The following is a 72089-nucleotide window of genomic DNA, read 5'->3' as shown; positions in this document are numbered from 1 at the left end:
GTGATGTCAACCCCTCCCTAATACCGATACCTACACTTGGGGCCAAAAAGTTTGAGGATTACCACAAACTGGTTAACCTCAAACTCCCAAAACTATCTTTGGCCAGTAGTCGGGATCCTGGCTGGCCCTTTGCCCTATCGGGTAGTGGTAACATCTTCTTACTTGTTTGTTACAAATAAAAACACAACTACTTTTCTTTTGATTTATTGCTTCGGCCCCATAATATTTCTTCTGTGTTTTTGTTGTCGCGTTGTCTACCCGCCAGGAAGTCTTGGAGAGAAAAAGGCGGAAGGCTAAGAGAAATTGGCTCAGCATATGGCTATTGGAGGGGTTCCCCGAATTGATAGCGCTGATGTGCAGGCCCCAGTGTCTTCTCCTGCTCACTCGCCTACCCCCTCTTTTGAGCTTACTGGCGAGACCAGGCCTGATCCTTCGGCTCTGGAGGTTGATCCCCGTAAAAGGCTTCGCGCTTAAGATGGGGATACTATCGAGATGTATGCCCCAAAATGGGGAGTGCTCTCCTCGAATTCCATTATTGAGGAACTCTTGTTGTCGCTAGAGAGGTCGGTCCAGACCTTTATCGAGGTCTGATGCTCTCAAAGACCAGGCGGTCTATACAACCGTAGATCCATCGGATGCTTACACCGAACTCATGGCTCGTCTTTCACAGGTATATTTATTCCTTGGTCTAGTGTCATCGTGTTACAGCTTCATGTTATAGTTACTTGTATTAATTTTAGCCTCAAAATATTTTTATATTGTTCCTTGGGCGGCTGTTGTGGCCGATAAAGTCCAGGATATGCATGCTAAAATGAAAGTTATGACGCATGTGGAGGTCAGGGCAACCCAGGCGGAGGAAGAGCTGGGCCGGGTTTAGAAGACGTTGGAGGTATCCAAGGGGCAAGCTTATAATCTTTCCAAGGACAAGAATTGTTTGGGCAAAAAAATCTATCACGACTGCAAGGGAAGCCGGACTGAAGGACAACCCAATTGAAGTCATCCCGGAAACAGTTAAAAATGCATTTGTATGAAATTATACGCAATTTGGACACGTATCAAAGTGCGTTTATTACGTAGTACCTGTTTTGTATCGATCTGCATGCATTTGCATATTTTATATGTGTTTTCGAAGTTTCTATTAATTTAAAAAATATTTCGGTTTCTTAAAAATTATCAGGTCGGGACCGACCATGACGTCAAAGCCCATAAAAGAATCGTAGTTTTGTTTAAAATTAAAATATCCTTCGAATATTCTGTGTTTTCGCATTTTTGGAATATTCGTAATTTTCGGGGAATTTTGATATAAATATTGTATTTATTTAAAAATAATTGTTTGGTAATATTTTCCCGTAAATTATTATTTTTGGGCTTCTTATTTAGAGTACAAAATAAATGTATCATTATTGTAATTTATTGGGGATTATTCTTCGAGTATAAATAATTTCAGTGATTATCTGTAAGTTAGAAAAAAAACAAAAATTAGACAGATAAATCAAAAACTTTCCTTATCCGATAAAATCATTCAAATCCTCCATTTCAAAGATTTGCTGATTCCAAACAATCCAACCATCAAATGATTTGATTCTTGATATTGTATTAAATCCCGTAGAGAGCCAGTCATTTTGACACCAGAATCACGACTTAAGATGTCAATCATTTGAGACGATCAGGACCAGAAGGAATTGATGAAGAGCAGCAGATCAGAGATTTATCAAAGTAAAAGACGGAGATTTCTTGAGTCAGAATGACTAAATAGTCGTGTTATTGCGAGTGTGCTTAACTCCTAAAAACCAAATGCAAGTTTTCATACACTATTCTAATTCCAGAATAGTAAATATTTTACATATCTAAATGATTGATGCCGATTATGAAAGTATTGTTTTTCTATTCTCAATTCTGGATAGATGAATGTTTTATGTATCGGTGACTTAATTGCTTATAATGCAAGTACTCTTTTGCTATTCTGTGTTTAGAATAGTAAAATGTTTTTTTACATATCCAAATGCTGGATATATAAATGTTTTAGACTTTGAGAAAAATGATTTCATTTTGAGATTATTCCTGACCGTTCGAAATGGGGGAATAAAATTATTAAGGATGTCGACTGATTCGGCTCCTTTCATATATTTATTTTAATATTGGATGGTTACTGGTTACAACGTAAGTGGCCGAGACACCGGTCCAACGCGAGTTATTATATGAAAGTGTAATATCTTGCAAGGCGAATATATACCTTTTAGGATATCCTATATTTAAGGTATGGCTGGAGGATACCGATGTTACGGTATGGATGAGGGATACTGGTGCTGTTTAGGGACTGGTCATCAAGAACATCATAGTGTATAATTGGTTTCAATCTAAATTGCTATTAATTTCTAAATTGATATATTGGTTTTGATAATCAAATAATAATTGATTATCAAGTGTTTCTGTTTTAGATAAAATGTGAGAGGCAGTTTTAATTCAATTTCTGATTGATGTTGATATTTAATGCGGTTAATATCGAAAATTGGTATTGATATATATATGATTGATGTTGATTTTAATACTTCAGTACTGATATGTTGTGAACATCTAACATTATTATTGATATCTAATTTGATGTTGACATCAAACTGAATATTAATATCAAGAGTGGGGTTTTGAGTAAAGTTTATGGTTTAGTTCATAATCACTGTTTTATATCGTGGTTTACACTAATTCTGTAACAATTTCTGGTCCTTAATAGGATTCAAAGTATTGCTGAAGCACTATCGCTTGAAAATATCAAGAAGGATTTTATTATGTTCCTTAACTAAATTTTTTAGTTCAACAACAATGATTTTAAATGTTCTACTCTATTGCAGATGTCGTTTTTTATATCAAAAGACCATATATATGTCATACTGAACTTGCTGAGCATTTATTTCGCTCATACTTTCATGTTTTAATTGTAACCTTCCAGTGAGGAATAACTGATGCTATTTAGCCGCGTAATTCGGGAAAGTAAAGAAGGTGGCTATTACAATGATGACTAGTCCAAGGTTTGTGGAACTAGAGTAAGTTCTATTATGTAAAGTTGTTTGTATATATATATATATTATAGTTGTGTTATCGTATATTTGGGTCTAGTATACTTCTTTTCGAAGTTATACCGGCAGGTGTAGTATTGAGTTTGAAATTTGTTAAAAAAGATATTTTAAAAGAAAAGAAAAATGTATTTGTGGAATTTGGATATCTTATTTCTAGAAATGTAACCAAAAAGATCTTACTATGATTTAGGGTCGAGATAACAGATTTTAATTGTTGAGTAGTTGTTGGCATTTGTTTATTGATTAAACAGGTTATTTTATATTGAGATTTTATTGTGACGACCAAATCCTCTGACCCGGATTTAGGGGCGTTACAAATGTTGCCATATATTCTTTTATTCGAATTTTTGTCACATAAGGCAATATTTTTTCCGGCAACACTATTTTTGGATGTTGATAAAGACCATTTGTGTGGTAGTGGAAGTTGCTAACTTGCTGGTATCAGTGCACTCATACTCATTAGTTTCAAAGGTTAAGTTAAAGTTGCAAACTCCCTACAAAATGAAAAACATATACAAAATTCAGAGAAAAAAATAAAATTGAAACGCCGGCTTGAACCGTTGAACCATATAAAGGAAAACTTCTATAATTATAAGGAAGGATAGTATATGATCCTAACTTTGATTCCATCGTGAAGATGCCATCTAAGATTTCTTTATAGTTAATAACAATCCTCAAATAATAACACATATATATTCACACTTGGTCATTTATAACACTCGTAGGATTTTTATTTAACGTGGGTATCTGTTATTGTTTAGATAACTAGTACAGTTGATAGAGTTCCAAACATAGTCTCATCAAGAAAAACTTTTAGGTTTACATATAAGGAGTTTCTCAAATCCAAGTTGTGGACAAGAAATTAGATGTAGATTTAGATTTAGACATATGTCCAGAGTCAAATATCATGAAATCATTCTTTAGTCCTTATATTAATAAAATTATATGACGAGTCCTGCATTATTTAGTCCCTAAATTGATATAAACCCAATTATACTACATATTTTATGCAATCATGAAAAAATTCATTGTATGTACTAATTTAAAAATTGAAGCATCTAGCAACACAATATTAGAATAATATCAAAGCTGAGCCGAACTGCCAGATTCACCTAATTTACTGAAGCTACCGAAGAATCAATTACAAAGTTGCATCACACGACTAAACCCAGTTATCTTAAAATGTCATATTCTATCAGTACCTAAGTATATATTCCCGATGGTATACGACCAACCCATGTCGTAGTCATAGTTTCCAACATAGCTTTACTATCATGAAAATGTCAAAAATCTCGAAACCGATAATTTGATAAAACAATTATTCTTAACATGCTCTCAAAAAACTTGCAACGGATACTTATGAAACTACTCATTTTAGTTTACATCCTAAGAATACAAAGGTCAGCATGAACAAAATAATGATGCAATTTAAATAGTAACTAAAAATATTCTTAAATTTTATTACAGCCACTCTTAAATAATTAATTAGTTTTTGTGAGCTTGATCAACTAGATTTGTTCAAATAACACCTTCATTTGAGCTATAATTTTCTGTCTGGTATAATACCAAAGCAGTTGGGCAATCTTAAAATCATGTAGTTCTTGATTTGAGCTACAACTTGCTCACGAAATTGATCCCCGAAACCTGTGGTCAAATGGGTATGCTTCAAAAGCTATACTTGAGCTCAAATTTACTCACAGGGAGCCTACCAAACAACATTGAAAAGCTCAATTTACTAGATTTTATGGCTTTGAGCAACAACGGACTAAAGGGAAAATTTCCAAAAGGCTTAGTAAAGTTACAAAGCTTACAGTACTTCATAATGGATAACAATTCAATGTTCATACACCACTAGAAATAGTGCATATGACATCACCCCTTTAACACTGGTTAGAAAAGTCACTGATGCTAAAAGTAGTTTTAACATCGGTCGCTTCAAAACCGATGTTAAAGTTGTTGTAAGACATCAGTATCTTAACCAATCGATGTTTATAATCATTTTTTTAAAAAAATAAAAAAGGCCCGCTTCTTTCTTTCCCCCGTTAATAAACCAAAAACTCCCCCCCCCTTAACCAAACAATTTATTCTCATTTTTCCCCTTAACCAAAACCGTTCCCCCTATCTCTCATTCTTCTCTCTCTCTCTCTCATTCTCTCTTCTCTTTTCTCTCTCGTCTCTCGCCTCTCTTATCTATTATCTCTTCTCTCTCATCTCTCACTGTCTCACTTCTCACTCACTCACTCTCCCTATCCTAAAACCCTTATTTTGTACAAAACTATTTATATGAATTAAACTCAATTAATTAATAAATCGAGCTCGATTGGTGCTGAAGAGCCTTGTAAGAAGTCTGGACTACTCGATTAGTGTGAGAAAAGTATGTTTCTTTCAAAATTTATTTTCAAATTTTATGTTTTAATTTTAATCGAGTTTGTTTACAGGTCGGTCTCTGGAGCTTTGTTAATCTTGAAGTTGGTTTTGCTTGATTAGATAAGATTTCACTAAAATTGTACATGCATGTGTATGTTTTGTTACTTTAATAGATGCATGTATATATATAAGTTGGGGTTGCTCTATTTAATTATGAAACAAAGTGTATATATTGCTTCTGCCTCTCTCTTTATTCCTCCCTGTTCTTGTTTAATTTTTAGGAACTTTTTTTTTGAAGTATAATTGTAACAAATGTTTAATCGTGTAAATATGTGTATATATTGAACGAAACGTTTAATATATATATGTGCAAACTCATCTATTAAAATTTTAATCGTTTAATGTATATGTGTAAACATGTGTATATATACGAATAATTCTGCTTCTTCATGGAATGTATGTGATTGTGTATATTGGGATGCTCATCAGTGTTTAAATTTAGTTGTGTTGTATGCTTGTTTAATTATGCATGTTACAAGCATTCGTATTACAAGCATTTTGTACCATATGGATTATTAAAAACCTGATACATATATTAATAAAATCTATACACTTTCACTTTTTGAAGATATACTTTGAAGGTTCATGGTAAAAAACTTAGACATGTCAATTTTACCTGGCTTATGCAATTCTACAAATTAATGTGATTTGGGAAGTGGTGGTGGATCATAATAATGATTTTTCTGAAGTTTTTTTAGGGGAAAGTCAGCCTATGAAATGGTCTATGAGATTAAGAGTGGATTTGTATCTAGCTCAAGCTTTAGAATGTTGCAGCAGAATGGGGCGGGCTCTATACCATGACTTGAATGCTTACAGAATATTGTTTGATCAGGTACTGGTTTTACATTTGTTGAAATTTATTCCTCCAATTTGGCGTCAGCACTATGATAACCTGAATTTCAACATATATGATGGAAATCCAAAGCTCTCCTGCTTTGGTCTAATGAAGAACAGCGGAGATGGCAAGAGTTACAGCACAAACTTGGCTTTCACTCCCCGGAATACTTGAGAACTGGTAAGTAGCTGATCAGATATTTCCAGAACTGCGCAACATAGTAACGAGTTTGTTTATTCGTATTTCAAGTTTTATACATGTAAAAAAAGGTACCTATTCTTCAGGACAAAACCTAACATTCAATGTGATAATCTTTCAGATTACATATTGTTGTAAAAGACATGCCTGTACTTTAACAAGACTAAGACAATTTGTCAACCCTAAGTAAGTTGTATTGTTGTCTAAATTTGTATTTTATACTTGTAACACTTAAAGTCTGTAAAACTGCAAAGGAGCAGACTGGAGTCTTTTTCCTAAAAAAGTATCAAGCCTAAAGATTCTATCTGGTAGAAGATCAAGAAGATCATGCCTCAGATAGAATTTTGAAGAAGCTTGGAGTTGAATAAATATGTTTGGAGAAAAATACCCTAAGTCAAGATCTCTACAAGTCACAGATTTAATGTTATAGAGACATCACTAGAGAACTCCAGAATGGCTTATCGAGAAGTCATTCAAGTTTCAGAGAGTACCGACGGATGAGGAACATCCATCGGAATAGTAGTTTGGCTAGTAGACGAATGACTGTTGTTACGCACATCCGTCGGGTTACAATCACTACTCGACGGATGAGCAATATCCACCGGGATAGAAGAAATGAATGAATTCAGAGTGGAGAAGTCAGGAAAGCTACTAGAGAACTCAGGAAGATATTAACAAGAAAAATTAAAGTAATGAAGATTGGAGATATCGACAAGTCATTCCTTCACTAGAAAACTCAGAGTTATCGACAAGTCTACATTCAGTAGAGGACTCTGAGTTATCGATAAGTCAAAGTGAAGATGTGAAGACTAGAGATCTTGACAAGCTGAAGACCTCTACAAGCTAAACTTAATATGGAGTGCTAGAGATCTCGATAAGCCTATGTACTTATCAAGATGTCAAGTGTTTTATTAATTCAAATTGGAGATCTCGAGGTACAGTCTCAAAGTACAGAATTGCAGATCACTTCAATATCCAAGATAAACAATCAACAAACAATCCAACAGCTGGACTGACAAGTCTACAAAAAGTAGCTTGAAGAGTGTGCAAGATCAATGGCAAAGATTAACTAACAGGGGAAGATTAAAGTGAACACGGGATGCTAAAGATATGCTAATCCAGAAATGGAAGATTTGCTTTTCTATAAATAGAAATGACAAGTGACAGTTTAGAAAAGCTAATAGCATGTTTATTATCCATTGTGTAAACCAGCAGTTAACTGAGTTATAAAGTTAACACTGGTCCTCTAGTTAGAAGTAACAATTTAGATCAAATCTATTGTATCACTCTCAAAAAGAAGCTGAGCTCTTTAACATCAAAGAGCTTAGAAATTTTATAGCAAAATAGTCTTAATTTTTAATATAAAAATTAAGTGAGTTTTGAAGATATGTGTTCTTTATTTTCTGCAAGTTTAGATTCTGCATAAACATTTTCTATACAAGATTTAATTTACTTTGTTCAACCATTAACTTTCAAGAAAAGCCTAAAATCAGAAAAAGACATTCACCCCCCCCCCCTGTGTGTGATTCATTACCTGACACATATCTATAGAATTTTCTAATAAAATTAACAGTACAATTAATGATGGCTTATAATTAACAAAATATAAATTTATGTTGACATTTTTTCCGTCTATGCGCTAGAAAGGGTGACACAGGAAAGTGTGATATACAGCTTTAGCACATTGATGTTAGATCTTCTAAGTGGCAAACATATTCCTCCTAGCCATGTAAGCACTCAAATCTTAAATATTTTTATCATCGATTAGATATATGGGTTGCAAAGAACTGAGCTTTTGTGCGATATCAGAAGCTCATGCTGGTGGCAAATACCTCCAGAATTTGATGCATGTAGTACTTTTCACTTAATTATTAATACCCCAAATATTTCTTTCATCCTTGTGATTAAGAACTTACAGTAACATTATGTATAGATTTACATTTTATCTTTGTAAATGTAATATCTACAATGCCAGTTATTGTTTGCAAACAGTTGCACAACTTATTTGGAACACATATGTGTAATCTGAATCATTTTAAACTAACACTCACATTTTTAAAGGCATTAGATCTCATTTGTGGGAAGAACTTCTTGATGCTCATGGATTTTTGTCTGGAGGGTCATTTCATAAATAATAATGGAACTGAGATAATGCGATTAGCTACGCGCTGTCTGCGGTATGAAGCTCGTGAGAGGTCAAATACAAAGTCTATTGTTACAGCTCTTATGTCCCTTCAAAAGGAAACAGAGGTATTACTCTCCCTCTCTAATAGCTCTAGCAAAGACCAGAGTAGTTCATAGGACTACTTATATTTGAAGCTGCGAGTTTAACTTTATTGATGATGCGTAATCTTTCTTCTTGTTGAGAAGACAAAAATAAAGGATGTCAATGACTGGAAGTATTCTACGAGTCACTCTTTCCCGTTTACAGGAACTATAGTATGAATTCTGGAAGAAAATTATAACATTTATTTTGTTGTCTTCAAGTTGTTTAACCAAAGTTATTGTGTCTAGTGTCAGAAATTGTTTTGTATTCTTTCATGTATCTTATTGTTGTTATATATAAAATTATTCTCAACAAATTAATTAGGTATCGTCGCATAAATTAATGCGTATTTCAAATATTGATGCACGGTCATCATAACCATTGTTATTGACACCAATGGGTGAAGCTTGCTTGAGAATAGATTTGACAGCTATACACGAGCTATTGGATAAGATTGGTTACAAGGACGATGCAGGAATTGCCAATAAGGTATGTTTCCGGATAAACTGAAAATATTTGTTCAATGCTATTTTGAAGTACTGGTTACTAAAGAAAGTGTAACATTAAAAGAACTTATTATGAAGGGCAATCAATGAACTTCATGCATATAACATTTTATTGGTGATATTAAGCTAATCTAAGTAACAATAATCTGGCTTGCAGCTATCTTTTCAAGTGTGCACAGATTTAATGCAGGAGATATTGAATTCAAAGAAGCAAAGAGATTCTGCTTTCCGCGCAAAGGATTTCACAAATGGAATTGAATGCTACACGCAGGTGCCTCCATTTTTTACTGTTCACATAATCTAATTTATAGGATTATACTTCTATTATGTTGTACAGTCAACATAAGGAATTTGATAGACATGATAATCATGGAAAACACATATTTTTCTTCTGAGTATTAATGTCGAAGCAAAGACTCTACCAGTTGTCTTTGCTAAAATCCTGGGGTATCCATCACTCCAACACTTTAAAAGTGAAATCTTTGTTGTAAGCTACTGCATGGTTTAATCAGTAAGCTAAGTTAAATTTGCCAATGCAGTTCATTGATGGAGGGACAATGGTATCGCCTACAGTTTTTGCTAGGCGTTGTTTATCTTATCTAATGATTGACAAGCTACAACAATCTCTTGGAGATGCTATGCAATCCCAGGTAGTGTCTCTAGAGTGGTCAACTGCATTATATCTGCAGGCAGTTACTCTCTTCAAGCTCGGCATGGACACTAATGCTCAAGAAGCACTTAAAGATGCCACAAATTTGGAATCCAAAAGAAATAAGAAGTGAAAGTGCATAGATTTTCTTAATATCTGTATCAGATTTTTAATAATCGAATATGGAGATGTGTTAGGAATATGTTGTGAACTTGATGATAAGTTAAACAAAATACCTTAGTAGATTTAACTTAGTGAAATTTGTAGCACTCGACGGATGATCAAATATAGTCCCGACGGATGAACTTTATAGTGCCGACGAATGACAAATTGACATCCATCGAGTGAGTAGCTTATGTAACAAATAAGAACTGTAGCACATTTCTGCAAACAACATTTATTAGTCAAGTAGATTGCTTAGGGTTCTGTAAGTCATGTTGACTACTAGTTTAATATGCAAAATAGGTTGATTAATTGTAAATATGAGATGTCTTATAATTCTGTATAAGTGAAATAGAGTCAAGTGGAAAATAGACTCCCGATGGATGATCTACAAGACTCCCGACGGATGATCAACAAAGCTCCCGACGGATGATAAGCATAGTCTCGACGGATGACAATCTCATTGAGAAATTCACAGGATTACAAGGAGTTCACCTTGGAGAGACTGTATGGCATCCTAAGAACCTATGAGCTTGAAATAGAGCAAGATGAGAGGATGGAGAAAGGAAGAAAGAAAGGAGGGTCCATAGCTCTGGTTGCTGAGTAAGAGAAGGAGAAAGAGATGAAGTTAGAAGTTGTTGAGTCTACATCAAAGGTCTGTGAAAGCAAGGGTAAAGGCCTGGTTGCTGATAATGAAGATCAATTGATCCAAGATGACATGGATGATATTGATGAAAATATAGCATTCTTATCTAGAAGATTTGCCAAGCTCAAATTCAAGAAGAATTTTGGAGCAGCTAAGCCAAACAGAAACATGGTTGATAAGTCAAAATTCAAATGTTTCAAATGTGGCTTGGTGGGTCATTTTTCCAGTGAATGTAGAAAGTCTGATTCCAGTAAAAAAAAAGTTTGAGCCTGTTGATTATAAATAGAAATACTTTGAGTTGCTCAAACAAAAGGAAAGGGATTTCATCACACGGGAGAATGATTGGGCTGCAGTTGGATCGGATGAAGATGAAGAAACAAACCATGTCAATATAGCCCTAATGGCCAAATCTGATGAAACAGAAACAAGTTTTTCAAGCAATCAGGTAATCACCACTAACCTAGCACATTTATCTAAAGCTGAGTGTAATGATGCAATAAATGACATGTCTACAGAACTATATCACATGCGTGTTACACTTAAGTCTCTCACTAAGGAAAATGCTAAAATTAAAGAAAATAATTTATTTTTAAGTGAGAGGAATAATGAGCTAGAGTCTCAGATTATTGAATTTAAGAAATTGAGAATTGAGTGTAAGATTGCTAAGGATGAATTAACTGAGTCCTTGAAGAAAGATGAGATTTTAAAGAAGCAGCTTGAACGAGAACATGAAGTGATTAAGGCATGGAAATCATCCATAGATGTTCATGCTCAAATCACTAAGGTTCAAGGTATTGAGTCCTTTTGTGATGCAGCCTGGAAGAAGAGTAAAGAGAAGCTTGAATCCAATTTGGTTGAAGGATTGTTGACAGATATGGACTTGACGGATGATGAAAATCATCCGTCGGATAATCAAAAGGATTATTGACAAGGAGCCACATCCGTCGGTTTTGAGTAAACCAGTTAGCAAATCTAAGCTGGCTAAATTAAATGAGAAATATGAATCAGTTTCTAAAAACTTTATTCCAGGAGAATCGAGTCTAGTCAGGAAATAAAAGAAAGTGAATGTTGGTCATCTGTTTATTAAGCAATTGAATGACAAATTAGAAAAGATTGAGGTTAAAACAGAGGCTAAAAAGAAAAACAATAGAAATGGGAAAGTAGGAATTAACAAAGATAACAACTTCACACCTGATAAATATGCACCTAGAAAAATCTATGTTAAGTGTGGTAGTGTTAATCACTTTCTATCAATTGTAAACTTGCTATGCCTACTTCCATGTCTGCACCCTCTTCTTTTCCTAACATGACTGCCATGCCTACCATGCCTATGAATGCTATGTCTACTCAAAATCTGAATGCACAATTTGCTAATATGCCATTTGTACCTAAGCCTTATTATGCTGCATTCAGTATGCCTCAAATGTCATTTAGCATGCCTTATTGGAATAACATGTTTGCAAATAGCATGCCTTTTCCTGTTAGTCAAAATGTGCATGATAATTCTGTTTTAATGACTGGTTTCAAAGGTCTAACTCAGATGACTAAGGATGAATCAGAAATTCCCAAGTCAAATAAGATCAAACCTAAGAAACCAAAGAAGAAAGCTAACAAGGAAGGACCCAAGGAAACTTGGGTACCAAAATTAACTTGATTTGATTTTGATGTGTGCAGGGAAATAGAAAGAATCTTTGGTATTTGGATAGTGGTTGCTCAAGGCACATGACTGGAGATTCTACCCTGCTCACTGAGTTCAAGGAAAGAGATGGCCCAAGTATCACTTTTAGAGATGATAACAAGGGTTATACTGTGGGATATGGCTTGATTTCAAAGGATAATGTCATCATTGAAGAAGTTGCCTTAGTGGATGGACTCAAGCACATGTTGAGTATCAGTCAGCTTTATGATAAGGGCAACTCAGTTACTTTCAATTCAGAAGCCTGTGTTGTGACAAACAAAAAGAGCAACAAAGTGGTTCTCACTGGAGTAAGAAAAGGAAATGTGTACTTAGCTGATTTTAACTCATCTAATGCAGAATCAGTCACTTGTCTTCTCAGTATAGCAAGTCAAGATGAAAGTTGGCTATGGCACAAGAAGCTATCCCATCTAAACTTCAAGACCATGAATGAGCTTGTCAAGAAAGAGCTGGTTAGAGGTATTCCTCAAGTGGAGTTTACTAAGGATGGATTGTGTGATGCCTGCCAGAAAGGAAAGCAGATCAAAGCATCATTCAGAAAGAACCTTGATTCAACAATTGAAGAACCTTTGCAATTATTGCACATGAATTTTTTTGGACCAGTCAATGTGTTGTCAATCTCAAGAAAAAGATTTTGCCTAATAATTGTGGATGATTTCTCAGAGTTCTCGTGGACATATTTCCTAAAGTCCAAAGATGAAGCTAGTGAAATCATCATCAATCACATAAGGCAAGTCAACAATCATCCTGACTTTAAACTAAGAAGAATCAGGAGTGATAATGGAACTGAGTTCAAGAATTCTGTGATGAGATCATTTTATGAAGAGAATGGGATTATGCATGAGTTTTCAGTAGCAAGAACTCCACAACAAAATGGAGTAGTGGAAAGGAAGAACAGATCTCTTATGAAGCTGCAAGGGCAATGCTTGAAGAATTAAAGTTACCAACATATTTTTGGACTGAAGCTGTGAATACTTCCTGCTACACTCAGAATATTTCTTTAGTTAATCAAGCAAAGTACATGACACCCTACCAATTGTTTAAGAATAGGAAGCCAACTCTAAATTTTCTTCATGTCTTTGGCTGCAAATGTTACACCTTAAGGAATCAAACTGATCAATATGGAAAGTTTGATGCTAAAGCAGATAAAGGAATTTTTGTTGGATATGCTGTGGGAAAAGCATATAGAGTCTACAAATTAAGAACTACATTGTTATGGAATCAGTACATGTTGTGTTTGATGATAAAAAGATTGAAGGACTGCAAGATGGAGATTTCCATGAAAGCCTCAAGTTTGATAATGTGGAGATGGTTAGTGATGACAGTGATGAAAGTGATCAAGAAACAGTGACTAAGGATAATGCAAAAAAACTACAACTAATGAAGCACATAATTCAATATCTGTCGAGTTGCAAAATGCTTCATCCGTCGAGAGACAATCTGTCTTATCCGTCGGGAGACAATCATCTTCATCCATCGAGATACAAAGTGCATCATCTTTCAGAACAATGAGAGAAGTTGAGAGTCAGAACAGATCACCTACAGAAAGTACCCCTTTCTCAAATCAAAGATTCACAAACTCAGGAGGAGTTTCTCATAATGAAAACTCAGTCACACATCAAGACAACAATGAGGCCTCTTCATCTAGAGCTAATCTACCTCAACAAAGAAAATGGACTAAAGTTCACCCTTTTGAGCTCATCATTGGCGATGCATCTTCTAGAGTTCAAACAAGGAGAGCAACTCAAGAAGAATGTCTATATAGCAGCTTTCTTTCTAAGGAAGAACCAAAGAAGGTAGAAGAAGCTTTGTTGGATCATGATTGGATTTTAGTTATGCAGGAGGAGATAAACCAATTTGAAAGAAACAAGGTATAGAAGCTGGTACCCAAACCTAAAGGAAAGAATCCAATTGACACCAAGTGGGTATTCAGAAACAAGATGGATGAAAATGGCATAGTGGTCAGGAACAAAGCTAGATTGGTTGCTAAGGGCTACTGTCAATAAGAAGGAATAGATTTTGATGAAACTTTTGCTCATGTTGCAAGACTTGAAGCCATCAGAATCTTCTTAGCCTATGCAACTCATGCCAATTTCAAGGTCTATCAAATGGATGTCAAAAGTGCCTTTCTGAATGGAGATTTGGAGGAGGAAGTCTATGTTAGTCAGCCTCCTGGTTTTGAAGATATAAATTTTCCAGAATACTATCTTTTGAAAGCACTTTATGGATTGAAGCAAGCACCTAGAGCCTTGTATGACACTTTATCAAAGTTTCTTTTGGAAAATCACTTCACAAGAGGTACTGTTGATAAAACTTTATTCTTTAGAAATGTTAATGGCTCTAGTATACTTGTTCAAATCTATGTAGATGATATTATATTTGGCTCTACAGATGAAAAACTTTACAAAAAGTTTTCCAAATTGATGCAAAGTAAGTATGAAATGAGCATGATGGGAGAACTAACTTACTTTCTTGGTTTACAAGTTAAGCAAATTAGTGATGGAATATTTATTAGTCAAACTAAATATATTTATGATCTTTTAAAGAAGTTTGATCAAATGGATTGCACATCTGCAAAAACTCCCATGGCCAGTGCAACTAAACTTGAATTAAACACTACTGAAAAATCTGTGGATATTTCAAGCTATAGGGGAATGGTTGGCTCACTTCTATACTTAACAGCTAGTAGACCGGATATAATGTTTGTTACTTGTCTTTGTGCTAGATTTCAGGATGATCCTAGAGAATCTCACTTAGTAGCTATAAAGAGAATATTTAGATATCTCAAGGGAACACCAAAACTTGATATTTGGTACCCTAGAGATTATGGTTTTGATCTAACTGGTTATTCAGATGCAGATTATGCAGGTTGTAAAATAGACAGGAAAAGTACAACAGGAACCTGTCAATTTCTAGGGAACAAGCTTGTGTCCTGGTTCAGTAAAAAGCAAAATTCAGTTTCTACTTCTACAGCTGAAGCTGAATATATTGCTGCTGGTAGTTGTTGTGCACATATTTTGTGAATGAAAAACCAATCATTGGACTATGGTCTACAAGTGGACAGAATTCCCATTTTCTGTTGTAATACAAATGCAATTGCCATCACTGAAAATCCAGTACAGCATTCAAGAACAAAGCACATAGACATCAAGTATCACTTCATTAGGGAACATGTGATGAATGGTACTGTGGAACTTCATTTTGTTCTATGTGAAAAGCAGCTTGCAAATATCTTTACCAAGCCACTTGATGAATCCACCTTTTTAAGGTTGGTAAATGAGTTAGGTATGCTTAATTATTCTTGAATTATTTCAGATATTTTTGCAAGTTATAATGCATCCCGAAACTTAATTGATTTTTCTGTTTTGGATGGAATTTTGGCTAAGTCAAAATTTACATCCCTACGGATGCTCATTATCCATCGAGTTTGATCATCCGTCGGAATATTATTTATTAATAAAAATCAATTACTTTTCTTGATTATTTTACAACCCGACGGATAATTGTTCTATTCTCATCCGTCGAATTGTCTCAATCTTAGCCGTTAAAACTCTGAACATTATCCATCGGGTATACTTACAGTTTGTAAGTATAACACGACGGATAATTGACAGAATTTTGACAGTTTATTTATTTTTAAATGGCTATTTTGGGCTAGTTTGATTGGTTACTTTATTTTACTTTATTATTGTTGACAGTTTATTTCTGAGATAGTATAAAAGCATAATTCATTTTTATTCTATTCTTTTATCATTCTCAAATCAATTGTTCTAACTCCTTTCTTCTCCAAAGCAAATACTCTCTCTACAAATTTCCATACTTTAACAATGGCACCAGTAGTCAAATCATGTCTCAGTCTGGGTTCATCTATGAAAAGAACAACTTCGTAGCTCTTGTGAACAAGGAGATTCGACAATCTGGAGATTTTCACATAATGATGGATTTTGTGAAGGAATGTAAACTCAGTTATGCTATGTTGGAATCAACCACAATCTACTATGAGGTTGTGGAGGAGATATGGACAACAATTGTGTATCATTCTACTAACAAGACCATAACTTTCACTCTTAATGGTAATCAGTTCTGCATTAATAGTGACATTATCAAAGCATGCTTTGAAATTCCAGAGAACACTACTTCTGTTCCACACACTGATGCTAATTTAGTTACCATGCTAAATTCTATGGGCTATGCACTTTCTACTTCTAAGTTAAGTGAGATTAGGAGGCTAGGTCTTAGAAATGAATGGAGCTATTTGTGTGATGTGGTAACTAAGGTATTTTCTGGTAAAGTGAGTAATTTTGATTCTGTTAAAATTTCCATGCTTAACATGATTTATATGCTAGTTACTGATAAGTACTTTAACTTCAGTGACATGATCATGTTTGAGTTAGGTTATAAGTTAGGGGAACTCAATAAGAGAGGTAAAAGTGTCTATTATGCTAGATTCTTTATGATGCTTGCTAACCATCTTATTGAGAATATTGTTGTTGAGAACCCAACCAACAAACTGAATTATTGGGTTCAAGAAAGGAGAATCATTACAGATCTCAACAATGCAAGTCACCACAAAGAGGTGCCCCTCTTCTACTTTTCAATCATGGAGGGCCCTCAGGTAAGTGTGGTAAGCACCACTGTCTCTACTATTCCAACCTCACAAATTTCTTTGCCTTCAAGTGTAGCTATGGAATCTGTGTCAATGACCCAACAGATGCCTACCCAAGCTACCAAATCAACAACTTTAAAATCCAAAGCAAAGAAAGCCCCCTCTGGTTTCTTTTAAAAGAAACCAGTTGCAAAAACTACCAAACACAAAGAGGGGAGTGTGAAGGAGAGTGATCTAGGTGAGGGACAAGGTAAAAATCAAAGAAACCCTAAGGATAAGGCTGGTGAGATTAGTGTACCCAAGACTAGCCACACCACAGTTTCCCAACAAACTGTGGTTGTTAATAAGGAAATCAGCTCAATTCTAGTCTCATCCTCCCAAAAGGATGCTACTATTGAAACAAGCTCCCAACCAGGAGCACAGGCCAAGAGGGTTAGGGACACAAGTTCACCACAGACTTATGTCAGAAAGAAAAGATCTAAAACCCTTGGGGATGCATAAAGAACACACACAGTGCAAACTGGAGCTAAAGACTCAGTCACTGCACCATCTCAATGTCAGCTTTATGTGGCTTCAATAAATGTGGAGTCACGGCCAAAATTATTGATAACCTGAAACACCAAATTCACCCACACACTCACTGGATGTAGACATGATTCATACATCACTTCCAAATTCTCCATCTTTAACTCTCTTGGAGAAGCCAAAAATCCAAGCAAGTGGGTATCATCTTTTAGATGATTTGTTGGCTCACTTGCCAATTCTTTCTGAGTCTATTGAGACATTTGTGCCCAAATTTTCATCAATCTGCACAGAGTCTACGATAGTCTCCACTCCAAACTCATTCATTTCTTCTATCCCGGTGGATATTATTCATCCGTCGAGTAGTGTTTGTATCCCGACGGATGTGCCTTACAGCAGTCATCCGTCGGTTAGCCAAACTACTATCCCGATCGATGCTCCTCATCCGTCGATACTCTCTGCACAACTTCAAATCCCAATAATTGTCACAAGTGCAGATGATCTAGTAGTAGTACAATCACTCTTAGGACTGAGGGCATGGATTAAATTGAGTGAGAGGTTGAGTTGCTCTCAGGCAAAAGGAGAGGAAAAGAGTGAACCAATGCAGACCATTTCTGCAGGTCTGGCAAAAGTGAGTGAGGGGAGTACCACCTTATTAGATGGTGAAGGTGAGGGTGGGAAGCCAAGGGGAGCCCTTGATGCAAGAAAAGAGAGATCATGAGAGAAATGCAGGTACAAGAGAAATAAGGATGGACATTATTGTTAGTGAGTCAATGAATGCAATGATGCAGACATAGAGAAATTATCTCAGCATGATCAAGCTGTCATAGATTCCATCTCTTTGGATGTTGAGGCATTTACTCATCCTGTTCCACCATATCAACTTTTGGCTAGACAGGGCAATGAAAATGCAGAAAAGATGCTGAACTTGGTGCATACTACTCAATCAATACAAAGAGCTAAGGATGTCATCACAGCCATGCCACCTAGAGCTGGTGATGATGTTGACTATGGTACTGGTGAGTCTGCAGATTTCTTTGAAGATGACAGTGATAGTGAAGAGCTCATGGACATAGGGGGAGAAGCAGGCCCTAGCTCTAGATCAAACATTCCTTCTTGGGTGTTTTCTAAAGAGTGTGATGAACATCATTTCAAGATAACTCTTTTTTACATCATCCAACAGACACACAATGCTCTTCAAGCCACTACCAATGCTAGCACCAAGAAGCTTCTACAGGCACATCTTAACTCACTGCAACTCCATCAAATCCAAGTTCTTCAACATAACCAAGCTATCACTTCCATCAAGACAGAGATTGACCAAGTAAAGAAAGATGTCTCTGAAAGATTGGATGCTAAAATTCCAGATGCAACAATGCTTGACATTAAAAGACAGCTAAGGAAGATTTCTGATCTTGTCACTAAAGTGGATTCCCTGGATACAAGGCTGACTGCAATGGAAGCCTCTCTAATAGCTATTCATCTTCATCAAGTACAACAAACTCAGTTGCTGCAAAAGCTGGTGGTTGCACAAACCTCCACCTCCACTCTACTTGATGATAACAAAAAGGGGGAGAAAGAATTAACAATTCAAGTCAGTCAAGCAGAGCCAATAAGTGAGGGAGAGTATGTGATAAATATTAAGATCAGTCAAGTAATTGTTCCAGAAATTACTCTGTCAAAGCCACCAGTATTGGACAACATTGATCTGATCCAAATAGCAGCTGCTAAACTTGATTCAAAGACAAATCCAAAGATGCCTGATGTTGCAGCTGTTGAGAAGGAACTATATGCGAAATGGAAGAAGATTGATGCAGCTATTCAGGAGAAATTTAGTCAGCTACAGAAGCCAGACAAGACTTTTCATCACCATTATCAAGTCAAACATATCTCAGTGCATGAAATGAGTCTAGGCAACTTGGAAAAAGGCCAAACTTCACGCATCAAATCTCCAAAAGATGATATGATTCTGAAGCCTAAAAGAAATTACTTAAATTTCTCAGACAAAAACCCTGTGGATCTTTTATTTGAGACACATAGGCCCGATGAAAAGAAGATGCTGGCAAGGTCAATTACATTTTACAAAGATCCATCTGATTCAGTTCAAAAGAAGAGAATTGCTAAGATCTATAGGAATGGAAAATAGATCTGTGTGGTGGTTGGACACCCTCTATTTGTAGAAGTTAAGAAGTAAGAAAAACAAAGGATAAAGCAAGAAAAGAAGTAGGCTGCTCTAGATGCTAAGAAGCTCAAACAAAAGAAGGAGCAAGCTGTTATCTTGGCCAAACTTCAAGTTGTCAAATCTACAACTGAGATGTCTGAAAAATCACCTATGATAAATGAAGCTCAGAATCAACAAATGCAAAATGATCCTCCACAAAAAAGAAGATTCAGATACAAGCTTCATTCTAAGAGAAAATTGGACTTTAGTGATGAGGAAATGGAAGACTACATTCCCAAATAGTCTACAACTTCAACTCAGACATCCAAGCCCTTAGCGGTACATGAAGAATTCGAGGTGGATCCGACTAAGAATTTTCATGGTGAGCCTATTATTTCCAAGGATGAACCATTAGACTGGGAAAGTGTGCCAATTCCTGAATTCAACTTACCTATCTTCAACAAGCCAAAGAAGACAAAGATAAGAGCAACCAAGAAAAAAACAAGCCTGTTACTCTCAGAACCAAGACCTTAACCAAACCTAAATCTACAGTCAACAAGGAAGATCTCTTATATATCTGTGATATCAAGGAGTTTTCAGATTTAAACCTCTACTTGGATGAACTGGAAGAAGTAAAAAGAATTAATGCTCACAGGCATCTTCCTGAAAGATTGGTATTTAAGTACAAGGCAGGGAAATAAATCACATGGCCTCTTCACAGGATTCTAGAAGAAAGCCAATATGTACTAATAAAGATATACTCATCTTTCAAAAAGATGTGACTCCAAAAATTCTATCAATTCTTTTCACTGGGAAGAGAGTGTATTTGAGGCCTTATTGGCTGATGGAATTCATGGATGATAAGGGATTTAGAAGATTCTTCAGACTGGATGACCAATTGAGTATCTCTAGCAATGAGACTCTATTGAAAATACAAGAAATGCTGGATCTATCTGAAGCTGGTGAACTTGAATTCCGCAGACAACTCCAGAATCAAATAGAGGAAAATAAAAGGAAGCTTGGGAAAAATTCAGACAATCAAGGAAATAGAATTATCTACTCATACTAGAGGAGCACTTTGATAATAATTGTGAGAACTCTTTCTACATTTTGCTTTGTTCAATTTTTAATAAATTTTGTAGCACTTATCAGTTTTATCTACTACTTTTTAATTTGTATTTTTAGGGTGTTTTGTTATCATCAAGGGGATATTGTTAGAAATATGTTGTGAACTTGATGATAAGTTAAACAAAACACCTTAGTAGATTTAACTTAGTGAAATTTGTAGCACTCGACGGATGATTAAATATAGTCCCGACGGATGAACTTTATAGTCCCGATGGATGACAAATTGACATCCATCGAGTGAGTAGCTTATGTAACAAATAAGAACTATAGCACATTTCTGCAAACAACATGTATTAGTCAAGTAAATTGCTTAGGGTTCTATAAGTCATGTTGACTACTAGTTTGATATGCAGAATAGGTTGATTAATTGTAAATATGAGATATCTTGTAATTTTGTATAAGTAAAATAGAGTCAAGTGGGAAATAGACTCCCGATGGATGATCTACAAGACTCCAGACGGATGATCAACAAAGCTCCCGACGGATGACAACATAGTCTCGACGGATGATCAAATTCAAATAGATGTTGACAGTGATAATACAGTCATATGCGTTGGGTGTTTGCAAAAGGAATGTGGCAGTCTGTTAAGCAGGAATCTAAGAATAAAGAAGCATTACCATTTCTGTGACGCCCTCCAAACCCGGGTCAGAAGTTTGGGGTCTACAACACATAAAAACACACCATATTTAAACCTGTTTACGAATATAATAATATACGAAATGACCCTACTTACCATATCCACGGATCGCAACAGTTTAAGTATGTCCACAAGCCACAATCTTAATTATTACAAATGTACCAAATCCTAAATTTATTTATCTTACATCTGAAGTCAAACTTTATTACAAACTTTTTAGCACACACCAAGTCACACAACTTCTGCTAGCTTATTCCATTTCAACTTGAAAACCTAGCTGGCACACTCGACTGGGGATCCTTGCCATTACCAGTTTCCTTCTTAACTGGAAAATAACATAAACAGATTCGCAAGAGTGAGCTAACTAGCTCAGCAAGTCACAATAACAACACTGAGATTAAATAATGATCAATTGAAATGATATAGGGTATCAAGTTTCCTAATAAGCAATGATTAGAATTGAATATTCATTTTTATTTTAAAAACCAAGGTTAGGCTGCTGATCAGTCACACACTAACCCCGAGCAAGGCTCCCAACTTTGCTCTATATACTGGATCCAAGGCATATATTGGCCTATTATGACCACGAATCTGGTCCGACCACAAATCTGGTCCATATTTAAAAACAATCCAATTCTATAATAATAACATGATAAATAATGTAATTCAATAAATTGAATCATAAACAACATTTATCTTGAAGCATAAGGTGATTCACAATACCGTTAAGGTATAACAAGGTAAACAAGAAGATTGACTTTCAATTCAGGGAAAGAATCAGAGTGTAGAAGATCAAGGGTGCAAAGGTTACAAGAAATGGTCTCATGTTATACAAGGCATAAAGGTTCGTCTGTTAAGCAATCTCATATCAAGGATCAGTATGTGGTAGATATGTATTTATGGAGTAGTATCAGATATGTGTGGTTCGTATCCAAGAATTCAACAATCAATAGTTTACAAGAAATCAGGCTTGCAGCTCAAGATCAATAAGAATCAGGATTTAGGGTTAAGTACTGTAAATTACTCTCAATATAGAATAGGAACTACTGGGAATAATTGCAACATAATGAAAAGAGTTCCAAAGTATTCACAATTATACGACAAGAAAGTTCAGGAACACTTGCCTTATCAATTCGCTTTCACTTTACTAACACTTGACAATTGGTTCCCACTCACTGACCACTTACTTTCCTTTTCTACGTCTCGCTTCCTCCGTTAGACATCACATATACTCATCAACGCTACTTCTCATCTCCTTCTATTCGATACAAGCTTCTATCTACCCTTCGTTTCACCCAAATCCGACGTACGGATTGAAACTTATAGCAAAAACAATCAAACAATGCACATACAATCATATTCTACAGCAATCAAATCACATATGGCACATAGCACGTAAGATATTTGATCGAAATAATTTTTCAAAGAAGATTCGGGATCAAAATGATTTTCCAGGTATTTAATACGAATTTTTAAACATTTTTTGGAATTAAAAAGCGACTTCGAATCATTTTATAATTAAATAATAGGGTTCGAACGCCCGAATCTAACTTTAAAATAATTTTATAATAATTATCGAGCTTTGAAAATAATTTAAAATAATATTTTAAAACTCGAAACTATTTTTCGGAATTTTTAAATCAAAAGTAAATAATTAAATCTAATTATTAAATCAATTAAAATTAATTAATAACTAATTAAATTAATTAATCAATTAATATTTAAATTAATTAACTAATTAAATAATTAATTATCAACTAAAGTTAAATAATTAAATAATTAAGATTTATTTTTAAATAAAATTTTTTTTTTCAGAATAATAAATAATGAGTTTTTAAATTTTAAAAACAATTAAATCAATTTTTGAAAATAATTATAAAAAGAATATACAATATTTGAAAATAATTAAATCATCAATCCCCTTTTTATAATTTCTGAAAAGGTCAGGGACTAAAATAAAAATACACTGAAAACTCAGTGGCCTAACTGCACTTTGGCAACGTCGCCGTCTCTGGCCACCGCCGATGAGTCGACGTGCCCAGAACTCGATAAGAAAGTGCAGATCAGAAGATTATGTCAAGACGAACTCGATTATTCAAACCAAATTACTCACGGGTAAAACCCGCCGCCGGCGATCCTTCCCAAACTCCAATCAAAGCCTTCATGTTATCATTTGTTTAATTCGTTTATACCAAATTATTCGTCTTTGGACGATCTATAATTTCGTGCAATCAATTTCAAACACTAACCCTAGACACAAAAATACCCAATTTCCAATTAAGATCATTCAACCTATAAACCCTAATTTATGAATCCGAGAATCAAACCACAATTTGGACATATTATTGAACTCGGTTTTTGACATATAATATACCAAAATTATCGGGAAGAAAAGATTTACATGATTATGCCATCAAATCATATCAAAAACATCAAGAACAAAAATTTATAATATAATCTTAAATAAATTCGAAATAAAACAATTGAATATAAAAAATACCTTGATTTTTGCACAAAAACAGATGGTGGATTCAGAAAGAGGTTTTCGAGAGCTTCATTTTGATATATTCCACGCCCGAATCGGAGTTCGATAACACCTTCGTTTGTGCGATTGATTTTCAAGAACACGGTATTTTATAAGGGTTTATCTGGGTTTTAGTGGTTTGTACTGTCTGAATATGATTATACAAGTGAAATGAAATAAGAAAAGGGCTTATATATACGGAATATTAGTAGGTTCTAGATCGTGTTGGATCGATAAATACGTTGCTTTGCCGCTAAGTAACTATAAATACTATCGTTTTGGATAAACACTATCCTGTTTTGGATAAGCACTATCCTGTTTTGGATAATTATCAAAATCGGGCTTTTATAAAACGATTTGTACGAAGATAATGTTATCGAAAAGGGTTAGCGTATCGAAAATATTGCGCCGGGCCGCACACGGGTCAAACCGTAATCCGGATCGAAAAAGTCAAAACATGGAAAATATCTGGAATTACCAGATTATGTTAGGAAGGAATTTTCGGAAGAGTTTCGGGTTGTAAAAACGTAAAAACGGTTGAGGTTGGACGATTCCCGACTTTATAAAATAATTTTGTAATTATTCAAAAAATAGTTAATTAATTCATAAATCAATATAAAATCATATATTACTCCAAAAATTACCAGAAAAATACCTTAATTCTCTATATTTTATTCTGGACATAATAAAATTAACATACCTAGACTTTACCACATATAAACATCCACATAACCACACCAATCATAAAATAATTCACCAAAAATCACATAATAATCACATAAAATCATTTATTGATAAAAATAATTACACGTCATGTCCCAGATATTACAATTTACAATTTCCATGCAATTATGAAGATATTCAAAGGTGATGGAATAGAGTAGTGAAGTAGCATGGAATTAGACTAGATATGTTTTGTTTTATTATCTTGTCTTATTGTCATGTAAACTTGGGATATATAAACCAAGTGTAGCAAGTAGAACAAAAACTAAGCAAGCCTATTTTAAGAGAAATATATCAAGCTATATTTTGTAAGCATTTCTCTGTAGTTTAGTTTTCAAACTTGTAAGCAGCTGTGAGCTATTCCTCATACGCAGCCGATGTTAAAGTAGAAGTTTCACATCGCTTCCTCAAGTAAAACTGATGTTATAAGTTATGTTTAACGACGGTTGAGTAAATAAACTGAGTAAGACATCAGTTTTTTTTAAGAATTTGATGTTTATCAACTAGAAGTTCTTCCCTGTTATATGTTTATAGTGCTTTTTAACCTCCTAAATACCATTTTTTACAATCTACTTTTAAGATATTATTAAAAAAAGGCTAATTATACATCAGTTTGCTAAGAAAACCGATGTATATTTACATCTTTAACATCGGCTAAAAACCAATATTAAAGACCCCTACCTTTCTCTATATATGCGAAGACATCAGTTTGAAAAAAAAGACATCGGTTTGAAAAAAAACATCGGTTTATAAACGATGTCTAAGGACATTTTTCTAGTAGTGATACCAGTACTTGAAGAGTTTGGTCAGTTACGTAAACTACAAGAGTTTAGGCTTGCCAATTCTAACTATTCAGGCACAATACCACCAATCTTTTCACAGCTCCTAAATTTATATACATAAAAAATTCGTGTACACAAATACTCATCTACATATAGAAAATAAAAAAATGAAAATACTATAATGAATTTATATATGAGAACCTATAACTTATATACATCAACAAAACAATGAATCTAATAATGAATCAAATACACAAATACTTATCTACATATAAAAAATCGAGAAATGAATCTACTAATGAATTTATACATGAGAAACCTGTAATAACTTATATACATCAACAAAAAAATGAATCTAATAATGAATCAAATACATAGAAACTCATCTATATCGAAAAATGAATTTACTAATGAATTTACACATGAAAACCCTACAATAACTTATATTTATTAATAAAAAAAGAATCTAAATTGAATCGACTGCATAAAAACTCATTTACATATTGAAAATCGAAAAAGAAACTACTCAAAAGGAGTTTTCGATTTCTTACCAATTCGTCGAAACATCTTGAATGTAGCTCAATCTAATGTTTTTTGTTTCACTTTTAAGCTGAAATCTACCATATAAATCGATCTGAATTTGAGAATATAAATCGATCTTGAATGCATGCGGTGGGTGTGTTCGGGGCGTGTGTTTAGTGCCGTGTGTATATTGTATCTATAAAATATTAGGTGGATTTTGTGTGGGTTAACTAATCTTTTGTTAAATTTACCCTTATTGTTTTAGATAATTACATATATGCCTCTTGATATTAAAAGTTCCCTGATTTCCTTTTTGCGGGGGTTCTCTTTAGAACGCAACTCATATAAGTATATATAAAGAGAAAAAGAAAAATGAATGGTATAATTAAGTACATCATGAGAAATAGACTTGAAAAGTTATAATTATAACGCATACATATTTATCCATATATTTAATTAAAATTGAGTCCGGATATAAAAACCTTAAATCTCATTGTTTTTAGTGGTTTCGGTGGTTCTTGTTGTAGCTTTTAGATATGTCCTATGGGCTATATAGATACAATTATGGGATCGGGTTTGTTTTTATGTTTATTGTTATATTTGTATTCATCATTGTGTTCCTATTTATATTTACCATACATTATTTTTGTCATCGTGGATTAAGCCAAAATTTTGACAAAAAGACTCTGCAATTTTACATATATATAGGACATATATATAATTACATCTCACCTCTTCCAAAACTTTAATAATAATGAAGCCAGTTATGTTTGGTTTTGTTTAATTTATTTAAATAAAAAATAAAAAAAATAAAAGACATATATGGCTATTTAAATAATATTTTATAAGTTAAGATTTGAATAATATTTTTAGTATTATTCGAGGGAGGTTTGGTTGGATTTATTATGAAATTAAGTATGAATTTTTTCATCCCAACCTCGTAGATTAGGTTGAGAAATTTATAATTTAGAACCTATTCCTTATACGTAGAGGTATATGTTTTTTAAGGGATGGTGAATATGTAAAATCAAATTTATTTTTGTTATTTTATCTCTGTTTAAACACTAAATTGTACATAAATACACCTAAATATATGTACATTTATTTTATCTTTATTCATATGATATATATAAATTCCAGTAAAAATATTATTAATTTGACTAATAATAGTAAAAAATTTACATATATCTAGTTGTATTTATGTACCGAAGGAGGATTAACTTAACCAACTATTTTGAAAATGATCTTATATAATAAAATCTCCGTATAGTAATATCGTTGGTATCGAGAAAAAATATTATTATAGGAAGGTTATTTTTTAGTAGAGGTTACCATATAAATTTCAAATTTTAAAATTTAAATAGTTTTTATTATATATCTTGAATGCATGAATTTAAAAGATATATCATAACTTTTTAATACAAATTATGTAACATTATATCAAATGTATGAATTTCAAACAAATTAGACCGAAGATGATTGAGTGATTATAAGCGCATAAGCTCAATGATGGAATAACTTTGAAAATATATTTTAAGCCTTTATTTAAATAGACTATATGTTATTGGTTATATATCAATATATTATTAGTTATATATCAATTTGTCTCTCTCATATATATATGTGTATATATATATATTTAAGCATTTTTATTCTTATATGAAGGTAAATTAATAAAAGATGGACTCTGAAAAAGTATAAAATATTACAATGTATAAATTATTCTTGATTATAACTGACACAAATTATAATCATTTTTTATTAAAATACGATAGTTATTACTACGGAAAATATTATTATACGGAGATTCTATTGTATACTCTATCCGCATCAGATTTATTATTGACGTGGCAAATATTTTTTTGAGTAATAACAAAAAATACTATTTTTTTTAAGTTTTTTTTGAAATTTAACGATCTTTTTGAAAAATTGTAAAAATACGATTTGCAACCAAAATCAAAAAAATTCTATTTAATTGTAATTGAAATCGCATCCGGTTGAATTTGAGTTCCACCGGGTGGCAACGGGTTGAAAAATCGTATTTTTACAAATAAAATTGAAAAAAAATGTATTTTCACAAATTAAAATTAAAAAAATTATTTTTTTACAAAAAAACTAAATAAACATATTTTTGAAAAAAATCCCTATATATATATATATTTTAAAAAAAACTGGCAAATAGTTACTTGAGGGCCGTGAGGCGGAAAATAAAGCAAATCTCCCCACCACTGCCCATTTGAAGCTTGGTCATCTTCAATTTTAGAATGGCGTGGTAATCCATTCAAACGGAAACCCTAGAAACTGTTCATACGTCATTGATCAAATCGCGAGGCAGAAATTAGGGGAGGGGGGGGGGTCAATAAATGGAGAGAATTGTTGGCGAAAAGTATAAGCTAGGTCGGAAGATCGGTAGTGGTTCCTTCGGTGAAATCTTCCTCGGTACTCTCTCTCTCTCTCTCTCTCTCTCCCCCTCTCTCCCCCTCTCTCCGTCTCCCTCTCCCTCTCCCTGTCTCTCTCCCTCCCTCCCTCTATAAATGTGTGTGACTGTTTTTCTAGTGTGTGCCCATGAGTATATGCTAAGAGTTAGTGTCCACAAAATATTGGTGGACCATAGGCACACACACTAGACAAAACCTATATAAATATATGCAAATGAGTAGGCATACATTTTTTTTATAATTAGAGTATGCATATATCTATATATGCGTAGATTTTTCTTAATTTCTTTTGTTTGTTGTGTGTGATTTTACAGCCACTCATATCAGGACATTGGAGGTCGTTGCTGTCAAAATTGTAAGTTTAATCCTCATTTTTTTTGGAAAACTTAATTGACTTGATATTTCTTATTCATTGAGCTAATTGTGTTTTTACGTAAGTGCCCGTGGCTTAAATTTAAAGTGTAATTGGAGTGCTAAGGACGTAAGGATCATTTTGAATAATTTACTGATAGGTTACCTACCTATTAACGCCTACAATGTTCATGTTGCTATGTGTACTTTTTATGTAGTACATAAATATTTTGATTTACTTGTTACCTTTGATTCTCTGCTGTTTCATATGTATGTTGTAGTGAGTGAAATTTACTCTAAACGGAAAAGGTTATAGCGGGGATGATAATAATTATATTTTAGTTCAATTGTAGGCAAATTTGTAAGTCTTTCCCTGGATTGAAATTTGAGGAGTTGATGAAATGTGTAACTATTTTTGATAGCAGTATGTAAGCTTTTGGCCTGCCTGCGACTTTGCAGGGTTCGCTGATATGATAATTATTTTCATCCATCTTTGTATACAATGATTATTTGAATAAGTGATAAGTTGTTTTCATGTGTAGGAGAGTAAAAAGACGAAACACCCACAATTACTTTATGAGGCAAAGGTGTATAACATTCTCTATGGCGGAGGTAAGTGAAAAATATTGTTTGATTTATAAAATTGATTGTTCTTTGTGTACATCAAGTACTTACATTCAGTGAATCGGGATCTTGCAGCTGGTATTGCAAACATAAGATGGCGTGGGGTAGACGGAGAGAACAATGCTCTTGTTCTTGACCTATTAGGACCAAGTCTAGAAGATCTGTTTGTGTATTGTGGTAGAAAGTTTTCACTGAAATCTGTATTAATGCTTGCTGATCAAATGGTACCTAAACTTTTAAATAATTTGATCATTCATAAGTAAATCTTAGAGAATTACATTTCTTACATGTTAAAAGATTTAGTGCCTATTTTTGTTTTATAAACACAATCATTTAGTTTGACAATATACTTGTTCCTACCTGGTTTTGATAGTCACACTTTTTCCTCTTTATCATTTTCCAGCTTACCAGAATTGAGTATGTCCATTCCAAAGGGTATTTGCATAGAGACATTAAACCAGACAATTTTCTGATGGGTCTTGGCCGAAAAGCTACTCAGGTAATTGTAGTTAGAACTTATAACTTGTTTACTTTTACCATATGATGCACTTCCACATTCTGTACTTGTACAATTCTTTGGTCATCATTCATGTTTAAATTGTCAGAGCAAAACTGATCATATATTGCATCAGGTTTACCTTATTGATTTTGGACTTGCAAAAAGATATCGAGAGACAGGTACTAACCATCATATTCCATACAGGTAAATTTTTTTTATTTTTTTCCTTGTTTTTTTCTTTATATAAATATAAAATTACTAGTTCTATAATGGCTATAGCCATTGCTATATTGAAATAAAAGTAACTTTAAGTGGTATAATGAAAGTTCAATTCAAATGCATGATTATAAAATGAAACCAACTAGCTTTTTGTCTATTTATATATTTTGGATTGGCCAGGTGGCAAGGATAACTATACCAAAAATGTGGAACTAAATACACCAAGTGATTAATAGTAGCTATAATTGAATGCATAAATGGGGAGTATGGCCGGTTCTAAAATAGTACAAGTACTCTATTGCAAATTTTGCTACGCTGATTGGCTGTAACTATTGATATATTTAAGTTGAATATAATGTACCGAAGATTTTTCCATCTTTTCATGTTGAAACATGTGGCAGGGATGGTTATAACATCTTTGGTTATATATTTAGAACCAAATAATGCTAGTTTCATTCAATTACAGGCTTATAGCTATGCATTGGAGTGATCATTTGGTAAATCAATTTTAGCTGTGTGAAACAAGTTTCAATTGTGGGCTTATACTGTCTTCCATTAAGTTGTTTGGCTTATAAGAAATGACATTGTTGCTTGTCTGCTATGCGTCAGTTTCATAAACGTATCCACAAGTAGGTTTCTTATTCATCGACCTGTCACACAATATGAGTGTTTTATTTGCTATAATGTGTTTATTGATGCGGTTTTTTTTCACACTTTATATTGCTTCTTGTGGTCCTGTACTAAATTCGTGACGTCTGTCCTTACACAGGGAGAACAAGAATCTGACAGGAACTGCACGTTATGCAAGCTGCAACACTCATTCGGGTGTTGGTTAGTCCTGTTATCATTAATGTTTATATAAAAAATACACATTAATATTACCAGGCTGACATTTATGAGGGCTTCATATCTTTACAGAGCAAAGCCGTCGTGATGATTTGGAGTCACTTGGATATGTTTTACTGTATTTCCTGAAAGGAAGGTATATCCTTCATGATTGCTCTTTACAATTGATCATTTGTTTTTTTAAACAATATTTTGTACAAATTTGAAATTGGATAGGGACTGGACTGCAGAACTGATGCTCTTACCATTGTTTATGATATTTTTGAAATGTTTTATTTTATACACCTTCATAACAAATTTTTAGGTGATATTATGACTTGTACAAAGTCAAGTTACTGAATGATTACTTAGTCTGACAAGCATGCTAAGTTTTTCGTTTCAGCCTTCCATGGCAGGGTCTAAAAGCTCCAACAAAGAAGCAAAAGTATGACAAAATACGTGAGAAGAAGCTATCAACTCCCATTGACGTAAGTTTTGTAATCTGAATTGTTTGCTTGCCTTCTGAGATTATCGGATAGATTAGAGGATGTGCAGAATGATGGTACAGAGGGATCCCTTTTGTGAGTTATATAAATTCTGCTTGCATATACTGATAACGTTTTTAGCAGCCAGTTGGAGGAGCAGATTTGTATTAATATTAAGCTTTTCACCAACTTCACTATTATAATATTGTCATCAGGTTTTATGCAAGTCTCACCCAATTGAGTTTGCATCTTACTTTCACTATTGCCATTCATTAAAGTTCGACATGCGGCCTGACTATGGATTCCTGAAGCGTCTCTTCCGTGATTTGTTTACCCGTGAAGGTTTGTACAAAAGTACCTCCCCTAAATATCACTAGATTCCATTCTTCACATTACATTGATTTATGTACTGTAAATTTTGTTGCCTTTTATGCTTGCATACAAGTAATTAATTGTTTGGTTTTTCTTTAAATTTACTGCTGGTTCTTATAGGATTAATCATGTACTATATGTGTATCATAAGATATTATTGTTTTTTTAGAGCTTTCTTGTGGTTATTGAAGATCAACTTGCTGTATTTATTTCGAATACGAAGTAAATTCAAAGTCTTTGGGGTTTTGATTCACCGTGTTTTCTTATAATGTGTAGCTTACGAGCTGGATAATGTATTTGATTGGACCATCCAAAAGTTTCAACAATCATCAAAGATACAGCTAAAAGACTCTGTTAGTATCTCCTCGAACTCGGTCTATCAATTATTCTGCTTTACTTTTACATTCTAATTTTCAAATTTTCATTCCTCGCCACTTTTTGGTGTAGTTTCTATATTTCTAAATTATTTAAGTAATTTCTTATAGTTTATGATCTATATGACTGATACCTCATTGTACATGATTCTAGAGTTTGCAGCCCGTCTCTGGAATGACCAGCACACGAGTGTCTCCAGGCGACGAGCTTCGTAGTAAGTCCCATTTTTCAATTGAAGCTTTATGTAATTTAGGTTATATCATTATTAAGTTTCTGTAGTTACCAAATTTATTATTGGTTGGGCTTTTTGGATGTCTAGATGAGGCCTTTTGGCTAGCCCAGTGATGAGGTAGTTTTACGAAGCTCTTTTCACTATGTTCAAGGATGGTAAACAAACTGGGATGAGGCAATTACTAAATATATCGAACGTTCAACGTTGTAAACATGAAAGTTAGTAAGCAGGTCAAGGAACTATAATGCCTTTATAAGGTTTTATACAACTTGTAATCACTATTGTTTTCAGTATTATACATGAATTGATTTGTCATAGGTGCTATTCAGTTCTGAAGGCTAAATCCAAACATGATGAAATTATATTAATGTCCATTAAAGCCCGAATTAATCAATATTACAAATTGAATATATATGATTTGGAACAGAAAGGAAATTATTCAGCTCTGGTGATTGAATAAGTCAAATTCAGGCTACTTATTGTACTCGAGAGTGAAGTGAGTTGGTTGAACTTTTAACAAAATTTTGTCATTGGATGAAGCTTCTCGGTATTACAGAAAGCAAGTGCTCCATAGTTCCTCCTGGAAGCTGTTGGAGTGGAAGTAGTACAGCTAACTTTAAATTAGATCTCTTTTCCGGTTCAAATTCTCCTCCCAGTATCTCCTCTCTCTTTCTAGTCATCTACATAATAAGGCATTGTATTGTTGATAGTAGTAGCTGATGATGTGAGCTGTTATTATAAGTCATTGTGTGTCATAAAATTCCAACAATAGATAAATGTTCTGTAAAATCCTAAAAAGTGCAGTGAGGGTTTGTAGTGTACTGGGCTTATACATAAAATCCGCAGAGCTAATTGGAGATGCCCATAAAATCTTAAAGCTAATTGGAGATGCCCATAAAATCTTAAAGCTGGAAAATTAGTTAAGCCAACTTTTGCAACTTAACACCGTATTTAATGAACTAGTATCTACATCTTCATCTTTCTTTGCTCTCATGTAAACTAGGCAAAATATAGCAGAAAATCGGACAAGCATAATGCTTTGCTGAAATATATATATATGGTTGTTATGCAAGCTCTTATTGTTTTAATATACTTGGTAAAAAAAACCTGTGGAACAGACAGTTTTTCTATTGCTGGCAAGCTGGAAGACGTTTTAAAGAAAAGAGATATCAAGAATTTATATGTTGATATTGTTCATGACATCAACAGACATTGTGATCATAATAAATGACAAGTGCAAATTTTTATTGTGCTCTCTGTTTCAGGAGGCTATACCAATGAGCATGAAGGATCAAGTAACCTGATGTGTCCAGATGATCACATGAACTTCAATTCAGGATTAGCACCCAATTTGAATGCAGATAAATCACCGGAAGAAAATGTGAGTTATTGTTTGCAGTTTAATGGAATTTCGCATCACTGTCCTCCACTTGGCTTATAGTTTCCTAGAAATTGCGTCTCTGTAAAAACTAGTTGATATAGAAGTTTATGTTTGATACGATTAGATTATACGCTTTCTGCAGATATTGCACACTTTAGTTTCTCAATATTTTATTTACTCATTTATTTTTAAATCTGCTTATCACAGACTAGAAGCCACATGCCATCTACTTCTAAAGCATTTGGTGGCTCTTCCAAGCAAAATCGTGTAACAACAGAAGATCTTGCTGCTGCAAATATTGACAAGGCACATGATGGAAAAACTGTTGTGTCAAACATTTGGAAGCAGTCACTGCACCTTAATTCTTCAGCCAAGTGAATTGGTACGGAAGACCCACTACTGGTTGTGATAGAAGTTAAGATTTTTCGGTCAACCTTTGACTTTTATTTGTTTCATTTTAGTTGTGGAAATGAAGAAGCATTTTATGGATGGCATAGCACAAATTTACCAGGGGAACAAAGCTATTTATAGGTTGTATCTGTACCAGATCACAGAATGTGTTTCTCCAGGTGACTAGGAGTACAAATATGCTAAATGTTGCTAGAGTTTTGCCCTATCAAGATTTTGTTGTCATTGATATATAGGTGAAATAATTATTAAATTTAAGTGTAAAGTGTTGTCTTCTGCCAAACAGTAGATCATTAAATAGTGGTGTTGATTGATTTTGAAGTTTTGATGATGTACTTATTTAATTCAGGATTGAATTGCTTTTATCCTTTTGGATTGAAGTCCTCAAGTTTCCCGGAACAGTTTTATCTAGGTATCCGGAGTTCCATAACGACCCATCACTAGCATGTTTTCGAAGCTTTGGCCGAGCTTTTTTTATTCTTACTGCTCATGTTTTCGAAGGGGTTTTAAAGTATTAATAACGACAGGACCACACTGGAAGTCTTAATGCAAATGGACCTGGTTTTTTTAAAGGAAACTGAAAACTAACCAGCAACTGGATGCTTATCAATCCATCCTGAAGATGTTAAGGTAATTATAGATAATGCAAAATATATGCATTACCATGTTTCCTAGTAATTTAAGAGTTTGAATCTGGTTTAGAATCTTTGTTTGGAATTTCGTTCATAGAGATGACTCAAAATTTTCCATTTTACTTTGTGCAGGTGGTGTGTAACATAACGGATATGATGGGTTTTTTTTAACTTGTGGTTTTAAGATTTTTTTTCGTTGCGGAACCGGTTTTCCTCTAGTAATAGTGCTAATTGCGCAAGTATCTTCATTTTTGATACAAAGCTAATTATATATATCAGTAATGATTTTCCACGTTACATAACCTCGCTTGTCTGCTCCATTGACAGAGGTTAATTGCATTTCCTTCATACTTCGTACGCTCTTTTATCCGAAAACTGAAATAGCATGTTTAAATTTTTATTAAATATTTTAAAGGATATGTGAAAATATAAACTATATTTATGTTTGAAAAGCGATTATCAATAATAAGATTAGCAGTCAAACAAATACTTTTGAAAGAAATAAAATTAGTTTGCATCATAAGGTACACAACCGAAGCACATTGCCGAGCTTATTTACCTTCTCCCGTTTGTAATTCGGTTTTTTTAGTAATATTTACACTGTACTTGATATGTATTTTATTATAATAAATGAAATATTAAAATTGAGAATGATTTAATGGAACAAATAATAAAGTATAGGTGCGAACTGCGAATGTAAAATAATACTACTCCCCTTCATTAAATTTTATGCATTATTTTTCGGCATTCTTTTAAATGCTTCTTTAAAATATAATTCTATTATTTTTTTTTCAAATTTTTTTTTCTGAATTATTTAAAAAAAAATATTTTAAAAACATATTATGAAATATACTTTATAAAAGTTTCCAAATACGCGTAAATAGTAAACATATATAACCCATATATAACGCGATGGGACGGAGGTAGTCCTATTTTCAAACAGTGGAACCCACGTTATATAACCAGGCTTTGATTAGACAGTTAGGGAGTGCAATAATGCATCAACATGCATATGTTAGGCTCTGACGTAAACTTCCAAATAAGTCGGATATATTAATTTTAATTATTTTGTTAGACAGTTAGGGAGTGCAATAATGCATCAACATGCATATGTTAGGCTCTGACGTAAACTTCCAAATAAGTCGGATATATTAATTTTAATTATTTTGTTGGACTGCAATATTTTCTTTTTGGTAAAGTGGATCAACGAGGAGAATAAGTGTAGTGGGTATAGGGGCGGAACTAGGAATCTAATATGGGAGGACCAAAATAAATAAAAGTAGAAAACATACCGATTTATTTGAAATGTGTACGCCTTTTTTTGATCAAATAAAAAGAATCAATGATCTTCTCGGCAGAAATGGTCTCCGCAATCTCCTTTTCAATATACACTATCAAATAATCCCTAAGAAATTCATCTTTCATTCGATTGCGAAAACTTGTTTTCACAATTTTCATAGCAGAAAAGGCTCGTTCAGATGTTGCAGTAGATGCTGAAAGAGTCAAGACAAGCCTTAATAGTCTATCAACTAATGGATACATGACAGCTTTCCCTGTGGTTACCAATCCATGACATAAATCACCAAGAGTAGACAGATTCTTCAAATCTGGATGAGCCGGAACATCTAACCCATAATGTTGTAGTTCACACTGTAGATGGATTTTTTCATCTCCCAAAAAATCTTCTGGATAGAACTTTTCAGCTAACTTGCAAATGTTCTATATGTTGAAAGACCTGTAACCATCCCTTAGGATTTAGTGATGCACTTAAAATGAGAAGCTCCGTCATTTGTTCACTGAATCTATTGTTTAGCTCCTGTAATTGTTGATCTATGGCAGTTGTAAAAATTTCTACTCGGTAATGATGTTCCATTGTCACCATTTGCTTTTGTTTTCCTTGTCGACAAAGAGATTTAAGCACATCAAAGTAGGGAGCATTCATATCTGGAATCAAGATAGTATGTTGTTCACAAAATGATCTCACATTTTCTAAGAGACCCTCCCAACCATCACTTCTCAATTTTTGAATCAACATCTTTGTAGTAGAAACTAGATGCATGGCATTTAAAATATCTTGAGACTTTTGTTATAATGCTCGACAAAGTAGATCAGTAATAGCCATTATCTCCTTAACCACATGTAAAATAAACACAAATTCATAAGACATTAACATTTTAATAGCACTTAAAACATCACCTCGTTGAGAAAAAGTTGTGCCTTGAGCAGCAACGTCAATTAAAAACGAGCGAGTAGCACCATACATTCTTATCAAACTAAATATAGCAGTGAAATGTGAACTCCATTTAGTATCTCAGGGACGTTGTAATGTTCCAATTTGATTGAGACCTTTACCTGTTTGAATCTCTTCTATTTCCTTTAAATGTTCAATTTCAGCAATTTGATTAGTTTGCAACTCATCATGCCGCTAAGAAGAACTAGTAACCGCATTGATAAGAAAGACCATATTTTGAAAGAAAGTGTGAATCTGAGGTACTTCTCTTGTTGCAGCCACAAGTGCTAATTGTAATTGATGTGCTAGACAATGAATGTAATATGCATAAGGACAATTTTTAAGAAACAATGCTTGCAGCCCATTCCACTCACCACGCATATTACTGGCACCATCATATCCTTGACCTCTTATGTTCTGGACATTAAGATTATGATGAGACAAAATAGCACATATTTCAGTCTTTAAAGTTAAAGAAGTTGTATCTTTAACATGGACTAAATCCAAGAAACGCTCCCTCACAAAGCCGCTTTTATCAACGAACCTAACCACAATAGTCATTTGCTCCCTTTTAGAAATATCTCTAGATTCATCCACAATCAAACAATATTTTGTATCATCAATCTCATCACAAATTAAATCTTGCACTTTCCTAGCAAAAACATGTAAAAGTTCTTTTTGAATTTTTGGTGAAGTGTATTTGGCATTTTTGGGGACTTTATCTAAAATTATTTCTTCTACTTGAGGATTGTAAGAAGCCAAAAGTTTTAACATCTCAAGAAAATTATCCTGATTATTCGCGTTGCAACTTTTATCATGTCCTCTGAATGCACAAGTTTGGAATGTCAACCATTTAATTGCATCTATCGATGTTTTAAGACGCATTCGATTTCGTTTGATCTCTTCTGCACTTTATTACTCCACTATCTTCTCCAAGTGACAAGGCTGATTTTTAAGATTATAATAACATTTAGCCACAAAATTATGAGCTGAATTAGAACCATCTCCTTTCCCAACATGACATCTAAAAGCACAATCTTTTCCATTGTTTACTTTCCTCCAACTGTTAAACCCCTTGACAGTAAAAGTATTCGAGCCACACCTTTCTAATGGATTTTTAGCAAAAAGAAAACAATAAAAACAATATGCTGCATCTTTTTATGGGGAGTACTCTAACCAAGGAAATTTATCAAACCAACTCTTTTGAAATCGACGGGGATGATTTTCTGGACCAGAGAAGGGATAAACTTGCACAGGTTGATATGGGCCAAGATCAATGTATGCTCTCCAAGATCCAGTGACTTCAATTGAGGCGTCATAAGGTTTTTCATCTTCACAAGTAATTGTTTGCTTCTTCTTGGGTTGAAAATATGATGTAATCTCTTTTCTTTTACTCATATTTACGGATTAGATGCAAAGGTAGAGTAGATAAAGAGAGATGGGTTGAAATGGAGGTCTCAGGTTACATTATATGTGTATAAAATAAAACCTAAAACTAAGGACACGTAGTACTTTACATACATCAACTAGTTTATTCTGCAAGTTAAATTATATTTTTTATTTAGGTTTAAAAGTATTACATTTTATAATTTTTATGCTGCATCTTTTTATGGGGAGTACTCTAACCAAGGAAATTTATCAAACCAACTCTTTTGAAATCGACGGGGATGATTTTCTGGACCAGAGAAGGGATAAACTTGCACAGGTTGATATGGGCCAAGATCAATGTATGCTCTCCAAGATCCAGTGACTTCAATTGAGGCGGCATAAGGTTTTTCATCTTCACAAGTAGTTGTTTGCTTCTTCTTGGGTTGAAAATATGATGTAATCTCTTTTCTTTTACTCATATTTACGGATTAGATGCAAAGGTAGAGTAGATAAAGAGAGATGATATTAGGGATTGTAATTTTGTAACTTTTATGTATAGTGTGTATTGGGGGTTTTTGGACCGGAGCAGAACAACTGAACAAGTATGTTCTGTTTTTAGACTTTAGTTTTAAGCATCTTTTTTTTGTTTCAAATTGTACTATCTTTATCTTATATGTTTATTTATTAATTATTAAGATTAATGAACAAATTCCATGATTTTCATCTAATCAATATTATTTTAAATGCAATAATTAACAAAATCAATAAAATTTTGTATAATCAATTCTCAATTTCAATTAGTTTTTTTTAAATCTAGGGGGACCAAAAAATTTTTTGATAGTAAATTTTAAAATTTTATATTAAAATTTTGGGGTTATTCAGCAGTTGGCGGGCCCCGCTCCCCCAGTTCCTTCCCTGAGTCGGTAGGACCATTTTTTAAACTATGCACTGTATTGGAGGGTTTTTTCAACAGGAAAAAAGGGTCCGAATAGGATTAGTATATTATTAAGTTATATTAGATTTTTTTTTTGTATAATTGTTTTTGTCAATTTTTCTGGAAAAGAATTGGACATGATACGTGTATACACTGGTAAACGTTCTAATTCGAAATGCCTGAAAAATATAGAGAAATTATCAAAAATATAGAGAAATTATCAAAAATATTATTTTTTTAATTTTTTTACGATTTTACTATCTTCTGATTTTTTTTTGTAAAAATACGGAATCAACCAAAATCAAATAAAAATAAACAGACATGTAAGATGCAACAAGTTGAATCAAGTTTTTTTGGTTGCATGGAGTTGCAGAATTTCGTAGAATTTTACATATAGTTGAATCAAATTATTAAAAATCGTATTTTTGCAAACAAAAACTGAAAAATAATATTTTTGCAAATAAAAATTATTTTTATATTTTTTTAAAAAAATTATAATGCTTTTGCAAAAATATTTTTAGACTTGGATATTTTTCAAAAAAATCCAAAAATATATGTTATAACATCAGCATTTTACCGATATCCTTTTTTTTTAAAACTTTGATCTGACTTTTTAATAGAATGAGAGTAATGTTATTCAATTAAGTGAACAATGATTTGGTCTACAGAAAAATATATTTTAAGTAATTATGAAGGCTGATGCAAGTTCGACGTGTTTGATAGATTAGAGGTAGTCTAAATGCAGTGCATGTATGGAGCTATCTCTAGGAAATTGAATTTGTAAACGATCATAAAGGAAATACTCTACTACTGCTCCCAAGTCAATTGTTTGACATAAAGCTAAGTAATTGCCAGCACAGTAGCATGAATAATTGGAAGTGCAGAAGCCAAAACAAAACAAATATGAAAAAGGAGAAACGACAATGCAAACTGACTAGCTAAGCATATTACTCGCAACTCGCAAGCAATCATAATACAAAGGTTTTGAGAGTTGGTATGCATAATGCAATCGGTTATAGAGGCTATAATTTTAATTCAGTTTCATCCAAAATTTTCGACTCGATTACTCAATTGGCCAATACCTTAAACAACATTTCCCTTGATATACTGAAAAATGAAATTGAGTTTTCGATTCAATTATTCAACCGGCCGATACCTCAACCAACACTTTCCCACGATTATGTAACTAAATTTTAAATATTTGTTCCGTAAAATATTTAAATTTGATTAAAATTGACTCTTGTTATTAAATTTGATTCGACAATTATTGAGTTGTGATCAAGTTGAAGATATATTAATATTTTATTCAGTTTAGCTCGAATTTAAATAACTTTTTTTTGACAATAGAATTTAAGTAACTTGACCTGTGCAGGTTCATGGGCCTGCTTGAGGCTTTACTTTCGTTTTTAATTTATATATTTTGAAATGGACATTATACATATTTATTCCATCAAATTTGAGACGAAGTCAATTTGTTTATACATGCTGAGTCTTTATCTATTTTTAATGAAGTACATTTGAGTTTTTGAGCTAACTCGACATATTAATTTTTGGTTAAATCAAACTTGGAATTTGAAAATTTAGTATGAATTAAGATTGAGCTCCAGTTGGAGTTACGAACTAGAAGTATTTAATGAAAAACGGTGCATGATTATGATCATTTTTTGTAAGAGATAATTTATATAATTTTCTAACGTGCCTACACAACCAGTTAGCCGATACTTTATGTTCAATTCATGACAACCGACGTGGAATCTTTCACTCTCTGGCATTATAACAGATTTTCGGAATATAAAATGTATTAAAGAGATACGATTGGATTGATCTCCAAGCGAAAGTCTACCCATAATGTGCTTATAAATATACATAGCCTCGTAAAAACTTTCATAAGCTATTTTACAGTCGATAAGTGAAAATGTCAAGGATTGCATTAGGCACGAGCACGGAGGCTCTGCAGCCCGACTGTATCAAAGCTCTCGTAGTTGAATTCATCTGCACCTTCCTTTTCGTGTTTGCTGGTGTGGGATCGGCCATGGCCACTGGTACCCTTTTCGTGTTTTTCTTTTGTTATGTCCAAGTATGCAAATATATAATAAATTTATCATATCATAGAGTTATCTTATAATACTGTAACAATTATGTGAAACATTGGAGCTGACAATGAAGATTTAAGCAGATAAAATGAGTGGAAATGAGGTGGTGGGACTGTTTTTTGTGGCGATTGCACATACACTGGTGGTGGCTGTCATGATTTCTGCTGCTTTTAAAATATCCGGTGGTCATCTGAATCCTGCTGTCACACTCGGCCTATGCGTTGGTGGTCATATCACCGTCTTCCGCTCCATTCTTTACTGGATTGATCAGTGCTTAGCTTCCGTAGCAGCTTGCGCTCTTCTTAAGTATCTTACTGGAGGATTGGTACCACCTCATTTCTTCATATTTACTTTATATGCATGTATATATGTTAAGTTATATTTTGTTAATTTGAAAATAAACAAGGTGATTTATTTTATTAAAGTTGGTGATTTGTAGTTTGCAAAAGTTTTTACATTAAAATGATTTGTCGTATAAATAATGCATATGGTATAAATATGTGAATGTTCGCTAAACAAAAAGGGGTTATTGTACGGAATTCAGATTAGCCTAACAATCAAAAGTATTTGTCTTAGTTTCTTGTGTGATTGATCGATTTATGTAATTTTTTGTTATTACAAAATTTAGATTAGTCGAATATTGGAATGTATTTATCTTAGTTTCTTCTTAATTAATCGGTTTATGTAAATTTTTGTAATTTGATTCCTGCAGATTACTCCCGTACACACACTTGCTGCTGGAATGGACAGTCTACAAGGAGTTATAATGGAGATTGTTTTGACATTTTCGTTGTTATTCACAGTCTATGCTACTATTGTAGATCCTAAGAATGGCTTCCTCTGTGGGCTAGGTCCATTACTAACTGGGTTTGTAGTAGGTGCCAACATCATGGCCGGTGGGGCTTTCTCCGGGGCTTCCATGAACCCTGCTAGATCATTTGGGCCTGCATTGATTGCTGGAGTATGGACTGACCACTGGGTTTATTGGATTGGGCCACTCATTGGTGGTGGGCTTGCTGGCCTTGTTTACGAGAACTTTTTCATTAATAGGTCGTATGTTGTTATTTCAAGAGATGAAGAGAGCTAAATGTTTACTGCAGGTCCTTCGATATTCAGAACATTGTCTAGTTTTCAATAAATGGGAATCGCTTAAATCTCGGTGTGATGCATATTTTTAGGCTAGGGCCTGTTTGACAATTCTATAAGTCCAGCTTATTAACGAGTGTTTCTCTACCCAACTTATAAGTTGAATTTACAACTTATAAGTTAAATGTTAGTAACGACGTATTTTTTCTCAACTTATCTTTTATTTTTCATTTTTTTTATCAATTTTAGTTTTAAAATATACTTTTAAAATGTTAATCAAACTTAAATTATATAAATTAAGATAATTATATTTAAAAATTATTTATTTTAGTTCATTTAAATAAAAAAATTATGATTTATAAGTTAAATTATCCAAACACTTATATAGGCAAAAGTTCAGTGGAGTCCGTTTTTTATTTGGAGACCTGGAGTCCCGTTTATAGACGTTAGATGGGTTGAAATGGAGGTCTCAGGTTACATTATATGTGTATAAAATAAAACCTAAAATTAAGGACACGTAGTACTTTACATACATCAACTAGTTTATTCTGCAAGTTAAATTATATTTTTTATTTAGGTTTAAAAGTATTACATTTTATAATTTTAAGTACTACATTCTATTTATAAAGTTTTACAATATGTTCTGCACTTTTTTAAATATAGTTTTTTACGTAATATTTTATTCAGCATGTTGTATTATATTTTTTATTTAAATTTAAAAGTACTACATTTTATAATTTGAAGTACTGCACTCTATGCATAAATAAATATTTAGTATTTCTAAACCTCAATAAAAATATAATGCAACTTGCAGAATAAAATATTATGTGAAAAAAATATATTAAAATAATAGAGTGAAGAACTTTATAAATAGAGTGCAGTACTTTTAATATATAATATAATATTTTTAAACCTAAATAAAAAAATATAATGCAACATGCAGAATAAAATATTATATAAAAAAATATATTAAAAAAGTGCAGAACATATTATAGAATTTTATATATAGAATGTAGTACTTAAAATTTTAAAATATAATATTTTTAAACGTAAATAAAAAATATAATGCAATTTGCAGAATAAAATATTATTTGAAAAAAAAATAATTTATAAATCCAGTTTAGTACTTAAAATTATTATGAAGTATACTACTTTTAAACCTAAATAAAAAGATATAATACAACTTGCAAATCAAATATTCATATATTTTTTCACATAATATTTTATTCTACATGTTGCATTATATTTTTTATTTATATTTAAAAGTAATAAATTTTATAATTTGAAGTAACTCTATTTATAAAGTTGTATCATATGCACTCTATTTTGACTTAGCTTTATAAATATTAATATTATGTCTCTCACTTTATATTCATCTCTAACTACACAATCGTACAAAATCTAACGGCAGTTATACAACAGGTCTCCAGGTCTCCACTGAAACCAACTTATAATTTATAAGCATTTATTAACTTATCACTTATCAGTCACTTATTCGATTTAAGTTATAAGTTACTTATTTTAAGAACGAGCACTAAATTTTACTTTTTAATTTGTTGAAGGACGAAGATATCACATCAGTCAGAAATGTTAACGGATCAGCACTATACCCATTAATCTCAAATATTTGAACTTGTACCTTTTAACCCCCATGTTATGAGATTTCGTACCCATTTACCCTTTTTATCATTATCGTTTAAATCGGAGGGGCAAATCCTCCTTCGATTTGTAATGTTATGGGTTAAAATGTACATTTTTTATATTTTTAGGGTTAAAAGTTGCATCATAATATAGTTTAAGGGCTAATAGATATGTAAGAATTATTTTATAAAATTTATAATTTATTTGCATAAGCTAGTTTATACCTTGAGTTCTGGAAACTTATCAAGGGGGAACAAAACTTAAGGCCTACTCGGAGGCGGGTGAGCGTGTGCAAGCTCTCGAGTTTGAACTTTCCTATATTCGGAACTCAGCTCCTGCATTAAAAGAATCTTTTCTTTGTTTTCTTTTAAACGATTCTGTACTTCATCGAATATAAGAGATTCCGGAAAACTTAGAGCTTCCAAAAGACTTTCATGCTAGAGATATAATTGAAAAGATTGATTGGTTAACAAATTTGGTTGCTGGAATTTTTTTGACTCCTGTTGAATGGGATCAGAAATGCGATGCAGGAAAAAGACCCCACATGAATACTTGGAAAGATTAGACGATGACACATTCAAATCAAGAAAACGAATCGACTAGAAAGTATGATGATGTTAGATCCCGAATTATCGTAAAAGGGGGAGGGGTTGAATACGATACTCACTAAATTAAAAAATTCTTTCCGAATGAATAATAGCTTGCTGATTGTCCCGATGACTTGATAACAGCTTACTGACTGTCTTGCAAACAACTTGCTGTTTGTCCTGCTAACAACTTGCTGTTTTGAGTGATTATACAAAAACAACTTGCTGTTTGACACTGACTAATTCTTTCAAATCTTTTGCGGATAAATAATTTTGTGTTTGATTAGTGGTTCCGTGTTCTTGAGATGAATAGTGTTTAGGACATTAAAAAATAAAGAACACAAGATATTCGTGGAAGTATATATTTGTTAGGTCACACACACACTGTAGAGGGGTTGAATACAGTGTATAGTACACTCAAATCGAACTTAAAGAACTTAAGTAACAGAAAATAAACTTTATTGAAATAATAAACTCTGTTACAGTATGGAACTGTTACCTCTCAGTGATTAACAAATATCACGAGAGCTGCTAGGGTTATATAGAATAATAACTTCGATAATGATAACACTTATAGTGTAAACCCTATGCCTGTGTTTATATACTACACAGTTACAAGATAATCGCTAATTGATATGGAATATAATTCTGCTTCCTAAAATATATCAATCAGATATCTTCTATTCCAAGTATTCCATTCTTCACGGAATTCCTTCTTCATGCATATCTCTTCTTATGTTTATCTCGATCTTCTTTCCTTTAATCAGCTACTGTCCTTATCTGATTGTCCTTCAGCACTTAAGTTCTGATATCTATCTTCTGATGATTATCTCCTGATAATATAAGTACTGATATCCTTAAGTCCTGACTTCCAGTATAAGTACTGATCAACAGTTAAGTACTGATCTATCCTGTTCACACAAGATCTGAAAGCTAAACATAAAACATATTAGTCATGACATTATCAAATATATCTAACAATCTCCCCCAACTTGTAAATTAACAAAATATACAAGTTAAACAGATATTTGATGATGTCAAAAACATTAAGTACAAATGCATGAGAAATAGACTAGATAACTACAACTTACAGTCCTTAAAGTTTTACCAATTTCAACTTCTGATAACAACTTCAATCTGTATAAATATCAGAATTTAAGCAGTTGTAGATCTTTGACTTGGCTTCATCATCTTCTGATCTCTCTGATGTCAGGAGTTGTTCTGAGATAGTTCTTCAACAAACATTTCTCAGCATATCTTAGTTCATCAATCATTCTCCTTTTAACACCTTTAAGCTCTGCAGCATCTTCACCAGTTTGAAAGATTGCAGCTCTGAGATCATTAATCTTTGCTTTCCTTAACTCCTGATCTAGTCTTATGACATAAGCTTTGTCAGATTCAAGATTGAATTCAAGTCCCTTAATACCAAGATACGTTCTGATCTGTGCAGTATTAGGCTTCATATCAACAATATCACCATTGTGATCTCTGTACTTTGGAACATATCTGCTGTCAGACTTAACAGAATAAAGCCTTTTCTGTCTCTGAATCTGTTCTTTTAAGTAGTTTGCAGCAGTCTCTGTTATTCTGTCATCCACTTGAAGTAAGAAAAGTACATGCTCCAATTCTTCAAAATACTTCAAAGGAATGGCATTTTGTCTTATATGATAAACCCTACCATCTGTCATGAAATACAACATGATGTATTCTTTCAAGTAGGTATGGTAAACCATCTGTACAGATTCCAGTTGATTCAATCTCTCAGGAGTTGCTCCAATACCTGGTTCACTCAAGGAAGTTGGATCATCGGTAGTATTGTGTACTCTTCTTTCATCAGCACTTCCCAATCCAGTTTTATCTCTAGCTTCCTTTCCAGTAACTACTCTTGCTTCAAAACCACTTGGAGTAGTCTTCAAAGATTGAGTCTGTTTTGCTTTAGTGAATCCTGGTAGGAGTGTTTTAGATCTATTTTCTGATATCAAGTTAACTTGAGCACTGTCAGAGGTTACTTGCTTCTTCTGAATATCAGAACTTACAATTTCTTGACTCTGAACAACTTGAGCCATGTCAGAGGTTGTTTTAAGAACTTTTCTTGAAGTCAGAGCAAGATCATCTTTTCCATCAGTAATTTCTTCTTCCTCAGGAGGTACATAAGGCTTGATAGGTTCACCAACCTTTTCTTTACCCTTGGATCTTGGATCTATCTGTGGTTGTGATCTAGCCAAAATTTCTTCAGTATGTATCCTTTCTTTGATCACAATGCCTTTAGGTTTTGGAAGTAACTTTTTACCAGAAGCTTCAGATTTAGATGTGACTTTCTCTGATTTAAGTCTGGCTTCTTATTCCTTTAAACTTTCCAAGTCCATCCCTGGATTTTCTTGAAGAAATAACTGTCTTGACATTTCCTCATCAAGATCTAGAAGTTCATCAGAACTTATCCTTTTACCAGCAGCAGAACTTATTCTTTTCCCAGTATCAGAACTTATTCTGTGACTAGCTTGTCTTGATGTAAACTTTCTACCTTGACTATGACCACTACCCATTCCAGAGTTTCCTTGGTCATCTTTTCCATCATCCTTTCCTTGCAGTGTCTTATTGATTTTGCATTTGGACTTAATTACCTTCTCCCCCTTTTTGGCATCAGCAGGTAATAAAAGAGAGATAAGTAGTTCCACTGAGGTCTGGATTTCAGTAAGTTGCGATTGCTGAGAAGCTTGATTTGTCAGAATTTGATCAATCTGAGCTTGTTGCTTCTCTTGAGTTTTCTCAATATAAGCAACCCTGTCAATGGTAGGTTGTAAGAACTTTTTCTTATCAATTTTCCAAACTTGGTCCTGTTTGATAAAGTTCTCCTGAATCTTGTGTAGCTCTGCATGAGTGTTGGAATGAAGACCTTGTAGATGTTTAGTACTCAATGCAGTGACTCTAAGCTGGGTTTTAAAATCATCAGAATGTAACATTTCATCAACTTTAGTCAAGTGCTCAGCAAGATGTAAAGCATTTGGAACACATGAAACTGAGTTCCATTCCTTAGTCCACTCCTGACCTGCAGGAGTTTCACTCCAAGGTACTGGTGCATCCCTGATAACAAACTCCTTTACCAGTTCAGACTTAGGAAGAGTCAGTGGAGGAGTATGTCCTGAAGGACCTGCTTCATCAGCATCTACAGTTGTAGCAGCCTCACCAGTATCTCCAACATTTGCAGCATCAGAACTTAGAGAATCAGTATCTTCTGATAAGACAACAGTGTGAGTAGCAATGGAGGCTTCAGCATCCTCTAATTGCTGATCTGATACTAAGTTCTGATCAACAGCCATATCCTGATGCTCACCTAAAATCTGATCATCAGCATCTTGATGCAGAGAAGGTGTTGGTGATAACTCAGGAGTTTGAACAGCATCAGTAACAGGTGTTGTGGAAGGATTATTTGCTGTTGGAGCTTCTAAGAAAAGTATTTCAGGCACAACCAGGTTCTGAATATCAATTTCAGCACTTGTGCCTGGATCAACAAGAGACACAGAAGGTGAATTAGCCGTGTCAGATACAACTTCCTGAGATGGAGTTGATGGAGAAGAAGTGACTGGAGCAAATTCCTTGTCTTGTGAGATCAGAGATTCCTGATCCCCTTCCTTAGCTGCTTCCTCCTCATCATCTGAAACTGGCCTTTGTGCCCTCTGTTTCTTGTACTTCCTTGTTGATTTGGATTCCTTGGGAGTTTCAGGAACTGTCATACATCTAAGCCTCTTGAAAATCCTAGAACCCCCAATTGCAGAATCCTTCTGAGAAGTTGCCTTCTCAGCTTCATCTACCACAGGTTCTGAAGAAGGAATCTGATCCTCAGAATCTGATTCATCTCTCAAAGTAATTCTCCTCCTCTTTTGAGGTGTTTGAGGAACAGTCTTTGTTCTCTTTGGCTTAGAGGATGTAGGCTTCACAGTAGGTACTGAAGAAGAAGGTTGAGCAGTCTGTGAAGTGGAGAGATAGGATTTGAGATAAGTTCTGAGGGTAGGTTGAGTAGAATGAGAGGTAGGTACTGAGGTTGATGGATTTTGGGTGGTTGGAAGTGGTTGAACATCAGAGTAAACAGATCTATAGGTATCAGGATCAGCATTTACCAGGATCTGTTTTACAGACTTAGGAATCTGTAATGGTCTAACCATTTTCTTCTTAGTATCAGCATTTACCAGATCATTAAAGTACAGTTTTGCAACCTTAAAAGGTGGGGTTTGGGTGCTGACTAACTGAGGTTCATCAGTACAATAAGTGTAAATAAGTTGACAGAATCTAGCAAAATAAACAACATCTCGATCCTCTGTCATCCTATCCCCAATAAAACCAATTAAAGCAGTTGCAAAATCAAAATGAGTTTGATTGATAATTGCATACCCGATGTGCTGACTCATAATGGGAATATCATCAAAATTTGAACATTTATTTCCAAAAGCTTTGGTGATGCAATCAAAGAAGAAACTCCATTATCTTCTGATATTAGCCCATTTCAACTGTCCAAGTTTCGTCAGACTCTTTTCATATCCCAATGCAGCCATAAACTCCCTAAGGGCTGAGTCCTCTGGAAGTGAGAAAGTACAATCCTCTAGAAGATGTAAAGCCCTGCGTAATGTACCAGGAGTGACTACAAAAGATGAATCACCCACTTGGAAGATAATACTGGGAGTTCCACGGTTACCACCATCATCAAAAACGCCAGTCCTCCAGAACCTCAGAACTTGTTGACTTGAAAATAATTCAGGCTGAGTTAAGGCGTACCCAACCTCACTATGTGCAAGAAGATCTTGCACAAAGTGCAATTCAGATGGAGCTTCAGCATGATCAAGAATTACAGCATAGTTGTTTGGAACAAACTTAGCTCCATCAATGATTAAATCCTTTGGTGCCATGTGAAAAATTTAGAGTTAAGTATGCCTGATAGGTGTTTGATATAATATCTGTATGAAAACAACGGAAATAGTAAAGTGAAGGAGAGTAAAAGTAAGAAGAAAGATAGAAGATGAAGAAATTAAAAAGATTAAAGAAATCTTCTCTCTGCTGTACTTATATAAAAAAATATTACCGTTGGACACCTGTCAGACATGCAGTAATAACAGATAGTTACTGGGCTCGAGAAAACAGTAATCATGACTTACCCATTTGCCGAGTTTCAAGGAAAAACTGTTTCATTTATCAAGGGAAACAATTCAAATTTTAACCCGTTATCACTGATTGAATTATTTGTCACTGCAACATTAATATTCTGAAAATAAATCATGTTAAAAATGACCGAGATAATGTCGATGAATAAGTACTGACAGAGAATCAGAACTTAACTAAAAGTACAATTTAAATGGTCATCAGAATATCAATCAGGATTTATCAACACAAGATAAAATAACTCAGAGACACAATCTTGAAGTAAAAATAGTTTTCATTAATATATCAAGTCAATACATTTATGAAATGGAAATTACATCAATACTTATACAAGATTTTCCCTAAGCTTCTAATCCTAACATCAACAGCTTTAGTCCTGGCTAAGAAGCCTGACAAAGCTGAGGATGAAGAAGAACAGGAAGAAGACAAGATTAAGTCATCTTCCTCTTCCTATCTTCGACGAACAAGATGGCGAGTCGTATGATTCGCTCTTGCTGACGGATAGCTTCCCGCCTTTCCTCCTCCAGGCGCTCCAGATGGCGATGATAATCCATCTCGAAGAATAGAAGGTGAGCCAGCACCTCCTGTGGGACAGAGTCCCAGATCTCCTCAGGAATGGCTGTTATATGCCACTCCTGCTGCCACTCGGCACAACTGAGCTCCATTGTGAAGGTTTGTGTGTTCAAAAACATGTTGTATCGAACCATTGTGTTTTTGACAGAAGAAGGAGGATAAGTGTGTGAGAAGAATGTGATGGAAAGACTGATGTGAAGTGGTTGCTTATATAGGCAAGAAAATACCAAGAGACGCAAAGATATTTAATGCTGACAGGTAGAATTAATTCTACCTCGTCTCCCTATACTTTGAAAAAGAATAACAGTCATTGGAAAGAGGAATCATGGTCTAGACCGCACAAGACACAAGAAACAGTGGACTGTCCAAGTACAAAACCATTAATCCTAATCATAGTGACTATTAATCTTCCACTTCAACATATTCGAGTACAAACTGAGACTGTTATCAAATTTTATTCAAAGATAAGCCAAGTAAAGGATTAGACTGACAAATCAGAACTTAGACCTATACCAGAACTTAACAGTCATCAGAACATAATTTCTTAACTCGAAAAATGGAATGCCCATCTTAGTAAATACTCATACAAGTTCTGAGTTATGAACGTCAGAACTTAATTATCAGGACGTGTAACTTAGAACTTGTCCTCAGAATTTATGCAATAATGACACAATGACTGTTTATCTAAAATAACATAGACCACCACAGAAATTTTCATCATTCAGATGGAGTGATTAGTGTGTGCATTAAGCTAAAAACAGACAAAGAGTAAAGTCTGATTCACTTCAGTATATCTTAGAAATAAGGCAAAACTAAAATTTTGCTAAAGATCTGTCATTGTCCTAAAACCTACTGATGAATGAGTTCATGCTTGAGTCCACCTCAACTGTTTTGTGCTCATTTTATGCATCTTTTGAAATTCTATTTTACAGTGGCTTCTTAGTGTAAGTGAGTCACGACTGTTTATTAGAATTTATGCTATTATCAGAGTATTTCTCCAGTAATTATAGAGTGTGAAAAGTCACCAATAAAATATTTTGCTTTTCTAATGCATATTTACTTAATACCAGCAATGCACTTGGGTCGTCCCTTCCACATTTTTACTCTAGATCTCAAAGGAGTACCTGATTTTATTCTTTAATCTTTTTGCTTTTTCTTTTGATAAGGGAGATTTATCAGAACTTAGTACATTCAGCAGTTTTACTAGTATCAGAACTTAACAGATGAGTAGCATTATTCTAATTTGTGACTTAGTAATAAGATATACAAAGTGAACTGAACTAAGCTCAGTTATCAGAATTTGCTAGTGTCATAAGATTTCCACTGAAATAATTACTTCTTCCATGGAATCATTTGTTTATTTAAGACTACTAGGTCAGTATCTAGCACAGTTATCCTCATAGGATTGAATAATTACTGAAACAGACATATCACTTATCAGAGTTTAGAAACATATATCAGACAACAGTCAGTACTTAAAGACATGTATCAATTAAGCACAAAATATACAATGAGATTAATTCTGTAAATACTGAGCATAAAGTCTGATAACACAGAACAAGACTAAGCAGATTTAGAGAAAGAACCTGAAACCATTCCAAGTTCATTTACCAATCTTGTAAAAATAGCTTCACACAGTGGTTTTGTGAAGATATCTGCTAGTTGTTGATCGGTGGGAACAAAATGCAATTCCACTGTACCTTCATCCACATGTTCCCTGATGAAGTGGTACCTGATGCTGATGTGCTTTGTCATAGAGTGTTGAACTGGATTACCTGTCATAACAATAGCACTTTGATTATCACAGTAAATAGGGATTTTGAAATATTTTAACCCATAATCCAGTAACTGATTCTTCATCCAAAGAATCTGTTCACAACAGCTTCCTGCAGCAATATACTCTGCTTCTGCAGTTGATGTGGAAATTGACTTTTGTTTCTTACTGTACCAAGAAACCAATCTGCCTCCAAGAAATTGGCAGCTTCCACTTGTGCTTTTCCTGTCAATTTTGCAACCTGCAAAATCTGCATCTGAGTAACCTATTAGTTTAAAATCTGATTCTCTAGGATACCATAATCCCAGAGCAGCTGTTCCTTTATGATACTTAAAGATTCTTTTTACAGCTGTTAAGTGAGGTTCTCTTGGATCTGCTTGAAATCTTGCACAAAGACAGGTAGCATACATGATATCAGGTCTACTAGCAGTTAGATAGAGTAGAGAGCCAATCATACCTCTGTAGTCAGTAATATCTACTGATTTACCGGTATCCTTATCCAGTTTTGTTGCAGTGGCCATAGGAGTGGATGCACTTGAACAATCTTGCATTCCAAATTTCTTTAGCAAGTTTCTGGTGTACTTGGTTTGACAAATAAAAGTGCCTTCCTCATTCTGCTTGACTTGAAGGCCCAGAAAATAGCTAAGTTCCCCCATCATACTCATCTGATATCTTGACTGCATTAGTTTGGCAAACTTCTTGCAAAGTTTGTCATTTGTAGATCCAAAAATGATATCATCAACATAAATCTGGACCAGAAGTAAGTCCTTTCCATGGTTGAGGTAGAACAGTGTTTTGTCTATTGTCCCTCTGTTGAATCCACTTTCCAGAAGAAACTGAGCTAAAGTCTCATACCATGCTCTAGGAGCTTGCTTAAGTCCATAAAGTGCTTTATCAAGCCTGTAGACATAATCTGGATGTTTGGTATCTACAAAACCTGGAGGTTGTTCAACATATACCCCTTCCTCCAATTCTCCATTGAGAAAAGCACTTTTCACATCCATTTGAAAGACAGTAAACTTTTTGTGAGCAGCATAAGCCAAAAATATCCTTATGGCTTCTAACCTAGTAACTGGTGCAAATGTTTCATCATAATCAATTCCCTCCTGTTGAGAATATCCTTTTGCAACCAGCCTTGCCTTATTCCTTGTAATTATGCCATCACTGTCAGTTTTGTTTCTGAATACCCACTTTGTACCAACAACAGATCTATTCTTTGGTCTTGGCACTGGGGTCCAGACTTTGTTTCTTTCAAATTCATTCAACTCTTCCTGCATTGCTTGCACCCAATCAGCATCTTGAAGAGCTTCTTCTACTTTCTTTGGCTCAGTCTGAGAGAGAAAAGAATTGTATAGACACTCATTTGAAGTACCTGTTCTAGTTCTGACACCTGCATCAGGATTTCCAATTATCAAATCAGGTGTATGTGATTTTGTCCACTTCCTTGCAGATGGAATGTTTTCTCTAGAATTGGATGCTCCCCCATGATTCATGCTATCTTCATTTTCATTTTCTGATGCTCCCCCTGAAACTATGCTCTCTGAGTTGGATTATTCAGTATTTAGATTTTCAGCACTATCAGAACTTGGCTTATCAGAACTTGACGAATCAGAACTTGAAGAGCCAGCTGCATGTTCTGATGTTTCTTGAGATGTGGTAGGATCTTGAGTATGCTCCCCCTGCATAGGTGCATCTTCCTTTAACGTACTCACCACAGTTTCAATAACATCAGAGTTTAATCCGTCAGAGTTTGTAGTATCAGGACTTAGACTGTCAGGATTTTCAGTATCAGAATATGAGTCTTCATTTTCAAATCTCAGCTGATCATGGTCAACGAAATCTTTAAGACCAGTGATCTTCTTGTCATCAAAAGAGACATTGATAGATTCCATGACCACTTTTGTTCTCAAATTATAGACTCTGAAGGCTTTTGTGGAAAATGGATATCCAACAAAGATTCCTTCATCAGTTTTTAGATCAAACTTTGATAGCTGTTCAGGATGAGTCTTGAGAACAAAACACTTGCATCCAAATACATGAAAATATTTCAGATTTGGCTTCTTTTTCTTCACCATCTCATATGGTGTTTTTCCATGCTTGTTAATGAGTGTTGTATTTTGAGTAAAACAAGCAGTCTGCACAGCTTCAGCCCAGAAATAGGTTGGAAGCTTTGCTTCTTCAAGCATTGTACGTGCAGCTTCAATGAGAGTTCTATTCTTCCTTTCAACAACCCCATTTTGCTGTGGAGTTCCAGGAGCAGAAAATTCCTGCTTTATTCTATGGCTTTTGCAGAACTCTTCCATTATCAAATTCTTGAACTCAGTGCCATTATCACTCCTTAAAATTTTCACAGAATCTTTGATCATTTTATCCAGCTGTTTGACATGATCAATCAAGATAGATGCAGTTTCACTTTTTGTGTGCAAGAAATACACCCATGTGTATCTGGTGAACTCATCCACTATGACCAACGCATACTTCTTCTTTGCAATAGACATGACATTTACTGGACCAAATAGATCAACATGTATAAGATGATAAGGCTCAAGAATTGATGATTCAGTCTTGCTCTTGAATGAAGATTTTCTTTGTTTGGCTTTCTGACATGAATCACAAAGACCATCAGGAGCAAATACTGTGTTTGGCAATCCTCTCACAAGATCTTTTTTGACCAGTTCATTTATATTGTTGAAATTTAAATGAGAGAGTTTCTTATGCCAATTCCAGCTTTCTTCAATTGATGCTCTACTTAACAGACAGATTGCAGAGCCATCAGTACTTGTTGAAAGCTTAGCTTCATAAATGTTACCACGTCTGTATCCTTTCAGAACAACTTTACCTTTAGATTTACTCACAAACTTCACAGTGTTCTTCAAAGAAATCAACATGATAACCTCTGTCACAGATTTGACTTATACTCAGTAGGTTGTGTTTAAGTCCTGAGACCAGAGCTACTTCTTTAATGATGACATTACCAAGATTGATATTGCCATATCCCAATGTTTTTCCAATGTTGCCATTTCCATAAGAAACACTTGGGCCAACTTTCTCCACAAAGTCTGATAGCAGGGCCTTATTTCCAGTCATATGTCCTGAACATCCACTGTCCAGAACTAGAATATTTTTCCTGTTGCCCTGCAATCATAAAGACCACTAATTATTAGTTTTAAGGACCCAGACTTGCTTGGATCCTTTGGCCTTATTAAGTTTGTTAACATTTGCAGCGGATTTAGCATCAGAGTTTATGTTAACATTTTTCTTATTAGAATTTACATTATCAGACTTTGAATCAGAATTTATACTAGAAGGAACAATGGAAACTTTCTTCAAAGAAGGTTTTATTTGATAATAATCATAGTACAAACTATGATATTCCTTACAAGTATAAATGGAATGCCATAAACTACCACAATGAAAACAAGGATTTTGTGGTTTGTATCTAACTGACTGACTCTTAACTCCTGATTTTGAAGGTAAGGAGTTAATATTCTTATTTTTCCTGCAAAAAGAAGCCAGATGGTTAGAACTTCCACAGTTATGACATATTTTCCTAGGAGCATCAGGAACAGGTTTATAATCATTACTTTTATTCACACCTTCCTTTCCATTCCTATTTTTCCTAGGTGATTTTACCTTGTTTGCATTCTTGACATCTTTCAGCTTATGCTTAAGCTGCTTCTTTGTCATTAAGCCTATGTTTACTTCAGCTGTCTTTTCCTGTTTTAGTTTGTCAGAAGTTAATTCCTCTTTAACTTCTGATTTCTCATTATCAGACTTTATAGTTACAAACTTAACAGGTTTTAACTTTGGCTTTTGCTTAACAACAGGCTTAATTTCTTCAGTTCCTTTATCATTCTTATTTTCTCCATAACCTAAGCCCTCTTTCCAATTTTCACTACTTAAGCAAATTTTGAGTTGTTCTGCCAGAGTTAGTCCAAGTCCTGATTATCTCTCTTTCCTTTTCTAACTCAGTTTTTAGAGATTCATTCATTTTTAGCACTTCATCCCTAACATAAAAAGCATCATCTCTATCCTTCTGAGTTTGATGAAATATAACTAACTCTTTTTCTAAGAAATCATTTCTTTTCTTAAAAACAAGATTTTCAGAAGTTAATCTTTCACATGTTAAGGTTTGATCTCTATAACTAACAAACATGGTTTTAAGATATCTTCTCAACTCATTAATATCATCAGTATGAAAAGCATAAGTAGTCTGAGGTACCTTTGTTTCAGCAGCTTCAGAACTGCTCTCAGCACTTTCTTTATCAGCATTTGCCATCAATGCATAGTTCTCCTCACTTTCAGAGTCTGAAGTGTCTGTCCAGCTTTTCTGCTTTGTGACAAGAGCCTTGCCTCTGTCACCCTTTACCTTCTTGCAGTCAGGAGATATGTGGCCTTTCTCACCACAGTTATAGCATTTAACATTGGTGTAATCTCCTCTGTCAGACTTTCCTCCTCTGCCTTCAGATCTTCTGAAATTCTTCTTATCAGAACTTATGCTTTTCCTGGAAAACTTCTTTCCCTTCCTGAACTTCCTGTATGCAATCTTTGTGATTCCTTTCACCATAAGAGCACACAGCTTCATCATCTCCTCATCAGCATCAGTCTCAGGCAAGCTTTCAGAATCTGAGTCATCATCACTCTCAGAACTTGATGACTCGGTATCAGACTTTATGAAAAGAGCTTTACCCTTGTCTTTCTTTGAGGAAGCTGCTTTGGGGAATTCTTCTTCAGCCTTAAGAGCAACTGTCCTTGACTTTCCTCCTTTCCTCTTGCTTCTTTGTTCCATCTCCAGCTCGTGTGTCTTGAGCATTCCATAGATTTTGTCAAGAGTTATTTCATCAAGATTGTAGTTGTCTCTTATTGTTGTTGCCTTCAAATCCCAGCATTCAGGAAGAACTAACAGGAACTTAAGGTTTGAATCTTCAAGATCATACTCTTTATCAACCAGTGACAAATCATTCAAAAGTTTGACAAATCTATCATATAAATCATTCAATGACTCATTAGTCTTTGAGTCAAAGTGTTCATACTCTTGAGTGAGTATTGTCTTCCTGTTCTTCTTAATTGTGTCAGTTCCCTGACATCTTGTTTCCAGAGCATCCTATATCTCCTTAGCAGTCTTGCAGTTGATTACCCTGTTTGACATTACATTATCAATGGCACTATGCAGTAAGTGTCGTACCTTAGCATCCTTAGCAATTGATGCTATGTCCTCAGCAGTATAATCACTCTTCTCCTTTGGTACGGTCATTGCTGCTTCACCTGCAACTGCAACAGCGAGTTTGGTTGGTTTGTGAGGACCTTCCTTGATTCTATCAAGGTATTCTGGATCTGTTGCTTCCAGGAACATGGTCATCCTTACCTTCCATATGGGATATTCAGATGGTCTCAGTATGGGGACTCTGATGGTCTCATACCGACTCTGAATTTGTGTCTTCGGTGGTTCCTCAGTTTTAGTAGGCTTAGTTGGAGTTTCTGTGTCCGACATGATTGTGTTTGGATCTTTAACTGTATGTATGTTAACAGATAGGCTCTGATACCAATTGTTAGGTCACACACACACTGTAGAGGGGTTGAATACAGTGTATAGTACACTCAAATCGAACTTAAAGAACTTAAGTAACATAAAACAAACTTTATTGAAACAATAAACTCTGTTACAGTATGGAACTATTACCTCCCAGTGATGAACAAATATCACGAGAGCTGCTAGGGTTATATAGAATAATAAATTCGATAATGATAACACTTATAGTGTAAACCCTATGCCTGTGTTTATATACTACACAGTTACAAGATAATCGCTAATTGATATGGAATATAATTCTGCTTCCTAAAATATATCAATCAGATATCTTCTATTCCAAGTATTCCATTCTTCACGGAATTCCTTCTTCATGCATATCTCTTCTTATGTTTATCTCGATCTTCTTTCCTTTAATCAGCTACTGTCCTTATCTGATTGTCCTTCAGCACTTAAGTTCTGATATCTATCTTCTGATGATTATCTCCTGATAATATAAGTACTGATATCCTTAAGTCCTGACTTCTAGTATAAGTACTGATCTATCCTGTTCACACAAGATCTGAAAGCTAAACATAAAACATATTAGTCATGATATTATCAAATATATCTAACAATATTCATATCTAAATCCTCAAGGGTGTTGCTACACTCCGATTAATAAATTAACCGGTTACAATTCACGAATAACAATGTTCTTGCTTTTATAAAGATTTACAAATCAAATCCTATACAAGATCTGCAATTATTTATTGAAGGATTTAATTACCGGGTAACGATTATAATGCCCTTAAATAATATACGACATTTGAATGGGGCATTATAACATTTATCCGGTGAGAAGTTTATCGGTTATACAATGTGCTTGAAATTCTATGTATCTCTTTATTTCTTGTTTTATCAGCTCTCATTAGAGAAGAAGATAAACAGAAAAATTAATGATTGTTAATTCTTATGAATCTGTTGTGTAGACTAAATATCACTTTGAAATACTTGGCCAATTGTTTATCACATAAATCAAATGATAGAATTCAATAAAGTCTGGATGAGAGATGACTTGCAACCAGTGAGCTTTTCTTCATTTCCTTGGGCCTACTAGACAGTTTTAGAACTTAGTTTATTCAAGGAACAAATGAGTTACAACCATAAGGACTTCCTTGCATCTTTACTTGCGATCATGAGTGATTCAAGAGAGTTGCCTTAGTTTATTTTCTCTTAGTTGCGACCTAGGACACAAGGTAAGTCTGAGTTACGTACTAGAACCCTTGTGTGCCCATGTGGCGACTCATAGTACCCCTCTGGAAGCTTACTTGCGAGCAAGAGCTATCTAGGGTGCACTTGAACTCTAACTGGCGATTACAAGGAAGTTCAATGTCACTTGCGATCCTTGTTCTTCTAAAAACATCACCCTTGCATTCCAATGCTAAGTTGCGGCCTCACTAGCAACTATGTATGCTAACTTGCGAGCCTTGAAGCCCTAGTGTGGCTAAGTGCAGAGCCGTGCCTGAGATTTTAAGTGCCCTATTCAAAATCTAAAAAGTGGCCTACTAATTTTTTTTTAAAAAAATTACATGAAATAATAAAGAAACTAAAGTTTATAAACAAAATATAATAATTAAAGTACAAAAAGTAATTTTATTACATAATCAAAATTAACTAAAAAATAATTATACATGTAAATTTTAATATGTTATGCTATATTTTAGAAATTAAATATTTATCTTAAAGAGATAAGTTATACATATGACTTATAATATATTATTTTATAAAAAAGTAAGATATAATATTGATAAACGAAAAAATAGTCAAATAAAAACTAATTTATTCAGAAACTTGTAATTTATATCTCTTCAACCCATTATTTAATTTATTTTATATTAAATTGGCTTGTTTCATATAATATATACATTAAAAATGGATATTTTTAAGATGAATAATATACCTGAAATTTGAGTCATTATTTGAATGACATAATAATATATATATTGTCACCAATAAAAATTAATTATATATAATTATATTCGTTAACTATAAACTTTTCGTTAAATGTAGTAACTTATCTTGTCAAACTGACGCATTAATGGTGATTTACAATGTAATTTTTGTTTTTAAATAATTTTTATTTTAGTATTTTTAGAATTAATATGACTTATTCAAGATAATAATTTAGAATTATTTAAATGATAATATTTTTCAATTATTTTTCATTTACAAATTTTTAACATTAAAAAATTATATTTTTTACTAGACATTCTTTTTCATATTTTAGTATACATATATATATACACCTGTATATAGAAAAATGCGCCCTCTCATATTTGAGGGCCCTGTGCGGTGACACCACTTGCACACCCTCAGGCACGGCTGTGGCTAAGTGGCGAGGCATATTCCCTGGTAGCATTCCTTAACTTAGAATTTATTCTAAGTTTCCAGTGGTATAATCCTTGAAGCCCTTGAAATACTACTTTGTGGGCCATGGTCACATGCATGCATTTCCTTTTTAAATTATTCTAAGTGGCGACTCCTTTAGTACTAGGAATGCTAGTAGTAACAACTTAGTGCCTTAGAATGTTTCTTGACTTATAAACAATCTAAGTTGTGACTAGAGCATTCCTTGTAATAAACAAACACTTTTGGAGTTAGAATCTGCTCTAGCTTCTTCTTTGATGCTCCTACTAAGTTAAAACCAATTCCTGTACTGATATATTGAACTGTATCAATACACTGGCCATGGTGACTCCCACTACAAGGTAGTGATTACTTTGAATTAGTTTCTGTAGAGCATTGCAATTCTTAGGCTGTCATGTCTTCAAGTCTTCTCTATGAGTCTTCGTATAAACCAACAATCCTTCATATCTAGATACGAATCCTCACTTAACAATTCTTCTAATGATAATACTCAAATTCCTTTCACGAACTGCTGACGCCTAGTGCAACTAGTCTAATTCACAGACGACTAATATCGATTCAGGATTCCGTATTATATCCTTGATTACTTTGTTAAGCCTGCAACAACTTTATCGCTTCGAACACCAACGGTCAATAAAAAATGTACTTTCAATGAAATTTTTTCTTGTAGTTAGACAACGTCTTCATTGTTACTACAATCTTGAACAATTCACTCACTGATCTTTACTGGCGCTTGATCATATAAATAAACTCCTGTCAGTGAGTATAATTTTAGGACTGTAGCTGTATTCTTTTAAATTTTTTCTATACCCTGTCTTCAATTCTGCAGATTCCTAAACTTCAAACACTGTCTATCTTCATTCAATGCTAATACATTGAAATCTTCTGGTGGCACTTTTACACTGAATCTTCAATACTTCTGAAACCCTGAAAGTCTTCAAACTTTTCTTCACTGTTAGGTAATGAATACAACATAGGGGGTGGGGTGAATGTGTTTTTGATTATTTTTAAGCTTTTTAAACTATTTTGGATATGTTAAGCAAATCAGTTTATTTTGTAGAGATAGAGTGTTTAAACATAATTAATAAACATTCACATAAATACAGTATCTTCAAAACTCACTTAATTTTGTATTAAAATCAAGTATGTCTTGCTACAAATTTCTAGGTTCTTTGTTGATAAAGAACTCAACTTCTTTCTTGAGAGAGTTACAAGAAAATATAGATCTGTTTGCTACACTTAAAAACAAAGGACCAGTGTTTACTTTATAGCTCAGTAAACACAGGTTGTACACATCATGCAATAGCATGTACTAAAGCCCACTTTAAGTTATCTAAAGCTTTCCGCGTCTGTCCTAGTATATCTTTGCAAATCGCGCATGTCTGTGACTTTCCTTTGTCAGTTAATCTTGGACTTTGATCTTGTACTCTTCAAGCCGCTTTTCTAGACTTTTCAAATCAATGATTGATTTGTTTTTTGATTGATAATCTTGGATCTTTAACTGGTCTGCATTCTGTACTTGAGGTTTATATCAAGTAAACGACTGTGGCTAAGTGGCGAGGCATATTCCCTGGTAGCATTCCTTAACTTAGAATTTATTCTAAGTTGCCAGTGGTATAATCCTTGAAGCCCTTGAAATTCTACTTTGTGGGCCATGGTCACATGCATGCATTTCCTTTTTAAATTATTCTAAGTGGCGACTCCTTTAGTACTAGGAATGCTAGTAGTAACAACTTAGTGCCTTAGAATGTTTCTTGACTTATAAACAATCTAAGTTGTGACTAGAGCATTCCTTGTAATAAACAAACACTTTTGGAGTTAGAATCTTCTCTAGCTTCTTCTTTGATGCTCCTACTAAGTTAAAACCAATTCCTGTGCTGATATATTGAACTGTATCAATACACTGGCCATGGTGACTCCCACTACAAGGTAGTGATTACTTTGAATTAGTTTCTGTAGAGTATTGCAATTCTTAGGATGTCATGTCTTCAAATCTTCGCTATGAGTCTTCGTATAAACCAACAATCCTTCATATCTAGATACGAATCCTCACTTAACAATTCTTCTAATGATAATACTCAAATTCCTTTCACGAACTGCTGACGCCTAGTGCAACTAGTCTAATTCACAGACGACTAATATCGATTCAGGATTTCGTATTATATCCTTGATTACATTGTTAAGCCTGCAACAACTTTATCGCTTCGAACACCAACGGTCAATAAAAAATGTACTTTCAATGGAATTTTTTCTTGTAGTTAGACAACGTCTTCATTGTTACTACAATCTTGAACAATTCACTCACTGATCTTTACTGGCGCTTGATCATATAAATAAACTCCTGCCAGCGAGTATAATTTTAGGACTGTAGCTGTATTCTTTTAAATTTTTTCTATACCCTCTCTTCAATTCTTCAGATTCCTAAACTTCAAACACTGTCTATCTTCATTCAATGCTAATACATTGAAATCTTCTGGTGGCACTTTTACACTGAATCTTCAACACTTCTGAAACCCTGAAAGTCTTCAAACTTTATTCTTCACTGTTAGGTAATGAATACAACATAGGGGGAGGGTGAATGTGTTTTTGATTATTTTTAAGTTTTTTAAACTATTTTGGACATGTTAAGCAAATCAGTTTATTTTGTAGAGATAGAGTGTTTAAACATAATTAATAAACATGCACATAAATACAGTATCTTCAAAACTCACTTAATTTTGTATTAAAATCAAGTATGTCTTGCTACAAATTTTTAGTTTCTTTGTTGATAAAGAACTCAACTTCTTTCTTGAGAGAGTTACACGAAAATATAGATCTGTTTGCTACACTTAAAAACAAAGGACCAGTGTTTACTTTATAGCTCAGTAAACACAGGTTTTACACATCATGCAATAGCATGTACTAAAGCCCACTTTAAGTTATCTAAAGCTTTCCGTTTCTGTCCTAGTATATCTTTGCAAATCGCGCATGTCTGTGACTTTCCTTTGTCAGTTAATCTTGGACTTTGATCTTGTACTCTTCAAGCCGCTTTTCTAGACTTTTCAAATCAATGATTGATTTGTTTTTTGAGTGATAATCTTGGATCTTTAACTGGTCTGCATTCTGTACTTGAGGTTTATATCGAGATCTCCAGTTTGAACTATAGAAAACTGACATCTCGATAAGTTTAATGGCTTATCAAGATCTCTTAGTTCTCTATAAATGTTTGACTTGTCGAGGTCTCTGAGTTCTCTATAAGTGAACTTTGGCTTGTCGAGGTCTCCCAACTTCTGGATGTAGAAATGACTTGTCGATATCTCTGATATCTCTAATGAGAATTTGACTTGTTGACATCTCCAATCTTCACCTCTTCATTTGGCTTGTCGATATCTCTGAGTTCTCTAATGCATGAATGACTTGTCGATATCTCCAATCTTCATGTCTTCATTTGGATTGTCGATATCTCTGAGACTTCTCTATAAGCTATTTTGGACTTCTCGATAAGTCATTCCGGAGTTCTCGAATGACTTCTCTATATGACTTGATCTTTGACTTGTTGATATCTTGACTTAGAATATTTTTCCCAAAACAGATTTATTCAACTCCAAGCTTCTTCACAATTTTTATGAGGCATGGTTTTCTTGATCTTCTTCCAGAGTTTATTCTTAGGCTTGCGACTGTTTACAGAAAAATACTGCAGTCTAATCTTTGACATTTTTACAGACTCAAGTAATACAGTACAAAATACAAATTTAGATTATCTTACAACTAATTCTTAGGGTTGTCAATTTGATTTAGTCTTGTTATGGTACATGCATGTCTTGTACAACAATCTCCCCCAATTTGTGAGAAGATTGCTTATCACAAATTCATGTCTGGTAACAAGACTAACCCCAAGTTACAGTGAATAATAGAACATTACATAAGAATTGACAGAAATACAACTTTTATTCATTAAGTGATTTCTTAAGTTTGAAAGATACATTCTTGGGGCAAATTTCTCATCTCCTGTTTCTTCTCTAATGAGGTCCTTTAATTTTACAAGTATTTCCAGTTCCTCTATGATTGGTGTTCCTCTTAGAGCTTCTACAAGCTTGAGCTTATCATCTAATGGATAACTGTTCAAGAAACCAACCCTAATTCTTGAGAATCTGCCAACCTTGATGTTTATGAATTGTCCATCCTTGTTAATTCTGCTCATCCCCTTTGCCTTGATGTCAAACCCCAAACCAAACGCACACACACACTAAATAAATGTGAACCATAATTATATTACAAGCTTATAAGTCCAAAAGATAATAATAATACGATTATAGACCCGACCAAAATACTAGCAATCCCGAGATCTTTACAAGTTCAGAGTTTGGAACAGCCCTTCTAACTAATACCACAATCACAAGCTGGCGGATATTGCCTATATATATTCTACCCGCGCCCTCAAATGGTCTTCACCCTGCCTACTTGTTATCTTACGTGAGGTCTACTTGGTACGAACCATGATTGCTAGCTGTAGAACATGGTTAAATACAAGAAAATGAGCTAATACGCTCAACAAGTATTTACAGTTCTATTGTACAATGCATTATCTCAAAATCATGGGTTCATGATTCAAGAGGTTATAGATGCTTAAGAAAAATGATAACAAGAAACATGAAGTAATGATATAAGAGCATGGTAGAATCATAGTAATCGAAACATGGCATATGGAATCATGGCATTGGGCAACATGTTATAATATAAAGGCATGGTAGAATCATAACGACCGAAACATGGCATATGGTATCATGGCATCGGGCAACATGTTATAAAATTAAATCATCAAAATCATTTTAGGACGCTACAGATTATAGCCAGTGATCAGCCTCGAAGTAATCCCGAACCGCGCCGGGTTCTCAAATATAATGGGATCCCTAGGCTATATGTGAGCCTATCATGAAGTGTGAAAAAGACTTGCGTCTAGTCCAATCCACTAAGTCAAGAAAATATTTTATCTTTAATGATTTATAACATGGATGCCGGGAAAGATTTGATATCATTTTAATGGAATTGTAACAAGAGAATTCAAGTTCACTAATGAGGTTCGCTTTAGGGAATTTGGTAGAGAGTTTAGTATTCACGGTCTACTGGATAAAGAATGTTTTGAAGGTAAGGTACTAACAAGGTTAAGGGTTATTAATGGTAGTATTTGAATTGGTTAATGACATGGTGATTATCACAACTAAGCATTCACGAAAAATATATATACTTGCAACAATTATAAGCATAAGGAGGTAAGTAACTTGCCAACAATTATAAGCATAATAAATTAGTAACTTGCCTTCCAATAGTTCTAAGATTATTCGATCTTGACGGCACTAGTCTTCCCCTTTGCTTCGGAACCTACACATTATATTAACTTCATTACTATTCACCCTTTACACCTCATACACCTATAAACTCCTAGACTCACTATTACCTTTTATCATAACTATTATTACACAAGAACTTATAATTATAATAATACACATAACTTAATCGCATGCAATTCAAGTAATCCACATAGTCACATAATCACATAACTACATGGCATATACTACTAGTTATTTATACTATAATATCATCTAAATACCTAAGCACATAAGAACTATTAGTGACCTTAACTTAACCCTAAAATTGATGTGCAACACTTGGACTCTTCGCCTCTAAGTCCCAAATACAACGAATATCACTAAAACTTCTTAATGCCACTCGAAAGGTGCTCTCGGGTTTCTTGGTGGAAATGGGGTGTCTCCACCTTGGGACTTCACTCCAATTCACTTTCTACAGGTTGTTAAGACTCTAAACTAACTTCTAAAGTTGGTGAGACTCAAAGGCCTCACTCCTATAGGCTTACAAAAATCAATACTCACACTAAGGTTCCTGCTAGCACCAGTTTGCACATCCTGTGCTCCTTGGCCGAAATCTCAACTTTTACCTGGGGTATTCTAACAAAACCAATTCCCATGGATTCTTAAGACCTAAACCTTTCTCTCAAACTTGGTTTCAGGCCAAGGCCTCACTTGGGCCTCTGCCCAAAGTTGACACTATCCAGCCTCCCTCGCAAACACTCTGCTCTATTTTTACTCACATAAAACTCACTTTTCTCACTCAATTTTTAATTATAATGGTTTGTTAAGCTTCCTAAGGATGTATTACACTTATTTAAGCCAAGGCCCCGTGACGGCCTAGCCTATGGCATGGTTAAAGTCGACCAAGGTTCAAGCTTATGCAGTTCTGCCCTGTTCTGAGTTACTCTCGGAAATGTGTGTGTGCACCTACTTAAATGCAAGTTTTTCAATGAATCAAAGACACTGGACTCAAGTAAAACTCAAGTCCTAACTCCAGTAGACTCAGGCCTAGCAAGGCCTTACCAAAACTCACCTAAAACAACCTATATTTATGGTGAAAAATTCTGCTACAAAGTGCCTAGTGTGCCTCCTTCCACCTTAACTCCCATATCAACACCAAAACCAACATGCAAGCCCAGAAATCTATCCTACATTATACACAACCATATTGACTATCATTCTATGAAAAAGTTCGAGTATAAACCTAGCCATAAAATCCATTTACCGAGGCAAAAACAGAAAGCATAACAGAGTAGATTTTATATATGAAATTTTAAGCAAATATTCGAACCAAAAACACATGGTATCAACTTGATGGATAAAAAATTTGATCATAACTCATCAAGGCACATAGAATACTAGCATTTTAGAGCAAGAACCGTGGCATGCATTGCATAAAAATTCAAATTTAGATCACATAGCATATTTATCCGATATACTACTTATTCTACAACATGCAAGTATAACTTCAACTTTTTAACGTAAAAATCATGGAATGCAAGGATGGAATTTTGGTAAAATACATATTATAAGATCATAAGTTCTTTTAAAAGTCACATGCAAAGTCTCTTTCTTCTTGAAAACAAACAAAACTATCACACAAACAACAAAAATCCATTCGGCTCCTTGGGAGTCATTGCCGAATGCTTGAGGCCAAGATTATGGCTTGAAAATGGAAGCAAAACACTTCATCAAGACCATCTCTTTCTCAAGTTCTATGAGCCACATTAGGTTCAACTCTAAATTCACAAGAATCAAAGTTAAACCTTTGACTTTAGCCACATGCAACTAAGAAACTAACCTTGAATGAAGATGTAACACTAGGTGTAAATGTCCCTTGCTTAGATGAGTTGAAAGGTGTTAAGAAAATGAAGAAATGAGGAAGAAAAATGAGAGGGGTGGGGAGGGTTTAGGTTCGGCCGAGAGAGGGTATGGAGAAGAGAGAGTGGAGTGATGACTGATGTGTTGGTGGAAAAGAAATGATGTGAAAATGAGTGCTTTACTTGGTTTTTTTCTTACCAAATGGTAGTGGAGTTTGCATTTACTATTTTATCCTTCATCCACTATTAACAAGCTTTTGCATGAAAGGTTTTATTGGTCATTTATTTGGTCAAATGGAGTTAGTGGAGGGTGAAATGACGGTCTTACCCTTGATCTCTATTTAGGTGGAGGTTGCATGCAAGGGCACACTTGTAATTCAATAATTCTTAAAAGTATAATTTAAAAGAATGTGTTTTATTAATTAAAATATAATCCATAAATCACAAAATTAATACCATAAATACTATGAGATTTTAGAAGTTTAATAAAATTATTTTCAAAAATTTCGAATCAAAATTTTATATTAAAAGAATTTTTCTAACATTATCACACTAATAAATAATTCATGAAAAATATAATTGAACACATTAAAAATCACACAAGAAATTGCAAATAAATTGACTTTATTCCACAATATTAGAATATAATTTATCCGTCTATTCACAACTTATACAAATATCACTATATGGCATGAATCTCAATTATTACTTAATCACGTAGTAGCAACTAATCAAATCGCGCTACTTATTTAATCACGTAATGAAAAACTTACTCGCGTACAAAAGCTATATGCTTAAAAATATTTCAGCAACATTCGCAAAGCCATACGATAAAATTATACATAATATATAATAAATCCACATAGTCGGCCTTATAACACAAAATATTTATAAATATAAACATCGCATTTATAAAATAACTCCAATATTTACTGGTTGTCACACTTGAGTTCTTCAGATCTTTGTATAAACATTTCTATCTCCTCAATATACTTTCTTTTCCTCTCATTTCTTTCAGCCTTTTCCCTTACTCTTCTTTCTTCCCTTACTACCAACCATACAACCAATACAGACCTCCATGCTATTGTACCAATATCCTTATCCTTCATTAAGCTTATCACCCTCTTTATCTCTGTGTTTGAAAATATATCCATTAAGTTTCTTCCAAGTAAGGTGTAGGATCCATCTTGATAGTAGATTCTTACTTCCCTCAAAGATACAACCCAAACTTTGACCATTTTTTCAGCTAATTGTTGAAAGTAGTCTTCATCTTTGATGCACCAGTTCAGAGGTAGAATATCTTTTTGATGAAAGAAGTTTTAGATGGACCTCTCATTAACTTGAATTTTATTTTATTTTCTTCCAACAGATTTGTAATGAGTTTTGGTTGGCGGCTTAAAAGAAGGTAGATTTGAAATTTTCTTTAGAGAGGTTTGGCTTGGGGTGATTGGTATTTTCAGTAAGGTGTTAGCAGTTTGTTTGTACAAAAATTTAGGCTTAGAGTTTGAGGTGGTATAGTGTTTGAGTTTGTTGGCTTAGAGGATTGAGCTTGATTGATTTGGATTTGTAGGGTTTTCATTTATGGTTCTGAACTATCTTCCTTCTTATTCTTTTTTTTTCTCTTCACTCTTCTTCTTATCATCTTCCTTCTTCTTATCTTCTTTCTTCTCTTTTCTACCAATTGCTCTAGAAGTTTGATTTGGATTTGAGACAGAAGGTGGTTGATCATATTGCTTCTGCTCATTATCATCCTTGTCATCCTTTAATTTGAATTGTGAAGTTGGCAACATGGTCTCTGCATTTTGAAGGTATCTCCTCAAGATTCTGATCATTTCCCCATCTTCAGGTTTCTTGTTTATCTTGGTCTTGAGATCAGATTCAAGGGTCATTATCAATTTCCCATTATTTTTTACACAATTCTTTGGAACTGTGAAGAATCTGCAATTTTTGGATTGTGAACAGATGCAGGAAAATCCCCATGCTTGGATAAAGACAGGCTTCATGAAAAGCAGCTATCTGAGCATTCTTGAGTTCCTTTAGCAGTTAAGTATCCTCTGGAATCACTGTATGTACTTTATCAATCATTACATCCAGCTCAGATGCTCTCAATTTTTGAAGATTGGAGAGAGACACCTGTAGAATCTGTCCAGGCCACAGTCATTCACATTTGCAACAATCATTTTCTCCAGAAAATTATCAACTTTAACAATCACTACTCTGATAAAGTTGATATTGTTGGCCAATGCTCTTTTGTAGGTTACATAGTTGTTGTGAAGAGACACTCTTAAGACTGACTTAAGTTCATTAAATTCTTGATCTTGACAAGGTCCTTCTGCATCTTTTAGAAGTCTGTCTTTCTCAACATCTTTAGATAACTGAGCTTTTGAAGAGCTTTGACCAGTGTGAGTTGATGTCAATTTGCTAGTCTCCTTTGATTTACCAGCATCCTTGGATTGTTGAATCCTAGTTTCTATCTCCCCCTTAGTCTTGTTGATAAACATGAGTAGGGAAGTTGGTATTTCTGGTCTCATAGCCTCAGGAAGTGCAGGTAGAGGAATATTTAGAGCACTCATGATAGCTCTCAATTGAACTGAGTTCTACATTTGAAGGTGTTTGTGGGAGTCTACCAAGCCCTTGATGTCATTTTGTTGACTCTGCACCAGAGAAGTGAAAGCTTGCACCTGAGCTGCGAGTGAATCATTGAAATACTGTAGAGTTGAAACTTGTTGTTGGAGAGATTGAAGTTGAAGATTTGATGATGTTGTAGATTGTGGTTGAGAACTTGAGAAGACTGAGGTGCCAAAAGTAGCTTGCACAACCTCTTTGATTCCTTCCATGAGCAGTGCTGAAGGCTCATATATGCTTTGGTGGAGCTGATTCAACTTGAGTTTTGTATCATTGGAACTTGCAATATGCTGTTAAACCACCTCATGCAAAGCTATAACAGACTGTCTGAGATTTTTGACATTTGTTTCTACAGAAGTCAGATCAAATCTTGCCATTTGGTCAGCAAAATATTGGAATTTTGAAGTGATCTTGACTTGAGAAGGAATAATCTCATCCATCTTGTCTCTCATCAACATTCTGATCTTGTCTTGATGAACAATCAATGTTAATTTTAGAGCTTTACCAAATAGGTGAAAAGCTTTGAGTTGAGCCTTGTAAACTTCATTGACTGCATCATAGACCTCTTGTGGAGTCAGGACCTTGGCTTTACTCCCCAATATAATGAAATATTCATCTTTAAACCTTGCCAAGACCTGATCCATCTCCAAAGTGAAGTCTTTTGATAACCAAGAATCCACATTTCCATCTTGCTCAGCTTCATTGACTATTTTCTGCTTCTGTTTCTCAACTTCTTTATTGTAGGTGAGTAGAATGGCCTAATAATCTTGATTGCTCATATCTAAAGTGAGAAGGTGCTTTGAGAAGTTGGCAAGACCAGAGATTTAATCAACAAGAAGATCATCCATAGTGCTTGGTTGAGATTGAACATTCTGCAGCCACTGTTGGATAAGGTGAGATGTTTGTTGTGAAGAATTAGAAGTTGATGGAATTATGTCAGGAGAACCACATGTGACAGATGTCATAGTTTGACTCACAGGCAAATCTGTGATTATGATAGTTTGTTGTTCTACATTTATGGTGGGAACCTCCATTTGAATTGGAGGGGAGTTAGCTAGGTTACTGTCATATACTCTAGCCTCAAACCCTTGTGTTTCTTTCAAAACACTGTTACTTGAAAGTGCTGTACATGCCTCCCCCGTAGTAGGATCATTGGCAATTGAACTTCTAGCTTTAACTGTGAGAGCAATCTCAGCTAGGGTTGTGAGGGGAGTTGTTCCCACAAGAGGAACCTCCAATTGAATTAAAGAGGATTTAGATAGCTCCCCTCAGGAGTACTACCGTCAACCTAGCAACCTATGAAGGTTGATTTGTACATGAAGGTGCATTTGTATCTATCACAGGGTATTCAGTGAAAACTAATAAAACCCCTGTGTTTGTGTTGGTGTCATCAAGGTCTACCCCAGCATGTAGCCTCTCACCAACTAAATGTGGTTCCTGGGTGGTGAATACAGTTTTTTGAATCATGTCACTTGATGTTAGCAAATCTTGAGAACCAGATTCAAGAGTTTCATTGTAGGAAGAAGAAATGTTAGAATAATATTTTGAATGTCAGAATTGAGTTTTGGAAGCTCCCCCTGAATGAATGAGGGAGCTTCAAGAGATGTGCTCTCCTTGTGTGTGCCATCCTTATTTCTCCTTCCATACACTTGAACATTTTCAAATGTTTGTGCAGACTCTTTACAGGGTGCACTAGGGAGAGTGCTCTTTTCAATAGAGACATCCTATTGAGAGGATTCCCCTAGAGTCTGTTTTGTCCCTCTTTTTCAACTACACCCTTTTGAGAGGATGCAAAGGTGGTTTGAGTGGTCAGCTCAGTTTGTTTAGCTTTCTTTGTCTTTTTGACCAAGGGTGACCCAGATTCTGTTTGTTCCTCACCATTCTCATTAATGATTGACAGGGTTGCCTGCTTTCTTTTCTTTTTACTCACTCCACCCTTTTGAGAGGATGAAGTGGTTGGTTTCCTATCTTCTAATGGTGTAGAAGAAAGGGTCTCAACATTGAAAGGTCCCTGTTGGTGTTCCCG

General features: G+C 34.1%; 3 protein-coding genes, 1 long non-coding RNA gene and 1 pseudogene across 9 annotated transcripts; 3 read left to right on the top strand and 2 right to left on the bottom strand.

The window, feature by feature from the left end:
- The first annotated feature begins 315 nt into the window (after positions 1-315).
- Positions 316-10085, top strand: LOC141665161 (serine/threonine-protein kinase BSK6-like; annotated as a pseudogene).
- An 11542-nt stretch (positions 10086-21627) lies between these two features.
- LOC141664218 (uncharacterized) lies at positions 21628-26233 on the bottom strand. Its single transcript, XR_012551887.1, has 2 exons — positions 26092-26233; positions 21628-21836 (listed from the first exon to the last, which is right to left on the bottom strand). It is a non-coding gene; the product is annotated as an uncharacterized LOC141664218 (long non-coding RNA).
- Positions 26234-28248: 2015 nt separating this feature from the next.
- On the top strand, positions 28249-35195 carry LOC141667053 (casein kinase 1-like protein 4). 6 transcript variants are annotated; one of them, XR_012552458.1, is made up of 18 exons: positions 28249-28501; positions 28815-28855; positions 29394-29463; positions 29551-29699; positions 29879-29974; positions 30108-30178; positions 30963-31024; positions 31112-31175; positions 31422-31506; positions 31719-31845; positions 32152-32228; positions 32404-32464; positions 33748-33863; positions 34071-34245; positions 34325-34432; positions 34621-34683; positions 34799-34901; positions 35036-35195. XR_012552458.1 is itself a non-coding variant. In XM_074473388.1 (15 exons), the coding sequence occupies exons 1-14, from the start codon at positions 28426-28428 to the stop codon at positions 34239-34241; spliced, it is 1266 nt and encodes a 421-aa protein (XP_074329489.1). In that variant the 5' UTR covers positions 28249-28425; the 3' UTR covers positions 34242-34245; positions 34325-34592. The 6 variants fall into 6 exon arrangements, 2 of the variants coding, with proteins under 2 accessions (XP_074329489.1, XP_074329490.1); XR_012552456.1 differs by having other exon boundaries at positions 34325-34507; XR_012552457.1 differs by having other exon boundaries at positions 34621-34901.
- A 1004-nt stretch (positions 35196-36199) lies between these two features.
- Positions 36200-38531, bottom strand: LOC141665160 (uncharacterized). Its single transcript, XM_074471143.1, has 6 exons — positions 38333-38531; positions 38053-38239; positions 37398-37956; positions 37256-37328; positions 36639-36847; positions 36200-36553 (listed from the first exon to the last, which is right to left on the bottom strand). The coding sequence occupies exons 1-6, from the start codon at positions 38529-38531 to the stop codon at positions 36200-36202; spliced, it is 1581 nt and encodes a 526-aa protein (XP_074327244.1).
- Positions 38532-41229: 2698 nt separating this feature from the next.
- On the top strand, positions 41230-42810 carry LOC141667099 (aquaporin TIP4-1). Its single transcript, XM_074473456.1, has 3 exons — positions 41230-41477; positions 41612-41853; positions 42241-42810. Exons 1-3 carry the CDS (start codon positions 41351-41353, stop codon positions 42613-42615), a joined length of 744 nt encoding a protein of 247 aa, XP_074329557.1. The 5' UTR covers positions 41230-41350; the 3' UTR covers positions 42616-42810.
- The last annotated feature ends 29279 nt before the right edge of the window (positions 42811-72089 follow it).

Source organism: Apium graveolens, chromosome 6 (assembly GCF_009905375.1).
Source record: "Apium graveolens cultivar Ventura chromosome 6, ASM990537v1, whole genome shotgun sequence".
In the NCBI taxonomy this organism is placed as follows: Eukaryota; Viridiplantae; Streptophyta; class Magnoliopsida; order Apiales; family Apiaceae; genus Apium; species Apium graveolens.
Note: the sequence above shows the minus strand (reverse complement) of the source record. Positions and strands in the feature narration are given on the sequence as shown.

Bases quoted from the DNA above. Each gene is read 5' to 3' on its own strand.
- LOC141665160 (XM_074471143.1), bottom strand. From the start codon at position 38,531: ATGAGTAAAAGAAAAGAGATTACATCATATTTTCAACCCAAGAAGAAG. The intron at 37,957-38,052 runs GTAATAAAGTGC...TTGTGCATTCAG, and splicing joins CACTTGGAGAAGATAGTGGA to AGGACATGATAAAAGTTGCA. The intron at 37,329-37,397 runs GTACCTCAGATT...AGTTCTTCTTAG, and splicing joins TTGTGGCTGCAACAAGAGAA to CGGCATGATGAGTTGCAAAC.
- LOC141667053 (XM_074473388.1), top strand. From the start codon at position 28,426: ATGGAGAGAATTGTTGGCGAAAAGTATAAGCTAGGTCGGAAGATCGGT. The intron at 30,179-30,962 runs GTAAATTTTTTT...GTCCTTACACAG, and splicing joins AACCATCATATTCCATACAG to GGAGAACAAGAATCTGACAG. The intron at 31,507-31,718 runs GTAAGTTTTGTA...TATTGTCATCAG, and splicing joins AGCTATCAACTCCCATTGAC to GTTTTATGCAAGTCTCACCC.
- LOC141667099 (XM_074473456.1), top strand. From the start codon at position 41,351: ATGTCAAGGATTGCATTAGGCACGAGCACGGAGGCTCTGCAGCCCGAC. The intron at 41,478-41,611 runs GTACCCTTTTCG...AGATTTAAGCAG, and splicing joins GGGATCGGCCATGGCCACTG to ATAAAATGAGTGGAAATGAG. The intron at 41,854-42,240 runs GTACCACCTCAT...TGATTCCTGCAG, and splicing joins AGTATCTTACTGGAGGATTG to ATTACTCCCGTACACACACT.